The 72089-nt window shown below is 40.5% G+C and overlaps 1 protein-coding gene across 1 annotated transcript; it reads right to left on the reverse strand.

Annotated features, from left to right (window-relative positions):
- Nucleotides 1-6615: 6615 nt before the first annotated feature.
- Nucleotides 6616-44917, reverse strand: MYLK4 (myosin light chain kinase family member 4). The gene is given in 16 exon segments (XM_038391377.2): nt 6616-8409; nt 10457-10532; nt 12347-12425; nt 12794-12946; nt 13882-14010; nt 15495-15565; nt 17785-17926; nt 19817-19926; nt 20850-20943; nt 22246-22351; nt 24549-24703; nt 24705-24845; nt 25681-26118; nt 26120-26159; nt 26696-26786; nt 44219-44917. Coding segments are annotated over 15 exon segments (2460 nt in total). The 5' UTR covers nt 44882-44917; the 3' UTR covers nt 6616-8409; nt 10457-10484.
- Nucleotides 44918-72089: the final 27172 nt, after the last annotated feature.

Here is a 72089-nt window from a genome sequence, read left to right on the forward strand (position 1 = left end):
ATAATATTATTTGGTGTATAAATTAATTTTATGGGCTCATATTGTCCAGTTGAGCTGGTCCTGCGGTGCTCTGCCAAAACTCCAACTGACTTCAAATGCGAGTTTTCTAGTGCGAGGAAAGCAGTGTTGAGTCCTTTGCATAATAAATGTCAAAAGAGTTGTGATCAGTCTTATGAATGAGTTATGGAGAAAAAGTAACAGTTAGACCTTATAGGCTCTAGAGCACTCTGTGATACCAAGTGTCAATGAGAGGCCATCCCCAATCATTTCTATATTTGTGGCTCCCCTTCTCCCCCCACACTCTCTCTCATAAAATGTCCGTGTTTTGTTTTTTCTCTTTTACTTCTGTTACTGGTCCAGTCACTCCAATGTAGGGTAGATCCAACTCTTAATGGAGGTCTTTCTTCTGATTTACATGAGGTAAACTCCCTGCCTAATTAAGATTAAAAATCTGATGCACAAATAATCAATAACTGACTTCTTGATTGCTATAAAGTAGAATTTATGGAGAAGAGTGCAACAGACTGCCCTGTATAGTGGCCAGGCACTAGCAGAGTGGAACATTTTTTAGTTAAATAGTTACTTCACTGAAAAAAATGCAGGGGTGTTTATTTGGGGGGGGGGAGAAAGAAGAGATAGAGAGTGACTCACCAGAGTTGTCACTTCTCTCCCAGCCCCAAAACATGTGCTGCCACACCAAGTCTCAGTCAAGAAAGCTTATTTTCATAACAGGGTTAACAAACACAGTCTTAATTCAATCCTTGGTGAGGGGCTTCACGCCCCCTCACCCAGGGATCTGTGGCACTCCAGCCTGTCAGCCTCCCACCCTCTGTCAGCTCTGCTCCCCACATTGGAGCAGCTGCCACAGGGCTGCTTTCCTAAACCCCTGTCCCCTGGCTCCAGGGACCCACCACAGAAGCTACCTTCACTCCACTGTGACATCCTCCTCCCCAGGGCTCAGGCTATCACAGTCCTTCCACTTGCCTACTAGCAGCCCTTTATAGATCCAGGTGTAGCTGAGCCCTCTGTAATTAGCTGGATTGGGCTCACATGCCCCAGTCCATGGGCCCTCAGCTCAGTCTATTGGCAGAGAGCAGCTACCCTGACACTGCTAATTTGAGTTGAATTCAGCAGCTACTTTCAGAGGAAATGAGGTTTTTGGTTTTTTTTTTAAAGAAAAGGTGATATAGTTTGGCACTTTATAAACGATCCATTCTGAAACAAACTTTCATATCAAAATGTTGTTTCAAAATGACATTTGAAAGGTGTCATTCTATTGGAATGAATTTTTTGAGGATTTTTATTTTGGTGAGAAAAACAAAACCAAAAATCAGTTGCGATTTGTGAAATGAAACAATTTCTCCCCTAGATGTTTTGGTTCAGTCACTGAACCGAAAAAATCAGTTATTACTTCAGCTTGAGTCACTAGAGTATTTAAACAATAAAGAGATTCCCCTCCCCGATCAGCAGAAACCAGCTCTGAAGCCCATTGAATGGACTTTAAATTAAGCCCTAGCTGTATTTGCTGAGGGAGCTGAGACTATCAGAAAAGCCAAACACTGATCTTGTGTTTAGGCAGTCAGCTAAGCTTGCCTCAGCTGCAGGTTACTCTTTATTTACCTTGTAGCTTGCATATGAAAAAGAGCACATCTTTTTTTCTGATGCTCAAAAATGGACAGACACATTAAATTAAATACAGCCAACCAAAGAATGTCAGAGTAAACAAAATCAGTATTTATTCTAAAACGTATAATTTGTGTACATTGTTGCTATATATTGTTCACAAGGGAACCCATCCCCCAGATACAAGTATTAATCTATAAAACCATATTCCAAAAATAAAATTATGCGTTATATAAGCATCCACACATTTCCTAGTCCTCGCTCTATTACACCTATTGTTGAGCTTTAAGAAAATGTTGCTGTATGGGACACAAACATGTGCGCTACTGCATCTAAGTGTGATCATGCATGAGTTTAGTGACTTTAGCAATGTAGCTAAAACAACGTATTTACAAAGAGATACCTTGATGCAGTTTTTATCTAGTATTTTAAATAGGTAGGTAGTTGTTGAACTATAAGCCTTCATGGAAGGTGATACTGACAGTCTAATGTCGCTAAATGGATTCATGCAATGTAAGTCTTATTTACACGAGACAAAATCACAGCTATATATTTATGATGATGCAAAATGATGTGTAAAGATGCAGCATCCTTTCAGGGGGAAGCAAGGATGAATGGTTTTCAACAGAATTTGGAACATTAGTGTGAGTTTATCACTGCTGTGGCTTTTGATGTTAAAGGAAAATGGCACTCATTTTGCTCACTATCCTGTACTGCAAGTTCACAGTGTGAGAAGCATTTACATCACCCCATAATGTTATCAGATCTCTAGCAATTGAAAAGTGCTGGGGGGGGCATGCATCATTTTGCTGAGGAAGACCATCATTAACTTGTGAGGCAAGCAACAAGAGCTGCAAACAAGAGAGAGAGTTTCTAGCCTGTTCTCTTACTGGCTTAACTACTGCTAAAATACATGTTCTAGTTAAATCATTCAAATGAGTTTTCTGCAATATTAAACTATAAAACTTCTTTTTTTTCTGACCATCAAGCCTGGCAGCAACGGTTTTACTATTTCTGAGACTGCTTCTGTACTGGGAGTGTTATAAAAAGTGGACCAAATACTGATCTCATTTAGATCTGTGAAACTGCACTGATATTATTTTAGGGGTCCAACCAAAAGCAGAATTTAACTCAGTGTCTTAGCTCAGTAACATACAGAAGCTTCTACCAAAAAGCATCTGAAAAGTAATAATTTTAATAAAAAACTTCAGCTTCTGTTGCAATATTCAGATCATCACATGGTCACCGAGCACTGTTAAGATGCTGGGGTAAACACATGGCTACAGGTTCTTTTTTAATATAATTTTATGTTCAGTCTTTTTCATTTTGTTTTTTTTTACTATACTCATGACTCAATATAGATTTTCCTCACTCATAACTTCCATAGTATTCACCACATGTAACAAATTGAGAAGCTCCCATACTTGCCTAAAAGAACAGAGTCTGGGGTTGATAATCAGGATGCATTTAGTTCTAATCCCAACTCTGCCACTAGCTGCCTTCTACCTTGGACAAGTCACTTTATTTCTCTGCCTCATTTGTAAAATGGAAATAATAATTTCTAACTCATATTGGCACTGAGGCTTAACTAGAAAACTTTTGTCCTACAGTACTTGAATATGTAAAGAACTGTATTGTCCCAACCCTTTCAGATACTGTTACTGAGCACTCTTAAGAGCCATTGAGTGCCCTCACTTCCCAATGACTTTCTACTGATTAGCACCTCAAAGTAATTACTGTGTAGTATTATTTCTAGAGTTGTCTACATGCCCAAATGGATGTTGTTTTCCTCTCTACAATCAAGCTTAGGGCCAGATCCTCAGATGATTTAAATCAATGTAGTTTCCATAAGCTGGCCCTTAAATTTATTCACCTAGAAAAGGCATTGCTGTTCTGGGACAATGTGGGAACAAACCTAAATGGATGCTGCATCTTAACACCTTCTTCCTTCATACCATTGCTTCTACTCGACCCTGTTCTCTGGTTACACCTGCAATAACTATAGCCATGTCTGCCCATCTGTGAATACACAGTTGAATGCAATTACCCCTGCTGATAAAGTGCCCTTTGCACCCAAACTTGTTCTCAATGACAGTAATTTTTCACAGTTTCCAAATGAAATCTCAAAAGCAATATACAACAAAACCATCAATAAGCAAACACACAGATGGCTTACTCATTCAGACAGTTATTTAAAATCCATTTTCTTAAGCTAGTATAAAATCAAAAATTATGTGTTAAACAAACAAATAATTTAATAGCAATCTGTAGCTGGTACTTACCATGTAGTAAAGAAACCAACAAACCAGAATTAAAAAGAAAACAAGACAGCATGCTGTTCAAAGTGTAATGAGACAGAATTATCCTTTCAAAAACTCTATGAAAGAAGTTGTGTCAGTATTATTTTACTAAAATTTCAACAGCCAGAAAAAAATGAATATCTCTAACAACATTTTATAAGACACTTTTATTAGCACTAATGATTATTAATAGTTATTTAAGCCATTTGTTATTAAGCATAGTGAAAGCAATGTACAGGGGGCATTTTGCCTCATTGTCTCACATTCAACTGCAGAAATAAAATCTATTTTATCAATGTTACCACACCGTCAACAGTGCTGTTATTGTCCCCACACTATACCATGTTTGTGATTTTGAGGACCAAATTGTACCTCTAGCTGCACATACATGGCATTAAAGGGAGCTAAATACTCACATCTGAGAGTAGGGTTTTTTAAAAAAATACAGCTGTTTGGGTGTCCCCCCCCGCTGCACAGATGTACATAACTTTACTGATGTAAATTTAACAGACTGCAAAAAACACAGCTGTTACAAAATACATTTTTGTTCAGTAACTATGGGATGATAATTAAATCAATACAAACTGGCGTGTGCAAATGAGACTATAAACAACTTGGAGCAGGATAAATGTGTCCTAATTTGTCTGAAGAGTTCCCCCTAACAGTTTTATGAATAAAGGATCACTTGATCTCTAGAAGTTCTTGTTGAATTCATAACAGTAGAAGTTATGGTCTTTGAAGGTGAATCTGCAACCATGCTTTGGGTCGGATCCTAACCTGCAACATACAGTGCTCATTGCAAGATACACTAAGTATAAATAAATAAATCCATTACTCCATTTGCACACATGAACATAATAACAGATCAGTGATGTAGGATACACTACCATTTCCCTTTATATTTCACACTGGTGCTCTATTGCTGGTGCAGCTTCATCAGCAATAGAAGTACAAGTGTAAATCAACAGCAGGTGAGATAAAATACATGTCATCTTCACTGATAGCAGATCTAGAAGATTTTGGGTTAAAACCCCATCAGCCTGATTACATCACAGCTTCCACCATTGCCACAATTGACAGAGGTGCACAGCTGACAGTGCGACGGTAGAAAATTTAAAAATGCTAGCATAGCCAAGACTTTGGAATCTGGTCTTTACCTTGTATTTTAGCATCCAAGTGAAAGTCAAGTCCCTGGAGTATAATATTAGGGGCCACACTGGATCTGGCCCCACACACATGCACAAATGAAGGAGAGAACAAAAAGCGCTCCTCTCCCCTACACTGCACCCTTAAATGGTTTAGAGCAGCAGTTCTCAAACTGTGGGTCGGGGCCCCAAAGTGGGTTGCAGCCCCATTTTAATGGGGTCTCCAGGGCCAGCATTAGACTCACTGGGACGCAGGGCTGGTACCCTTGGGCTCCGCCTCCTCTCCCCCCACCAGGGGCAGTGGGGCTCAGGCTCTGGCCCCCTCTCCTCCCACCCAGGATCATGTAGTAATTTTATTGTCAGAACAGGGTGGCAGTGCACTGAAGTTTGAGAACCCCTGGTTTAGAGCCAATCTCAGCCTTCGGGTTATGGAACTCCAAAAATGTTTTAGACTGATGTTGACAGTGGTACTAGCCTCCCAAGGCGGGTGGAGAATGTTGGGGTCCCATAGCTTTCACATGTGTATGTGTGCGTACCCAAAAGAGGGAGTGGTGGTAGTGAATTCTGTTCTCTGTAAAAGAGTGTAGCGGAGACCACAGTCCCCTATCATCACTGGAGGAATTGTGGCTGACTCCGACTCAGTGCAATCCCTCTACACCCTGCTAATACGGGTCTGTTTCTTTAAGGTACTATCTAGCTCTTAATTATTATTCAAGGATATGCATCCTCCTTATTCCCCAGAAACACCAAATGCCACCAGCTGAATTGCATATTAAAGCAGGTAGTGGTTATAAGACTATAGTCACACAGTTATTTTAGTATAATTATAAAGATTCAAAATTACATGCAAGTTATATAAAAAACACTAAGGAAAAAACAACACAATACTGGCCCTGAACTGTGTAAGTGAAATTTCATCATTCCAGTTTTAGCCTGCTGCTTTTAATCTGAACACTGAATTGTTTATCATACAAAATGCTAGCAGTATCAAGGCTCTTGCCTCTAGTCAGAACAGAAACACATCATATGAATTCTAGCTTTATGGAAAGGTGTTCTAGTAGCTCTCACATTTATTTTGCATAGACAAAGGAGAATTGTGACTGACAATAAGCAGCTGACAGGCCGAATCCTGATTTCCCTTGCTTAGATTTTATTCAGTATTTCCACAGACAAACTCCCATTGATGCCAGTGGGAGTTTATTTGAGTTAGGACTAAGTATGATGATTGATTCACAGATTCCAAGTCCAGAAGGAGCCGTTCTGATCATCTAATCTGACCTCCTGTATAGCACAGGCCACAGAATATCCCCAAAATAATTCCTAGTGCAGATCATTTTTAAAAAAACATCCAATTGTGATTTTAAAATGGTCAGTGATGGATTGCATGACCCTTGGGAAATTGTTCCAATGGTTAATTACTCTCATTGTTAAAAAATTATGCCTTATTTCCTGTCTGAATTCTTTTAGCTTCAACTTCCAGACACTGGATTGTGTTACACCTTTCTCTGCTAGTCTGAAGAGCCCACTGTTAAATATTTGTTCCCTGTACAGATACTTACAGACTGTAATCAAGTGACCCACTAACCTTCTCTTTAAGTTAAATAGATTGAGCTCTTGACACTATCACAGTAAGTATAAGGTATGCTTTCTAATCCTTTAATTGGGCCTAAAGATTTGGCCCTAAGATTTTAAACAGCAGGTAGGAGCAGTCAAAATGGGACAGTGCTTCCTAGGTTCTTCCTTTATTTTACTGTGGTAGTAATGTTGCTGTATGTATGCACGTATTTGCAGCATGCAATACAGCACACTAGCTTTCATTAAGAGTGTATATATACATTAAGAGTATATAAAATGAAATAGCTTTTGAACTCTGAACAAAATTGGATTTCTGTAACTGGCTGTCAAGGATATCATATGCATGCTGTCCAACAAATGTATGCATCTGACTCTTTCCTTGAAATTTTATATACAAACATCACTTCATAAGGGCAAAGATATGACAATCATTATGTGGGGATTATTGCCATTGTAATATTAAATTGAGTTGACCTTTACCCTTCTGCCTTGTAACAAGATATGCCATTATTTCAAGAAAAATATACTGGGCTGTGTTGACATGTTGCTTAATTAGAAACTTAGTAGTAAAAAAAAAAAAATCCAAAGCCACAACAATATGTCAGTAGAGTAAAGTAAAATAATAATGATACTTTGGATTTATCTAGTCTTTAACCCCAAAAGCACTATACAAAAGTAAGTGTCATAATCTCCATTTTACAGATGGGACAACTGGGGCTCAGGCTGTTTAGGTGACTAGCCCATGGTCACACACTGTTGAGAATAGAGTACAGGTAGCCTGACTCCCAGTCCCCTCTTCTAGTTATGTATCAGAACAGCTTGGAATCTGGAGAAGCAACAGAAAATATTTTGAAATTTTTTTTGTGATCTTTTAAATAAGCCATTTCCTAGAAGCAAACAGGACACTCTATGTTGTGAGGATTAGGGGGCCGATTCTCCGCTCACAAACTAGTTTTGCACCAGTGTCATTCCAGTGACAACAAGGAAGTTAGCCAGTTGCATTGGCATAAATCCAAAGTAACTGATTTGAAGTCGTTCTCTACTGAAGTCAAGGGCTTAATTCTGCATTTACACTAGAGATGAGAATCTGGGTGTCCTGATAACAAAATATCCTCTTGTGTGTTTTTAACCCAACTGAACTTAAAACAGTACCAATGTGAAATACTAGGAAATACCAAAGGCAGTCCTGTATGCAGCATACTCTACTCTAAAGACATCCTGCATACACTGAGAGCTTGTCTGTGAGATTACACTGGCGTAGCTTCTTTAACTTTAGTGGGGTTAGTCCTTGTTGACTCCACTGTCAGAGTATAATCAGTTTTAAATGCGCAGCCAGCTGTTTTTTAAAAGCAATTTGAGGTTTCAATCTCAAATCAACTCCAACTTCTGTTGTAATGCAGGGATCTTCTGCTTGCTGGGCTGAGATGAGAAAGAGCCAATGTTATTTAAACCCCAAAGTTCTCTCACTAGCTAAATCAAGAAAGCAAAGACAAAACAGATAATATTCTGAACTCAAACTAGCATAGCAATCTCAGACACAGATTACATGGTGTTCTGGCAAAGACACCTTCCTGTGAACTGCAGCAGTTGTTTTCCTCTTTTGAAAGCTGAAGCAAGGAAAAGTAGCTCAGTAATGCTGGAACTTTTCCTGCAGCTAAAGTGGTCTTGGTCCACTTAGTAAAAGCCTCAAGTCATCACAAGGTCAAAGCACCAGAACTGCTGATATCTCCAAATTTCTTACCAGCAGTAACCACACAGCAGCTTTTCTGCAAATAAACAAACCAAGAATCTAGTTAATTCAGCAATATACTTTCAATACAATTATTTGGTCCAATTCCCTAGGAACATCACAAGGTGGTTTCTTTGTGTGACGGAGAGAAAGCAATGTAGAATCTGACTGCTTACAAAGAGTCCCCCACTTCCCGCCAGCACCTCAGATTGTGAAAGATTATTTAATGCTATTTATAACATAAAAAAGACTAGGTCTCTTTGTTTAATGAAAAAAAATTCAGGAGGTCTCTCATGAAATGCAACAACGCTGTCATTTTGTCACTACTGTCATATGGGATGGGAGTATGTAATTATCTCCATTTGCTTGTACAATCACATCAAACATTTACCAGACCATGTTTAAATCAATTGCCACATGAATATGTTATCATGGATTAAATGAGGCAACCCCAAAGGTTGTGTTCTAAAAACAAAACACAGTAATGACTGAGTCCACTTGTGGAGTAAATTGAAAAACTCATTTTTTAAAAACTATCTCCTCCTGTATGGTAGACTGCAAGTTAGCTACTCTTTATAAAGCCTTAAAAAGCGTATTTGAACATTTTATTTTCTTTTTCACTGGACTGGCCATCAATAATCAAGGTTATCTCAAACTTGATTTTTTTCCTCAGACAGATAATTGCTTTCTTGTAATAAAAAATAAAAATATTTTTCAATGTGTGGCTGTTGCCCAGATGATGTAAATTGGCATCGCTCTAGTGATGTGAGGATCAGTACAAAGAGGGTCCAACATGTCCCTCCCCAATATTTGGTGTGACTACATTAGCATACTAAGAAACCATGTGGCTTTGGCAGCTCAAGAAAGGAGATATCAAATGCAAGTGAGAGTGAATCATAATAGACTAAGAATTTTTTAGCCCCACTGAACAATGATAGCTTTTTTACAAAACACATTGGAAACAAAAGCAAACATCAATTACAGACTGGCTCTTAAGAGATGGATGATAATACCCTTAACAATTAGCACAAACAATGAAAAGTGGTACCATTTTTATTTTGGTATCTCAGTCATTATTCATGGTGCAATGCTAAAAGGAAGTGGTTATTATGATGCATGGCTTCTCAGCTTTCTTCGTACCATGACCCACAACCAGTCATCCTCAGATCTGTCTCCAAATCATTTGTACTGGTTCCCACAGTGCTTCAAAGGAAGCACCAGATCTATGGTAGTTCATAAGAGATGCTGTGGCAATTGGTGCAGTGGTGTATTGGGCGGGGAGGGGATGTCTGCCATCTGAGAAAGTGGTTAAGTAAATTTCAAAGTGGCTGAGTGAATACGCTTCAGCCAAAGACCAGAGAGAAAATTAGAGCAGACTTGCGTCGCCCTGGTCCCCTTAGGGGAGGCGACTTCGTCAGCCTGAGAACCACTAATTAAGTGTTTGTCAATGGAAGGGCAAAGACAGTGATCCAGGAAAAAGGAAAGAGATGCCCTGTCTCAACTGTGCTGTTTGATACAGATTCCTCAACAGCACAGGGCACCGTCATCTAAGACTTGATCCTCAGCTCAAGTAAATCAGGTTGGTCCTATTGAAGTCAAGGGAGCTACACCAATTAAACCAGTTGAGGACACGGCCCATAGCCTTTTGTTAAAGAAATTACTATACAAGCATATTTCTATCCCTTTTTAAACCAGACGTACAACCATTATATAAGAAACCAAAAGCTTCCAACACAGAACATTTATTGGGTGAAAACCTGATTCTATTACAGTCAATGAGAGTTTTAACATTGACTTCAATGGAGCCAGGATTTCACCCACTGAGTTTGCTGTATGTGCAGTTTCATATATAAACTGATTTTTTTCTCACTGTTCCTCCCTTCCACACTGTTGTGATGGTCATAATCAATGGAGCAAGCCTATAGCTTTGGTGACACACTGCTTGTCAAACAGTTGTGCAGATGGTGCTGGTGAGTAAATCTTCTAGTAATATTAACTGTGGCCATTTCTGGTATTCCACTGATACCTTCCATAGATGTTGCACCATTTATTTCTGAAGAGAAACAAGGGGACTTGAGACAAACCTTCCATTTGGCAGCTTTCTTGGAAAGGTCATTGAGCCATGGGTGCTTCAGACTCTGAGTGGCACTTAGCCTTCCTCTAGAAAAAAAGGAGACAACATTATTGGAAGAGTTAGTCGAGCTTCATCATCTCTTACCTGTGCTGAATATTATATATATACACACACACCAGTGCTGAATATAATATACTAGCAAAACACTGCAACACCTGTCTATTTAATACAGCTACTTTTTAAACAAGTACAAGTATGCACAGAGAAACTATAGGAGGGAGGTCAAAGTGGAGGAAATCTCTATGAGGTTCTCCATGGGGAAAGGGGTTTCCCCAACATATAAGGGGCAATAGGATCCAGCCATTCATGAAGAGGTCCAGGCTTCATGCAGCTCTACACCATGACAGCCTCTTCCCCATATCCATGGCTTCACTGCAGCCATATCAATAGGGGTACAATTGATCTTGATATCCCTCTAGAGGTGTACCTAAAAGTGTAACATTCTTAATTTTGACTCTCCCTCTATCCCTTCATATTTACTTTAAATTTTTTTTCCATCAGAATGTATTTTGCACCTCCCATCAGTGTTTTGCATCTGTGGATATTTCTATGTATTGGAATAAGCTCATGGACACCTGAGACTGCACATTTGTCTCGAGAGCAGCTCGGAAAATTTCCATGCAAATGAAAAAATGACAATAAAATGTTTGTGAATTTCTTCCATTTTCTGACCAGCTCTGGTTGTCACAATGGGAACTTCAGCAGCAGGGAAAGAACTCAGATCCTGTTTAAAAGCTCTAAACAGGGCTCTACCAGTTGAGCTCAGGGAAGAGACCCTGACCTACTAATGTCAGTTCTGATTTTGAACAGGCCTGATTCTGTTCAATAGAAGGCACCACTGACACCTATATGCTAGACTCAGTACGTTACAGTAATTTAATTTACTTTCATTTTTCCACTACGTTTTCGTTGCCCTTTTAATGACTTTTGTTGCTTACATGCAGATGACAAGCCTAAAGAAAAGCAGAACAAATATGTATTGTGCTCCAAATGCTGCATAAATGTAGGAATCCATTTTAATGGCTCAAACTTTTGAATCCCAAATGTATGGCAGCCTCAGGTATCTTCTTCTGAGGCTTTTCTGTTTTGGGTTATGAAACCACATGGCTCAGCCTTACCCAATGATTTGATAGTCAACAGCTTTTAACCTCCAAAACCTACTGAGTGATTAAGTTAGTAATAATCAAAAACTACTTTAAATCAAAATGACCCTGTTTCAGCCAAATGGAATGTTTAGAGCAAGGTAAGGGATGTTCCTATTGAGATTAGCGTTAAGCTGGCCAGCCCCAAACACACTGAAGTTGGAGAGGGTATGATGGTCCCCTGAAGGCTGTTTAAGGTAAATGATGTATCCTGGCAGGAATTCCATGTTCTATTAGGAGGTGGGAAGGTGTCAGAAGGGAAAGGGCGGGATTGACCTTTAAAAAGATTTCATGCAGGACCCCAAGTGAACCAGAAGGGATTTTAAAAGCCAAACCTGCCCATGTTTGTTTGGAAACTGAAAGAAAGCTTGCAAACTTTGCACAACCAATGTTTAATGTTTGTTGCAATCTGTCTGTTATTTTGCTAACAAATCGATCCATTCAATAATGTACAGTAACCAACACCATGGGTACTTCTTCACACAGACATGCAAGAGCCAGGGAACACGCACAGAAACATGCCAGCCTTAAAATATAAACAAAAGCAAACAAATGTTTATATATCACAATGACACATAATTCAGCAGCAGGACAGACTCAAGTACAGAAGAAGAGAACCTCAGAATAAATAACGAGGTAACAAGAACAAAGAAGCACTGGCAGATCTGCAAAGAACAAGAATAATTAAACGTGGAGACCTGCTTTTGTAGTCCGCAATGGAGTTTATGGTCTGATAACCAAGGATGTTTTAAGGATGAAGTTGCACTCATTCTCCAGCTAAAGGAAAAACAGAACACTAGTAAGTAATAACACAGGATCTTAGGATTCAACAGTTATGCCCTAGCTAGTGATGTGTGCTGTCCATCCTTTTGGTATTGCATGATGCTCAGGTTTGCAAGATGCTTTGTGGCAGGTGGCAGCTGAACAATGGCAACTGGAAGTGTTAACTCCTGTGAAAATACATTCATGTAATCTCAGGACACTGTGTGGAATTTAATAATATTCTACATAAGCAAAACAAAATCACAATGGCTACTGTAATCATCAAGTGTAGCAGTACAAGTGACAGAGCATTTTTGGTGTTCTGTAATGTGATGACACCAAATGTAGATTTCAAAGGTATGGAATGGTGAGAATCTGAATACCTTTTTTCCTTGATTAGAAGCTTTGAGAGGAAGTCTTTGGCTTCTTCAGAAACATCTTGAAATTCCTCATTTTCAAAATCCCAGCTACAAGCCAGGATATTGTTGAGAGTCTCATTGTCATCATCACCCAGAAAAGGAGACAATCCACTGAGCCTAAAGAATATTATATAGCATATGAAAAACACAGAATCATAGAAATATATGGTTGGAAGGGAACTCAGGAGGTCATTTAGTCCATTTCCCTCTCTCCTCCCTTCCCCTCCCCCACCACAAACACACACACACACACACACACACACACACACACTGTAGTGGAATTAAGTAAACCAAGACCAGCCTTAACAGATGTTTGTGTAACCTGTTCTTAAAAACCACCAATGATGGGGATTCCACAATCTCTTTGTCTAACCTTTTCCAGTGCTTAACTCTCAATATAGCTGCATAACCCACACCTTCACTACCAGCGTCTACTTATCTGAATGGACATAGTTTATGTTAATTCTTCTGTGGTTCCTCCTTCCTACTCTTGATTTGTGATATTCTTTCTGGGATTGTTTCATTGTTCATAGTCGTGCTCCTAACCCCTCACAGCAAGTTGCTGTCCATTAAGACCTGGTCTTGAGAGTTACCGAGTGCTGAGCACATTCAGAAGTCAATGGAAATGTAGGGCACTCAGCACTTTGCAGGATTAGGCCTTAACTCGTTGTAACTTTGTTGAGGTTGAATAAAACAAATAAAAATGATCATGCACCTTTGAAGTGTAAAATGTTACTCTATGATCTGCACAGCCGTTCTCTTCTCTAAACTGTGGATCTCTGTTCATATTCTGCACTCATTTAGCATGCGGAATTCCTCCTGATATCAATGGAAAATGCATGCACAGAATGAGTAAAAAGTGTTCACTTGAGATGTGCAATGTGACAGGAGAGAATTGAAATCAACGGGAGTTTTCCCCGAATAAAGACTTCAGAAAGGCAAACCAATTTGAAACCCAGATACAGCTTTTGTCAATATTCCAGTTTAATAGCAAACTTCAGAAAGTGGATATAAATTACTGTGTGCACAGTACAGATACAAGTCCTACTTACAGCATGTAGGCAATGACTCCTACACTCCACATGTCCGTGGGAAAGGAGACAAAGTCATAGTTCACAACTTCAGGAGCGAGGAATTCTGGCGTGCCAAAGTTCACTTTAAGTTTTTCTCTGGGTTTATATCTGGATGAAGGAAACAGGGACAGTCAATACCCATTTCACGTCTAATACAACTTCTAACATTGATGCTTAGAATGTTGTAGGATTCAGAAAAAGACTGGACATTTGATATGGAAAACAAGAACAATCAGAGGTACAACAGTAAGGATGAAAATAAGTTTTTCTAAGAGAGAGAAAGCTTCATGCTTCAGGGTATAAGACGATTTCTATGTAATAGGGTTAGAAGGAAACTTAGGTTTCCCAGATTAATAGGGTGTATCTACACTGCACCCTTCTTTCAGCAGCGTGTAGTGTACTTAGACATGCAGTCCCCCAGTGCAGATAAAAACAGCAGCGTAGCCACTGAGGCACAGGTTAGGCAAGTAGAGTACAGACACACCTGAAGGGTGAGGCTCTCTACTCATAGTCACCGACTCCCTGGGTGCTCCAGGGCTGGAGCACCCATTGGGAAAAATTGGTAGGTGCTCTGCACCCACTGGCAGCTCCCCGCCCCGGCCCAGCTCACCTCAGCCTCCACTTCCTCCGTGAGCGCGCCGCGTGCCTGCTTTTCCCCCTCCCTCCAAGTGCTTGCCGCCGTGAAACAGCTGGGAGGGATGGGGGAGGAGGGGGAACACCGTGTGCTCAGGGGAGGAGGCGGGGCTGGGGCAGGGATTTGTGGCGGGGTCCAATAGGGGCAGGGAGGGGGTAGAGACTTTGGGGGAAGGGGTTGGAATGGGGGTGGGGTTGGGGGCAGGAGGGGGTACGAGCACCCACTGGCGCCATGAGAAGTTGGCGCCTGTGTCTCTACTCACCCAAGTCATGACTCCCCATCTCCCCTCTATTTTTTAGCAGAGTAATGTCCTGCTGCTGAAGTCTTCCCCCGCTGCAGGAAAGCCCCTGCCAGAGCCTTTCCTCACTGCAGTGCATGGCTCCAGCAGCAGGGAGCTACACCAGAGGTGTCTAATGTAGATGTAGACATAAGGGCCAGTATGATGATATAGTGTGACCTTCTGCACATGACAGGCCAGAGAATTTCTATCGGTAATTCCTACATCAAGCCCATGGTGAGGATGAGCTTGAGCTTGAGCATGTCTCTTAGAAAGACATCCAGTCTTAGTATAAGGACTTCAGGTTTTTCCATAATTGTGTACTGCAGGTTTCTTGCACCTTTCTTTGAAGCAGCTGGAGACAACTGGAGACAACTTTGGAGACAGTATACTGGACTAGATGGACCATTGGTCTCGTCTATTATGGCCAACCCTCTTTAGACATACCAGCTGAGAACAGGTTTTAAACTAACGTTTTTTACTCTACATACTTGTGTGAATATACTATTCCACTATCCATTGTTTAATTTAAGGATGCTCATCACTAAAAGAGCCACCTTAAACTTGTTCCAAAGGTGGTAGGAAGCTATTATGCATCAGCTTCATTCTTCCAAAAGCATAACACTTTTGAGATTGTTTCCTAATTCATGTGTTATGATTAGCATGATTACACGTACATACCTTCTTGCCAATCCAAAATCAATAATTTTTATTTGATTCGCAGCTCGATTCACGCACAGGATATTCTCAGGCTGCCAGGAGGAAAGAGAAAACACACTTTTAAGAGAAATGACAAACTGGATTTGTAGTGAACTGTAGTGGAATCAAAACTAAAAACACTGCAAAGCATAAAATAAGCATCTCAATGCTTTCATCTTTGGGCAGGTTTCACTTTGTGGGTACTTCCTCCTGCAATCATGTGGCATTTGAGGTTTTGGACTCTGTGCCAGTACTGCTTTTTCTTCTCCATGGCGTCTCAGTTTGATATAATGCAGCAGTTCAGAGAAAGGACTCATTAGTGAGAGGGGGAAGGAGCTTCCAAACAGGCTTCAGGATGTTGGCGTTGTGATTTTACAGCCCTTAATGAGCTGACATCAGAACTTTTTAAAAATGATTTTGCAGTGCTTTGAAGTTTATCTTTGTGCCCCAGATCTCTGAGTTCACTGCTGTTCTGGCAGCAACTGCCTGATGATACATTATACTAATCAAATCAGCTTTACACTCTTCTCAGACATTTAGAGGTGGGATTCATAGGTTAAATCCTTCTGGATTTTCATAGAGCCAAATTCTGCTCTCTGTTTTACTGGCATAAATCCATTAGCATCAATGGAATTACTCCAGATTTATACCAGATGAAATGAGAGCAGAATCTGGCCCACTGTCTTTGAAGTATAAATGTCTACCGTGTAGTCTTATGTTCACTGCCAGCGGTTTTATAGTTACCCTGGTCTTGTTGCTGATGGTGTCCTCTTTGAAATAAAACAGCCCTAAACACTTAAGACATTAGTTATCCATTGTCACCATTACTAATTCACTTTGCATTTCACATTTTTTTAAACATATTTCTCATAATGGAATTTCTGTATCCCAGACACTGGCCCTGATGAGTCTCATTAATTCTTCCATTTTAACACCTTCGTATCACAAAGTAATCTATGAGCAAGGAGAACTGGATAGAATCACCATTGATGGTCATTATGTGCCTGGAAGAGTTTCTGTTGAGAACTCCCTGGATGTTAGCATGCCTCCTTTTCTGCATTTTGAGTTCACATCAAAACTGGGCCAACTCTAAGAAATTAATCTCAATTAAGAGAGCAGATTTCTTGATTATAGGTTTCCAGGCTATAAGTACTTACAAAGGAAAAGGGACTTGTTCTGGAATTGCAACTGACTTACACAAGCGTCTGTGAGATCCAAATATGCAACATTGTGTTTTAAATACATTGAAGATACAGTATATTAACTTCCAGTTATTTAAGCAAATTATAAACCAAGAAAAACAAACTTCCAAACATGTTGTTTCCTTCTCCTTTGTTGTAAACCTGGCAGATCATTAGGAAGTTTTATAGCTAGTCATAAAACTAAGGGCATTTAAGCATTTCTCTCTTATTCCTGCTCTCAACAGAGATAACTGACAAGTTTATTATTCAGCAAAAAACTTGGTCTTGGAGAAGGATAAAGATCTGCTGCAAATTTGTGTCCTAACTAGACACACCTATACTGATGTTTTGTACTTGCCAATTAACCCATTGAAAATTAACTGGTCTCTGCATATATACTGTTAGACCAAAATTTGAAGCATCTGCTTTTTTTTTTTTTTAAATACACACACTAGGAGCTTGTTTTAAATTGATTAAAGCAATATACCACCAATGCTTTTTAATTTCATTTAATTTTTACCTCATTTTTTAAAAAAAAATTGTCACTAACCACACCTTCCTTTGATGCTGTTCATGCTCATGAGTGTCAGTGCAATCTAGACATTAAAATAGGACACTGGGTTTTCATCATCTCTGACATGTTTTATGACTTTGGGCAAGCCACTTAATCCCTTTGTGTTTCATTTTTCTCACTGATAAAATGGGAATAATCATGTTTACCTTTGTCACAGAGACAATGTGAGGTTGAATGAATTAATGTTTGCATGGTGCCTTGAGATCCATGGATGAAAGATGACACAGAAGTGCAAAATATTGTAGTCAGTAGCTGACTTGCTGGAAAATCATCCTCAGAAAGCTCAAGCCACAGGGCTTGATGAGATCTTCTCCAGATTCTGATCTCATTTACAGTGGCAAAAATCCAGAGTGATTTAATGGGAGTCAATGTGGTTAAAGTAGATTTACACTGATTTAACAGAGACCATGATATGCCATGGGAATCTACAGAACCTTAGGTGCCTTCGCTTAGGGAAATTAATTTCTATGGTAGAGGCCAAGTTGCTACTGCATAAAGCATGCATCTTGTTCTGTACCTTCAGGTCTAAATGAAGAATGTACATCTGATGCATGTATTGAATCCCTTGACAGATCTGTTTTGTGAACAAGATGGTATCCATCTCTGTCAAACTGTAGTTATCGTCAATAATTCGGTCAAACAATTCTCCTCCATCCACACTGCAGAGAGAAAAATGGTAGAACAGTCACTGAGTCCAAATTCATGTCTTGAAATTAATGCAGAAGATATACTGGAGACTGATCTAAAATACCATTTTCCTGAGACTCTTTCACAGCTGAGCCCAGTGAGACTGACCCAAAATATGAAGTTTGTATGCTGATCTGAATTTCCCTAGAGTTCCCAATGGGGTTGGCTCCTACAAACTGGTTCGGCTCCATCCCGACCTGAACTTCCCCATGTTTGAGGGTGCCTGGATCCAGTCTACCAGCTTGGATCCAACTATCTTAGATGAATCCAAATCTAAAGGTTTGGACCTGAGCTCAATTCTCTGCTGTGTTAACATGGTTTTTGTGCCAGTGAAATCAGTGAAGTCATGTCAGCATAAAGCTGAGGCAATGCAGTTGAGAATCAGGCTCCTGGATCTAGATCCAAACCTCCCCAGACTTTGATGGATTTGGGATCCAAGATTCCAGTGTAAGCCCATCTCAACTCATGATGGAGATTTTTAAAATTTCTTCCAGAATTCTAGAACACCCTCAGTTTAACACTAGATATTTTTTTTTTTGCAGAATTTTAGCTTTTGCCATTTCTGAAGTATGCAGGCCAAATTCAGAAGCAAATCAAAGACTTAATCTACACTACAAAGTTTTGCTGCCATAGGTATGATGGTTAGCAGTGTGAAAAAAATCAACCCTCCCACCCCCCAGCTGACGTCAGCAAATCCCCTGGTATAGATGCAACTATGCTGACAGAAGAGTGCTTTTGTCAGCCTAGCTACTGTTGTTATGGGAGCTGATGTAGCTACGCAGGTAGGAAAAGTCTTTTTGCCAGTTTATGCTGTGTCTGGACAAGAGGGCTCTGCTGGGATAGCTAAACCAGTAAAGGCTGTATAGTCATGGGTGGCGGATAATGGAGGTCAAAGGAAGCTAAGCCTCCCCAAACCTCCGCTAATGCTTCCCACAGCAGCCCTGGTCCCAGAGGCCTCCAGACTGCTCCGGGCACCACTGGGCCGGCTGAGGCTCAGGGCTGTTCTAGGAGCTGGCGGGGTTCAGGGCTACTCCTGGCACTGGCTGGGGTTCAGTGCTGCACTGGTAGGCCGGCCAGCATGAGCAGGGAGGAGGGGTCAGAAGGGGAGGAGCAGGGCGGGGCCTTGGGAAGAAAAGGTGAATATCCTCCCTGAATGAGGGGTGCATGTGCTGCCCATGTCTGTAGTGTAGACAAGCCCTAAGTCTAAGAAAGTTCAGAAGAGTCCAAGCCAATATAACTTGCACCTTTTACCACCCCCCTCCATGTGCCTGATACACCAAGTTTTGGCTTCCTCTAGAGTCTAGACAACCTCTACCTGATTCTACAGTGCTCTGCAGCTGCTTTGTGCTTCATCACAATGTAATCTGACCCTCAAGATAATTTAACCAGCCCCAGGAGGATCAGCTCAATGTAAGGGTAATCCTCAGTGGCACAGAGCCAGCATGTATTTCTTGTCCTCTGGTAAGGCTGTGAATTCCCCTCACATAACTGGAGATTTACCATGCCTGTGTTCATGGATGACACACAACACCACCTAAAGGAAATTACAGAGAACTACATCCCGTGGCTCACTCATCTAAAGCACTCTCTCTCTCTCTCTCTCTCTCTCTCTCTGTGGAGTTTGAGTGATGGTGTAACGAGTACGGTGCCTCAAATCATCATGACAGTATTGAACAAGGTTTATGAACGACTACTCAGGAAAACTCTTTCTTTCAATATGGTTTTCTGTGACTCAAACTTTTTCATATGCTTTTTTCACCCCTGAGAAGCTCCACCTCTAGTTTCAGGAGAAATGGACATGGAATGCTGCACCCTCAGGAAAAGAGGGAAGAGCAAAAAAGGGAAGGAGAGGATATACGTACTATTCCATGACCAGAACAATGTCGTTTTTGGATTCAAAGGCATCATACAGCTGGATAAGGTTCACGTGGTTCAACTGGTTCATGACATTGATTTCATTCTTTACTTCTTCCTGTGAAAAGAGTAAGGAATATTATACTTTTATAGGAATATTATACTTTTATTATACTTTTATATCCCACCTAACACAGTGGGATAGGGTCAGTGCTTGAATTGGGGGGCATGGGTAAATTCATCTTTCCCACATGCTCACCTCTGCCCACTAATCCCAGCATTTTCCGTTGATGGCTGTTGGGGCAACAGGAATATTCATCCATGTTTAAGGTCAGAAGGGACCATTAGATCATTTGGTCTGACCTCCTGTAAAGCACAGGCCATATATGGCGATGTGACATTCAGTGATAATGAGAAGCAGCCGATGAAGTGAGCTGTAGCTCACGAAAGCTTATGCTCAAATAAATCTGTTAGTCTCTAAGGTGCCACAAGTACTCCTTTTCTCTTGGCTTTGGTGGCAGTGAGGTCGGACTGATGGGGAAAATGGAGAAAGGCAGGCACTAATAATGACACAGCTGCCACACAATAACGCCTGCTTGATTTTCCTCATTAAATGAAAGTGGGGGAAGTGCCCTGAGGTTTGCAGAATGGCCAGACAAATCCCCCTCCACTCTTATGCATTGGTGACTGGAGCCCAGAACATCCTTGCTACCAAGTCCAACAAGATGAAATCAATTAATTGCAGTAGAGTGTGCAATGCACACCAGAGAACACATGCAAAGTCAAAAGTCGACAAACATTTTCACTAAGAAACTGTAAAAAAAAAAAATTAACAAAGGAGAAAAAAAGGGGAAGAAATGAAAAGATGTGAGAAAAAGTTGGAAAAGTGAAAATTAAAAAATAAAAAAAATGAAAAAACTGAAAGGAGGTTGATGAGCTGGTTGCAGTCCTGGAGGGGAAGGGAAAAGAATCTACAAACCAGCTATTACCCGACTGGTCATGTGGTATTGATGGCATGGGGGCCATGCAGCCTATGCTTACCTTTTCTTTAGCACCTCTGGCTTTTATAATTTTTGCTGCTAACTTGAGACCTGTTGCTTTTTCTTCACATTTGTGCACCTGACCAAATCGCCCTCTAAGGGGAAAAGAAAAAAACCCTCACCATATGGGGTTGACAATGAGAGAGGAATCCAGCATGGAGTCTGGATTTTAGACACTTCAGATTATTCTATATCCTGCATTGGCAAATCCTGATGTACATATCTTGCTGCATTTGAGTCTTTGGAATGCTATTCTAGTCCACAAATAACACCTATTACCATACGTTTAGGTACATCAAAATCACACTCAGTTTTGATTGCTATTACTCTATCCATTATTTGATTCACTAATATTCACTGATTAATGAAAGCCAGTTTATGACCCGCTTAGTCACATGAGTACTCCCAGTGAAGCCATTGGGACTATTTGTGGTTAGGGCAAGAGGGTTACAACCTTGCCATAACTACACTATACCCAATCTGTTTAATACATTCTTAGTTCTTTTCCTTTTGAAAATTCTCTTAACAAAATATGATACATGCTCCTGCTACATCATCTTCAGATACTTCCTCTTATTGGGAGGCAACTTAGATGAGCAGAATAAACTACTGTTCAAGTTCAGCACCTGCTTTTCTAATAGAATATAGTGAATAGTCACGAACACCACACTGTCATTATGGTAGGCTGTAGTGATCTGGACCATTGCTAAAGCATACAATAGCATTTTTTTCAGTGTAACTACAAAACAGCAGTCCAGACTATGGAGCCTACTAGGCTGTCACTTAGGCACTATCACAGCTATAATTTTGTTTCCACAAAATGTCATAAAACCAAAATATTTTGCAAAATTTCACAACTGTGTCCCTTCCCTGCCTCCCCTGCTACCTTCTTCCAAGAACAGTGGACTGAGGCTTTGGTCTTGTAGTTCTGGGACTAAAGGCAATAACAGTAATTTGTAAAGCTTCTTACAAACAAGGGAGGGAGAGGGCTCAAGAGCCCTACCTGAACTGTCACAGAGGTGCCCCGCCCGTGGTATCATGGTCTTCTACAGTGTTCTTGCAAGTGGTGGCCTGCCTGGGAATGCCTATGATAAAACTCTGTGTTGGAATGCACTATAATCCCCATCTGGCACTGATGCTGCAACCTCAGGAAATTGTTCACATACCAAATATAAACCAAAGCATGAAGCCACGAAAACCTCCACAAAAATATCAGCCTGCTGATTTTAGTCCATCTCCAATTTACAATTAGATGGCACTTTTGTGAGCTAGGCTTTAGCAAGGCACGCTGCTTCCATTCAACTGTAACATAACCCTACATTACAAGGCTATTTGCTATCTTTTCCTAGTGACTCAAGAAAGCTCATTTTTGTGTTGACAGTGTTAGCTCCACTTACCCTCCCAGAACTTCATTCCGGTTGACTTCATAAAAACTGTTGACCACGGCCTTTTTTGCTGAGACAATCCGGTGATCAAATGGTGCTGGAGGAGCAGGGCCATCATCTACAAAAGACAAAACAGAGAGCTGGCATGTTAGTACCCACATGCACCATTTATTACTTACATTAAACCCTGTTTCCTAATAAATAAAACAATCTACGGATTTAATGACCAGGCGGCAAGTTTTATTCACGGGGGCGTCTCTTTAGGACTTAGGGACAAATCCTATTCCCTGAGCACAGCCTGAGTAAATGTGATGTTTGTAAGGGGGCTATCCAAGGGACAAGAAGAAAATGAGCCCACCCTTACCGTTAGGGCACAGAGTATTCCATCGATGATACTGCAGTACCTAGGTTTTGGCCAGTGGATCCTCATAGAACTGGACCCAGTGGCTATCCTTGTGCTCCTTCTCAAAGTCATTCTTCTACGAGCCCGCTGAAAAGGCCACTGTGCAGTCCACACGTTGCACCTTCCTACCGTGGTTCTGTTGCCTTTGCGGCCTCCGTCCTATACCCGTTCCTGCCTAGGAGAATTTCCTCTTTAGCGAGGCATCATTCATTCTGCTAACGTACTGCCAAATTCTGCACCAACTATATTTGTTCCACCCCACTGCAGACATTCCCCATCCAGGAGGCACCAAGAATTCATGTGTCAGCACACTGGGCGCACAAGTCAGGTAAGGGCAGATAGCTGGCCAGCATTACTTCATACTCACAATGGGGCATGAACAAGTGTATTGGGGGCATCACCATGTTTTCACTCACATACTTACTAGTGCCCACAGGTTACCAACATGCAACTTTTTAAAGGAGTAGTAAGAGCCATTGTTCAGTGTGCTCTCCTCTAGCCCCACCTAGGCGATTTATCTGCCTCTGCATACCCAATGCAGAAAGCCTCTAGCCTCTATCACTTCAACAGTACAGCTTTTCATTGTCCCTTGCATGGCTATTGTTCTTAAAGGCCAGGTTTAGGGCTTATCTACATTAGGGAGTTTGCACTGGCATAGCTACGTAGATGCAAATCTACCCTGTGGCATCTAGAGGTTCCAGTAGTGGTAGGCACTGTACATACACATCATAAGCTCCTGCCCCAAAGAGCTTACAGTCTAAATAGAGAAGGCAGACAGAAGGCTGAAAGGTGAAGGAGAGGCACAAAGGTGAAATCACTTGCTGTAGGTCATAAACCCAGGTCACCTGAGTTGCATTCCAGTGCTCTATCCACTGGACCATGCAGCCTGACTGATGCAAAAATCCCTATTGTAGACAAGCCCTTAGCCCCTAAATTTGGGTTTAGATTTTTGTGGGGTGATAAGATTTTTGTTTTATGCCCACATTGTTTGTCAATTGATTTATATTCCTCAGAATGACCTTTGGCTGACCAAGGTGACAAACATTTCTACCAAGGGAAAGAAGGGCTAGAATGGTAATGTTTCTATATGATCTCTTTGGTTTGGAATGCTGGCTGTCTTGCGTGTGGAACTTTTTGAGCAATTTTAAAACCATTCATTACTTCAGTGAAAATGATAAAAAAAGAAATCCCATGACAGCATATAGTTGGCAGGAATCCTCTGGTCATTAATGTAAGATTGGATTGTCCTTATTCACAGAGCATGTCCATTTTTCCAGGACACCAGCTGTGTACCCAGATTTTTTAAATGTGTTAATAACTTACATGGCCAGTGAGTTAGTTCATGGTCAAGGAATTGTAGAAAGCTAGGGCTCCTGGAATTCTGCCACCTACTTTGGATTCTGCAGGGGTTGAACTGCAGACTTTAAACTTGGGCCTTTGTATGTTACATGTTGTATATAACATGCAAAAAAGTTATCTTCCTCTTGAGCAAGGATTTGACCCTGAAGAGCAGAAAACTTCCAGTGTATAACTTATAACAACATGAGAAAACAGGTTTCCAAGAGAGAGTGAAAGACCCACAAAACATTGCCATTTCTGGGCTAAAAAATGTTAACCTCATAACTGTTAAGGCCTGAAAGGACCAGTACAAGCCTCTAGTCTGACCTGCGATATCAACTGCTTTCAGCCAGATTTCCCCAAGATACTTTATACTTTCCAACTCTCAGAACAGAATACTCTAAAAACAAAGGTCAGATCAGATCCTCAGCTGATAAAAAATTAACATAACTCTACTGAAGTAAATGGAGTGACACCGATTTGCATCAACTAGGCCTCTGGCCCCTATGAACAAATGGTTTTGCTCATAGTTACGATACTTATGCCTTTTTTTTAAGCAAAAGCTATTTCCTACCAATTACAGTCAACAAATCTTCTATAGATGCCTCTGCTTGATTATCACTCTCTGAACCAGTGGAATCAGCTGCCTTTGGTTTGTCTTGTGGAGTATTTGGTTTAATGGCCTCTTTACGTTTACATTTGTCACCAGCACTCTCTGCGTCTACCCTTTTTGTTGTCACCTTTGATTAGACCTTCATCATTCACTCGACACTTACTGCTGACTCTATGCTCAAGCTGGCAGGTCTGCTCAGGGTTCTGGGAGAACGTCCCTGATGGTTTGCTTCCTGTGCCTTTTTCACTGCCTTTACACCTGCAAGACAAAGCATTGTATTACATTGGTATAAACTTAAAGCAGAATGAACATAGAACTAAAGGTGAGAAATTCCAGGGGCACGCTGCATTTAAATAACATTTATTTATTTTTGCTTTATTGTGTAAAGCAATAATGGTAACTAAGTAGGGTAAACTTCTTTTTGTAGAATAAAATAATCCTGACAGCAGAAAATTTCCTATTTCTGAAACAACGGCCTGAATTCTGCTGATTTCATATATGACTATCAACCACATCTTTAAAGTAGTGGGAGAACTCTCTTTGTTTACAAAGATCCTTGAGAGCTTGAACCACTTATCTCTGAAGGTCTATAAATAATGCAGCACAGAAAGAATTACAGCAAACGAGCTTATCAATTTAGTTCCCTGGGCAAGTGTCACAGTTTTATGTTATCACTTGTATTATTAGATATTGCAGTGCAATTCGAAACCAGTACACTTTCTATTCTGACCTTACTTTGGCCACAGATTACATGGTGTGGAACATAAACATGACACAGAAGGGGAGGATGCTTCTCAAAGATGAAGAACTGTTGAATATCCAGCTGCCCTTTCTTTGTTCCAGACCTTCTTTCTGAGCAAATGGCAAACATGTAAGACAGTACTGATTTTGCCATGTGTGGCAGGTTGTTAATTTGGAGACAAAGACAGTCTGTTAAACCCGCTTTCGTTTGGATATTGGGCTGGATTTATGACATAGCTCCCAAATAAATATTGCTAATATACTTACTTGATTTAATGCTTGAAATAAATGGCTTTCTGGAACATGGGTCTTTAAGAATAGGCTAATGTATGCTTTGGGTTTTAAATCTTACCTTTGAAGCTGTGCATCTTGTCCCTGGCTTTCTGTTGGACCCTCATCATCCTCTGCCTCATGTTCATTTTGGGATGCAGTTGCTGATTCTTCCTCCTCTTCTCCACAGTGACCAGCATCATCCTCTTCTTCTTCCTCCTCTAGCCTTTCTTCTTCAGGAACTTGCTGTCCACCAGCCCTCTTCACACCGTCCAGGGATTCACTTTCCTTCTCTTCATCTTGCCCTGTTATCCTTTGGCTATCATCATCAACAGAAACCTCTGCTCCTTGGCTCTTTCCTGTACTGAAGGATGTTTGAACGGAGCTCTTTGTGTGTTCCTTCTGGCTTTTCAAAGCTAAATCCTCTTCCTTGTCCTTTGGCCCTTGAGATTTGGGAGAACTCCTTTGAACCAAAAAAGCACTTGCCTTTTCAATATTTTCCTTATTGAGCCTATGGACCTTTCTTGTGAGGGCCAGGACTGGTTGCCTGGTTAGCTCCCTCTGGAATAATCAGAGAATACCAAGCATATTAACTAAGACTTACGTAATTACCTGATTCCATTACTTACTGAATGAGCACCTGCTTTTCTCTCCTCCACTTTCCAAGGTCAATGGAAATGGTTTCTAAGCATAGTGAATGGTCATGCAAAGTATAATTTTTTTAAAAACCCATTACATAAAACATGTACAGATTCTTGCCTTCAGATGTAGCCCTTTCAGATATTTTTCTTACTTAAACTCATGGTGAACTAAGTCTAGTTTAATAAAATATTCAAGCAAAAGCACCTTCTTGGAAAGTTTATGACCATGTACAAAGGCAAGGTAACACATAATGCACTGAAGGTAATAGAGTAAATAAACCTTCAGTGTCTAGGTGCCAATTGGGCAACCCTTTCTCATGTTGGTGAGCACTTGTTCATAAGATTAGCCCCAATGATTTCAGCCAGACTACTCATATGAGTAAGTGCTTACCTGTCTGAGTAAGTAAGGGTTCCACAACGGGGCCCTTAGACACTATATAAAGTGAAAGCTCTAACCTGTGGAATCAGGTGGTTTCTTCTTTTTTATAGACTTTGTTTCTTTCGCACTTAAACATGACTTCTCCTTTTCTTTCTGATCCCCAATGGCCTGTAGGAATGCAAGCAATACATTTGTCACTGTGCACAGCATTCATATTGCACTGTTATTTGCAAAACTGCATTCTCTCTTTTGAACCAAACCAAACATTTTGCATGAATTAATTCAAAATCTACCTTTAAGTGTTATTGACATGATGTATCTCAGTTTTAGGTGCCATTGACCTGATTCTGATTGTACCAATGTAAATCAGGAGTAACTCACTGAATTGAAATCAATGGAGTTACACTAATGTAAAAATAGCATAGAAAAAATCAGAATCAAGCCTCATGGGCTGACAAATAATCTACAAGAAAAATAATTTACCAGCTTTTAAAAATTAGGTTGGTTAGTCTAAAACAAAGTTAATATTTATTGTGCTGGTAAAATATTCAGTAATAGTCTTACTGATAGATTTTAAATAGATTTGTGCTGTTAAACAACATCTGGTAACTTCTGTAGATGAGAGAGACAAGCTTCCAAGCCACAGAGCTCTTCTTCAGGTCTTCTTCAACAGTCACGAAGAAGAGCTCTGTGTGGCTCGAAAGCTTGTTTCTCTCACCAACAGAAGTTGGTCCAATAAAAGATATTACCACACCCACCTTGTCTCGCTAGTATCCTCGGACTAACATGGCTATAAATACACTACATACAACATCTGGTAACAGCATTTTTAATAATTTATTGCAAGTTGATAAAACAGTTACCAGGAATCAAAGGATATAAAACCCTAATCTTAGCTTTGTAGCCTACTATGTCTATATTCTACAATGTTATACTGACATCTAGAGGACTTTTGTACTGAACAGACATCCCATAAAACTTAACTATTATTGTTAGATTTACAGCTATGTAATAATATATCTATGGAATTTGTTCATGGTCTTTTTCTTTAAACATTCTTAATGTATTAGTAAAATGGTAACATTACGATCTGTGACATAAATGATTCATCAATATTCCATTTTTCTCTAGCTCCCTTCTAACCTCTTCATAGTAAAAATGAAATGTATATATTATTGATCATAGAAATGGGTCCAAAAGGTGTAAATAATTAGATATTTCCAAATAACTTTCAGAAGGATTTCTTCCAGATTAGGGTGTTATTCTGACTCTTTCTCTTTGAATCATCCACTAAAATAGCTTGATACCTATTTTTGCTGAGTATACCGGACCACTTGCCTTATTCATGCAAGTAATCCTACTCATGGGAGTCAAATGAGCATGACTTGATGTCAGAACTATATATACTCCCTGGTAGCTTCTTTATAGGATTTTTTTTATATACAAAACTAAATAGAACTATGCAGATAACAGGAATCAAATGAAAACTACATGTACTCTCTAAAGCTACTGTATCTAAAAAGCATACTGAACTTGACAGGAAACAAAGAGCAATAATAAAAAAAATTGTATGAAAGGAGTTGGAAATGGTGAGATACAGAGTTTGCATCTACAGCTAGCCTGGCTATTACAAAAAATCCCTATCCATAACAGACAAGGAATCTGTGCTGTAAGAACTGTGACTGGCAACTGTTTTGAATACAGTTGTTCCTAGCAGCATTCAAGCTATAACATGAAGCTATATATGAGCACATAACTCCCCTCAAAAAACAAGCTAGAGCCTTGTCAGCTAAGATGCTCAATGAACCTAAATCTAAGAATGCTCCATGAATCTAAATTCTGAAGTGATCATAAAGAATTGGTCATTGCTTGCTTTCGTTTTCCGCTCTGCAATGAAAAATGCTAAAAGAGGTAGGGAAAAACCTTAGACCTTGAAGTTAATGCAATGACTAATGCACTCTGATTCCTGTAAGTATGCCCTCCCAGCAATGTTGATGAGGACACTGACTATAATCAAATATAATCAGCTGGGCAAATAACCATGCAAGTGGACTTCAAGAACTTTTGTACATGGAGCCAAATTTCATTTTTCTGCATCCAAAAATAATTGCAGGTATACAGTGCTTTCTCACTAAATATTCTTGCAGTCTGCAGGTGTGAAAAATGGAAGGCAGCTTTTGAAAATCTGCCTGGTAGATTTGGATGATGCTGAGTATCTGCAACTGCTTGATAGCTCCATAAATCACTACAGTATTTATTCAAACATAGTTTTGGAACGCTTATATTTTAGCAGGGGTTGAGGAGCTCATGCTCATTTAAGTGAAAAAAACTAATACAGCTGGTACAAAATGAAATAGGTTGAAGCATTTACTTGCATCCTTCAGATTCAGTAAGTATCGGTTGTTTGTGACCAATAAGTGGCACGTTTAAGGCCACTAGGATGAAGTACAATTAATGCCAAGACTGGAAGTATGACAGAGAGTACCCATAGTAATACGGGAAGTTAAGCTGTATACTTGAGGTTTTTGCTATTACAGGTAGATTGTGCCTCGTGTTTGACTTGTCAAATCTTAGCTTAGGGGTAAAAATATGAACTTTCAGGCATTGCTTTTTCTCAAAGGGCCAGATTGTGCTTGGCTCCTGTAGAGCTGGCTGGGACCGGGGGAGTAGGTGGAGTGTCCTTCAAAAAGGATGGACCAGTTAGGGTGGCCAGGTGTCTGGTTTTCGACTGGAAAGTCCAGTTGAAAAGGGGACCTGACAGTCAGATCTACTTATTGGACACCCAAAACCTGGTTACTGCGGCCGGGGGGGGGGGGAGGGAAGGAAGGCAGTGAGTCATCACCCGTGCCAGCCCCTACTCAGCCAGGGCTAGCTCCTACCTGCATCAGGCGGTTGCAGCTCCCAATCCTGGCTCTGCAGGCGATGGGGGAGAGGGGAAAAGCAGTGAATGACAGACGGAGGGGGGGAAGAGGAGCGAATGGGGAGCAGGGCCTCAGGGGCAAGGGGCAATGGCAGGGGCAGGGCCTTGGGGGAAGAGGTGGGGCAGGGGAGGAGCCTCAGGGATAAGAGGCGGGGTAGGGGAGATTCCAGCAGGTGTGCCCAGTTTTTAAATATTACAAAGTTGGCAACCCTAGGACCAGTGGCTGTATTCTGTGGGAGCTGCAGGAGGCCCTGCACTTTTCTGAGGCACAAGTCCCTCTTGGGAGTTTGACTCCTTTGCACCCCAAGGCAGAGCAATGCCTTAACCGTGGGATTTTCAAAGGAGAGGGAATTAGCCAACCGATTCTCTTTGAATTGCAATAGGATCTGAACATCTAACTCCGTTAGACTCCTTTGAAAATGTCACCCTAAAGGCACAACTCATTCCTCTGCAATACCCAAAATTTAATTGCTACTGTACTAGGGATACCTACGGATCCTATTTGCCCCATGAGATACTACTTCCTGAGCTGTTATGAGTGCTTCTAAGGATCCCTTTAATCCAAACCCTTACAGGGAGGTTTTAGCCTTTAATTTGGGTGATTTTTTCTCTCACAATTTCTAAAATTATAGGAAACAATTTTCTTAGTCTGGGTTTCTACAGTCTAAAGCATCTCAGACTGGCAGGAAAATTATGCAAACAATTAAAAAAAAAGAATTTCATATGCACACGAGGTTGACAGCATCACCTGTTCCCCCCATACACAGGAGGACAAAGCGTTCAATGCTGTTTTCATTTTTATCCGGATTGCCTCAAAGGGAATTAGTAAGATTATATTTGTGTGCTTAAAATATGCACAAGCAAAAAGGGGTGTGCGAACACAAGTTGGGGTTATGCAGACAAAAAAACATTTCCAGGCATAAACTTGTGCTTCCAACATCCACCGTTCAACTCCATGCAACACAGACAGAGTAAGAGCATTGTGATGGACAGCAGAATACATGGTAGCAGAATAAAGACTCTTTATAAACCTACAGTATGGACTGATGCATAAGACTATTTTCAGAAACTATTCAGAGTTGCATTAGAAACTACATGACGAAAAAAACTTAGTAATTAGGCGTAAAGCAATCATAAAAGATATAAATATGTATTTTAAAGGCAATTTCAGATTCAGTCAGAAATTAATGTAATGCTTTTTATGAACATCTGACTCCTTTTTAATGAGCTGTGCTGTACTTAAATTCTTTCTTTATACTGCACCAGAGGTAACTTTGGAATGTTTTTCTATCTAACTTTTAACTTTTCTTCTTCACCTAATAAAACTCTTTGATTTTCTTCCCACTGCAGGCAACCTTATAATGAATGGCTTCATGAAGCAGCCCTAAGGTTTTAGTTAGATCTCCTTTGTGACTCCATCACATTTCTTCTGATGCCAAAAGGCACTATTTCGTTTGATCCCATTCAACAGGTTGTAATATACAGAAATTTGCATATGCAAAAATACATTTTCTATTCATTGATTCATAGGCTTATAGACTTTGATGTCAGAAGGGATGATCGTGATCATCCAGTCTGACCTCTTGCATATTGCAGGCCACAGAACCTAACCCACTCACTTCTGTAGTAGGCCTATTACTAAGGCTACAATTTAGTCACATGTATTTTTAGTGAAAGTCATGGACAGGTCACAGTCAATAAACCAAAATTCACGGCTGTGACCTGTCCATGACTTATATTACACATACCCCTGACTAAATCTAGGGGAGCCATTGCTGGAGGGGAGCCAGGGGGCTTCTGCTGCAGGGGGTTGTGGGGGGTGGGCTGGGAGGGTTGGGCTGGGGCCAGCAGCTCAGGCCGCCCGGGGACCACTGCTGTGAGTTGTGACAGTGGCCAGCTGCCCAGGGACCACTGTGCCCTCTAATTTTTCCCACTCATGTGTGGAATGAATTTTCTTATGTGCAACAATATGGCGGTGATGGGGCTGAGGGGTTCAGAATATGGGAGGGGGCTCAGAGCTGGGGCAGAGGGTTGGGGTGCAGGGCTGTGAGGGCTCCGGCTAGGGGTGCGGGCTCTGGGGTGGGGGAATGAGGGGCTCAGGGCTGGGGCAGTGGGTTGGGATGTGGGAGGGGGAGGGCTCTGGCTGAGTGTGGGGAGGGGCCGAGGATGAGGGGTTTGGGGTGCAGGTTGCCCTGGGGCTACAGCGGGGAGAGAAGACTTCCCCTGGGGCTGAGTTGAGGCCAGGGGAGGGGTGCCCCTCCCCTGGTCATGGCAGGTCCCGGCCGGGCGGGTTCCCTGAGCACTTGCGCAGCACTAAATAGGCTGCTGCACAGCTTACAGGGAACTTAGCTGGGGACCACCTGAGCAGTCGCTGGTGCGGCTGGCCCCGGGTACTGCCTGAGCAGCGGCTGCTCCAGCAGCGGCTGCAGAGCTGCTCCAGCAGCAATTGGTGTGGCTGTTCCCCGGGCCACCTGAGCAGCTGGCCCTGGAGCCAGCTACTTGGGTGGCCCTGGGGTCAGCCATATTGGCCGCTGCAGAAGTCACAGAGGTTGCGGAAAGTCACAGAATCAGTTACTTCCATGACCTCCATGACAAACATGGAGACTAACCTCTGGCTGAGTTTCTGAAGTCCTCAAATCTTGACTTACAGACTTCAAATTAGAGAGTGTCCATCATTTACTCTAGTTCAAATCAGCAAGCGACCCATGTCCCATGCTGCAGAGGAAGGAGAAACCCCCTACGGTCTCTGCCAATCTGATCTGGGGAAAAATTCCTTCTCAACCCCAAATATGATGATCAGTTAGACCCTGAGTATGTGGGCAAGACCCACCAGCCAGACACCTTGGAAGGAATTCTCTGTAGTGACTCAGAGTGCTACCCAGCTAGTGTCCCATCTCCAACTGTTGGAGATATTTCCTAATAACAGTAATAGATGGACGTCATTAGTGTCTGTATTAGGGATCTCCAAGATAGTTCATATAGTATTAGGATTGGCTATCCAGCTTTTATGTAAGAGCTGAACATTGCCCAGGAATAGACATGATTGAGTTACTTGATCTGGGTGATGACACTGAGTACTTGAGCAAGTCATTATCACCCAGTGCTATGTCATGGATTTTGCTACGTAAGCACCGGTATGTAGGCCACTCTCTACATGTACATATTTCTATATATAACAACTTGTTGTATGTGACTGAATCCTCAATATACTAACTTTTGGAATCAGAATATATGTAATGACTTCTTTTCCTGAGAAAGTATTTGGCTCCATAACTCTCTACCTATCCTGGAACAGCTGGAATCCACTCTCTCCACGTCAATTTCCCTCCTCAAAGCACTCTTTGTCTGCAAAGACAGGCAGCGTTAAATGACCAGTGAATGAAATTCTGATACTTATTATATACATGAAACAAAACACACACACTCCACTGTCATATGGTAAATCTGCTTTCATGTCTGATAGCACTCAGTGTAACTGAATAATTATTTATTGCTTGTCTGTGAAGACCGTAAGCACCTAGATGCAGAAATCTTCTCTCTTCCATGTTCTTCATAGTGCTGAGTGCACTCTCAAATAAATAATTATTCTGTATATGCTAATTTCAAGTCATAACATCTATTTACATCAAAGAATGTAACGTATGATTCCATACTAGGATATACATGAGAATGCATATGTGGCCAACAGCCCTGAAATGACTTGGCAACAACAACAGAATTTACTAGGAAATTTGCATCAAGCCACCCATCACATACCAAGAATTTACAAGGAAATGTGCATCAAGCCACCCATCACATACCAAGAAATCTTGGAATGCACTTCACTGTACTCAAGCTTAAAGAACAAAAAATCAAGAGGATAGAAACAACAAATATATGAGTAAACAAATATATCGCAGTCCATCAAGACTAAAATGATGCTCCTCACTTGTTATTAAAGATATTAGATCAGCAGTGCAGTGCACTTCTAATACTGTCACGCTAAAACCACAGTTGGAATCATGCCTAAATATAGCCCCAATAACTCTAGAAGGAGGGTAGCAATCAGGAGGGGAGCTCAAAGACAGCCTAAGGAAAATGAGGGCTCTTAGTAAATTTTTCAACATACAAAGCTAACAGCTGGCTCTAAAATACTATATATAAAGACTATTTTACTGTGAAACTCTAATTTAGAAACATGCAGGGTGGAATTGGCACTTTGCAAGACAGCCCTCATAAAGGGTAGTGCATAGCTACACTGCCCCAGGGGCGGGGTTGGGACCAAATTATGACTGAGAGTCACAGTTCAATCATTACTTCCCCTTTGCTCCCTTTGAACCAGCCTTTTCTTCCACAGCTTACCTCTGCCAATGCACAGGCTCAGCTATGTTGGGTGATGAGTGAAGCCAAGGCTCAGTCCACTTCTTGCTCCTGCCTACCCACTTCCCATCCACCTGTATGGTAGAGGGAGTAGCTATCCAGTGGCAACTGCTCTTCTCCCTTCCCTTCCCTCCTCTGCTAGGGAGGATCTCTAGCAAAGTGAGTAGCCTGCATATGGGAGTAAAGGAGTTCTTTATGCCCTCTTATTCCCTTATTCCCACAATCTGCATCTGTAGCCTGTAACATGCACTCTGATATATTAAAAGAAGCACAACACAACTTGTTTGTAATAATAATAATAATAATAATGATAATGAACTGCTTTTAAACATTTTGATTTTCGCCATGAACACTAGTCACTATCATTTCAGAGAGCAGTCATCTGTAGGAGGATTTTAAACGTAGTTGATGAAGATACTTCTAATGGCTCCAGAGGACATGCAATAGTACAGAAACAGCAGCCACTGGAATCTTTGCTATGACCTGTGTATTAACCATGTGTAACCCTCACCTATATCAGGTGACTGGGACTAGGAAATAAAACCAATCTATTATCATCACTTCTGTGTGTCAGACCTTTATTACAAACACCTCGGTATATCACTGTTTACATGGGCCCATCAGCTGCATGTGTACCTAAATCAGATCATGAAGAACGTGCTCTGTACAATACTCCAGCATTATCAACAGAAGGGCTTATTTTCCCCTGTGGACTGCAACTTTGTCACAGCTTAGGTTGGAGAGGATGGAGAAGAAGAGATCCATCCTGAAGGCCAAGCAATAGTGGCCATTTTCTTACTATAGTATAAATAACATTGAGTTTCACCTATCAGACCATCTCAGGCAATCTTTTGCTACAAGAGCAATTAAGCAGCTGCCCTTGTCAGAAGACATTTCTCAGCTTTACTGATTCATCTGAGTCAAGCATGTATTGTCATGCATGGCAGATATGTCCAGACTTCTCCATGCGCTGTTTTAGGGGAAAGCTTTCTGTCGGGACTTTTCCAAATGGTTACAGACTTCAAAACCACCCCCTATATCTTTGATGATTCCTTTTAACTGGATTTCCACACACAGGCTGGCTCCCTAATAACGCGCTTTATTTTATGAGCAAAGGGGTTTTTTATTTGTTTGTTTTTAAAGATCTGGGATTTCTTTATTTTCCCTATGTAGACACACTTTTTCCTGCAGCATCTTATCATTAGGGCAACAAAACTCTGAATGGAATGTACTTGGAATGGCCCCAGGGTCCACTGAGGCTGCTGCGCAGCCAGTCTTTGCTCCCCATCAGTAGTGTGTTTGTGCAGGATGAGGGATGTTGCCAGAATGACACCAAATTAATTTAACTCAGAGAAACTACTCTCATCATTGAAAGACGGGATGGTAGAGACCCAGCAATGAACTGAAATTCCATTGACAATCCAAAGAAAGACGGACATATTGAACGAAACATTCAAATGTATTATACATTACACATACAGAACTAGCTCACTCCCAGGTGGGCTGTCATCTGAGAACTGGTCAATTTCTAAAACCTGCTGACCTGCAAAAGGAGGATTTCCCACCCCTGTCAGGGGGAGCAGATCAGACTCTTGCCTAGCCCAAGTCCATCCTGCCCCTACCTCCTCAATTCCAGGAGCCCTCTCTTTCCCACCTGCCCACTCTCCTGACATGACCTGTCTCCTTTCATCACAGTTCCCAGCTGCCTCTTATCTCAGGTCATTCTAGGCTTGATGAAGAATCATAATGGACCCCAAAAATGGTGTCCATTTTCTTAGTGTGCTATAAATTATTGCACAGCGATGCATCACAAAAACCTAGAGAAATGAGCTCATGATCTATCTCAGAACCGGCCCACAACATTTTGGCACCTGAGGCGGGGAGCTCAAATGATACCCCCATGCTCCCTTGCTTGGGCCAAAACTTTGAAAGGTCTCAGTTCTGCCCTCTTCCTGTTCTACTCTGCTACCTACCCCAGTAAAGGAGAACTAACAACTTCCAATGCCTTGTTCAAAAATTTTAAGGAACATTTAACTTTCAAATGCCTGAACAGCAAATGTAACTTTTCTTGTCTGCAGAGTAAACACTGGCATTTTTATCTGTTTGAATAATCAAAGTGGTGCTTTCCATGCCTTCTTGGTTGCAAAGATTTGAACTGTTTCCTGCTGAAGGTCCACAGTCTGGGCCAGCTCATACTCTATTGAGATGGCTGCAAGGCCGACCAGCCTCTCCTGTGTCATTGTGGAGCGTAGACATATTTTTATTAACTTCAGCTTGGAGAAGCTGCGTTCTCCACTGGCAACTGTTACAGGAAGTGTTAGAAGTTTGTGCAGAGCAACAAAAGCATTTGGAAAGAATGTGGTCCTCTTATTTGTGCACATGTATTCCAGAACAGCCTTTGGAGTTGATCCTGCTGAAATTTATCTTGAAAGGGCTTTCAGTTCATCACCTAAATCACTCGCATCAATATCACACATGTCATCATGTGTCAACACTGTCTCTAGTGCCCTGCATTATTGGTGTAGGTTTTCTTCAGGTATAGTGAGGAGTTTTGGAATATCATACAACATCCCAAATATATTGCTGTGTTCCTTGAGCTGCATGAAACGTTCTTCAACTGACTGTATTGCACAATCTAGCACCCGGTTAAAGAATTCAATTTTGTATTGTTGTTTGGGGTCTCTTATGGGATTATCCCGTGCCTCGTAATCAAAATGTCTTCTTCTTCGGTGACTCTTGTATTCTTGAATGGACGGGAAAATAGCTTCAGTGTGAAGTTCCTCTGCCAACTTCTGTGCACTCTTCAGAACATTTTGAAATCCCTCATCTGACCGGTAAGACTGTAGGTATGACTTTGCTTTGTCCAGTTGTTCCATTGCTCCAGATATATCAAGGTCAACACCTTGGAATCTCTTGCTTAAAACATTTATTTCAAACAGTATGTCTTGAAACAACACTAAGCCACACTGAAATTTGAAGTTATGTATGTTTCTGGTGATTCCATTTCCCTCTGTCACTGTTCTCTCATGAACAGTTCCTGTCATAGCATTATCCTCCATAATGGCAACTACGGCATCATTTATCTTCCCAATTTGGTGTTTGATAGGCTTTTTCGCCTCCACTCGACTTTCCCACCGTGTGGCATTCAGTGGTTCAGTGTCAGAGAGGATGTTCCCAGATGTTGCTTCAAAATTTGCCATTGATGAATTGATACAGAGAAAAAAAAATACATAGATGCTTTGAATTACATTGAAAAAATCAGCAGCCTCACTAGAAGCTGATGATGCATCACTGACCACCAAGTTCAATGAATGAGAACTGCATGGGACAAGAAAAGCTCAAGGGTTTAACTCTCGGACACGTGTCTGCACTTCTCTGTTCTTTCCTCTCATGTTGGCACCATTATCGTAGCTCTGACTTCTCATGTCAGCTATTGCAATTCATGTATCTTCCAGCTTTTTAAGAAGCATATTTGTCATACCAGCTCCTGTAGTATCATCAATGTCAATAAATTCTAGAAAATGCTCTCTGACGGTCACCATTGCAGGGACATTTTCACTAGGTTCTGTTGTTGTTACAAAACACACCATTAAAGTCATTTGTTCTGTATGGCTGAAGTCAGGTGTGCAGTCCAGAATAACAGAGTAATATCTTGCTGACTTCAGATCTGCCAAAATCTTCTGTTTGACTTTTGTTGCCAGTAACTGTATGATCTCATTTTGAATGGTTTTTCCAAGGTAGTGATGTGTGTACATTTCTTGGGTGGTGACTCTTCTTAGATGCTCCTGGAGTACAGCATCAAACTCGGCCATCAGCTCCACAATTTTAAGGAAGTTTCCATTGTTTGGCACATACAGCTGATCTGAAGTGCCATGCAATGCTAGGTTTTGGGTAGCAAGCATTCTCACAATGGCAATGAGCCTTTTCAGAACATTTTGCCAGTAAAAAGACTCTGATGCAATCTTCTCTTGATGCTGATCATCTATGGTGGCCTTTAACCTTAGTCTCATCTCAAGCTCTTTCCACCTGTGGTATGCTCTCTGGTGATTTGCTGCCTTCTCATGGCATGCCAGATTTCTAGCCAGGTTTTTTCCAGTCCTTTGTTCCTGTAGAACCCAATGTGGCTGAAACTTTAGACTGGAAGAGTTTGCAACAAAAACAGTATGCAGCATTCTGGGTTTTTGAGTACATAAGCTATGGCCTCTCCACTTTGTCACCATTGGGTAATTGAGTAATGTGTTGGATGGAAACTTCTATTTTCATTGTCTTTGGGAAACATGAAGTTTTTCACTTCCTGTGGCCCATGCAATACAAGGAAGTCCCTCAGGCTACTGCTCAAGTGGGTCCACCATCCTGGATCATCTAGACTTGAGGAAGTAAACTCAGCAGCAGCTGTTTCTTGCGCCTCCACCACACTCTTCTCGGATCTACACTTTTCTTCAGGAATGTGCATGGTTACATCCATGGAGATATGGATGCTGCAGTAGCTGCCAGGTCATCTGCACTCTGCCTAAATGGAAGATCAGGCATCTCCTCACCACTCACATCCTCGCTGGGGCCGGAAGGCTCCCCATGAACATTTGTGTCTATGTATCTCAGGAGAGCTCCTGCCTGCTTAGATAGAAAAGCTTTCTTTGCTTGCTTTCTTTTTCTGAATGCTGGCCCAGAGGGGCGTTATCTTCTTTCACTCATGACTGCTGTTCTGTGCCAGCTATAGTGGCTCTCAACCCTCAGCTGAATGGGACAAATAAGCAGGCTGGTAGCAAGGCCTGAGTGAGGGAAGATATCAGCGTCTTAAGGGCCTAATGGCTCCTATTACTTCAGTTGACTGACTGTTCTCCTCAAGTGAATTCAGAGAAGCAGCAGGAAACAGGAAGCTCCCGGAGAAGCTGGTGTTAATCAGTCCAGGCTCCGGGAGGTGCTAGAGAGAACATAAGAGGCTCCTCCTCCTCTCTCTCTCTGCAGCTCCCGCTGCTTTCTGTTATTCTCCCTCACCTTTTCTCCTGCCTGCCATGTCTCTTGTGCCCTCCTTCCTCCAGCACAGCACTCCACCATCTCTGTGCATCTCGAGCAGAGAAAATACATCTGCACCAGCATCAGACACAATTTTCTACACTCTGGGTCCTAGTGGTGCCCCCCCACACACACACAGTCTGGCGCCTGAGGCGGCCGCCTCAGTTCGCCTCATGGTAAGGCCAGCCTTGATCCATCTCTTCTCATATGAAAGACCAGCTTACTCATTCTCAGTGTGTTGCATGGAGAAACTGTTAGGAGCCACACATTGTCCTCCCACCAACCTGTAGAGATTCAGCAGAAAAATTAATACAGCCTGGGTCTGTATTAAATTTCCCACCAAGCCATTTTCTATGCTAAGAAGACTTTAAGGGGGGATTCTGAGGATGGCCTCAGGACATGGAGTCAAGCAATGTCACCAGGGGCCTTGAAGCTACTGTGGAGACACAGCCAGATCTGAAGCTTCTGGCCTGGATCCTCTACTTTTGTGGTGGAAAAAAGGGGACGTCTCCAACCCTGAAGGAAGAGTTTTGAGAAAACTCCAGGAAGTTCCCCTCATGGAGTTTTCATTCCCCTAGTCTGCTTCCATGAAAAGGAATAACTTGCTTGTGTCTATAACCAAGTTGTCTATTTTCCTGTCCAAGGATCTTCGAGACAGTTATTGTTTTGTTCAAGATAATTCTACCCCTCTGCTCAAAGAGTAGAGAGCATATATCTATTTTTCCTACAGGTAATTTCAGCCCATCAGGGCATGAATTAAATTAGATGATGAATGACAAGAGGAGTGTTTCTATCTAGATATGTTGTGAAAAATAAAGCATAAACCATAGCACTGGTGATACTTCTTTGCTCATTATTTTTCTCCTATAATTTCTATCACTCTGTCTGTTTATCTAGGTTCCTACATGGCCCCCATCAGTGTAGCATCCAAGTTCTTTCCCTGTCCATTTCATTTAAAATCATAGACCTAGAAATATAATATGTATCTAATTATGTCTGAGTTCTGCTGACTTTTTTCTCCTCTTATATGCTTCAGCCTTATCCCTATTGACAAACGCAGTGGCACATCTCTGCAGCCCCACTATCACTTGGTGATGTCAAGCCATTAGTGCATTTCACCACTACGTTCATTTTTTCACAAGCTAATATGTTACCTAACAAATTCATGGTAACTAGAATCTTGGGTTCCCTGCCCAGTTCAGTTTGCAGTGGGTTCTCTGCTTTCATCTATCTATCTTCTATGGGCTCGCACACGTAGAAGTTTATAAAAGTCTACATTCAAAATGAACCTGGTTGTGTCAATGCTTGGACGTCACTGCAGCCCCCAGTGTGGTTTGGGTTACCAGGGGCTTGTAAATGTTTATTCCGGTTCATGGTGGTTCAGTGGGAGCAGAAGTACAATTTGCAGCCATTTTGGAAGAGGGAAAAGGTCTGAGGACCATGAAAAAGTGATGTATTGCTCTGGTAAAACAATGTTCCGCCTGTTTGAGAATGAGGGGCTTCTGACTTGTTGGTCCATGTAAGATTTGCCTTTCTTGGTCCAATTACCAGTGCAGCCTGCCTAATCTGGACTATTCAGAGCTGATGAAGAACAGGCTAAAGAGACACCTCATCACTGCCACTCACCTGGCTGCTTTGACTATTCCTGCATTTAGGGGAAACTGCAGGGTCTCTACAGTACACAAGCCCTCTGCCAAGGGCTGAATTTCACTTGGAATGCATATAATATCTCTGCTGCTATACCACAGATATTCATGGATACATCTTCATAAGGCATAACAGTGGGCATGTGTGAGTGTAAGGAGTTATTTAATTCCCCACCTCACCACCCCTCGTTTTTGGAAAATCTTCTCTTTGTTTTTGCAACAACATTTTAAGACCTAACTTGTGCCTCCATTCTCAACATGCAATGGGCAAAGAGACAAGCAGTGTTGCTACAATGCATGCTCAGGACCCAGCATTCCCAGTAATGCTGCAGCAAACACACTGTTGTCCTCTCTAGGGGAGAGAAGATACTATTTGCCCCCAAAATCAGTAAATGGCAGCCCTAAAGCAACAGGCTCAGCAAAAGAAATGTAAAAACCCAGCTGAAGGATCTTTTACTAAGTCCCACTATACTTAGCAGAGAGCTAAATTAAAAGTCTGGGACGAATATGTGTGTGTATTAAGTTCCGCTATTGTTCACTGGATTGTTTGATAATTTCACATGATGATCCTTTTATAATAAATCATGCACATACAGAGAGTAAGGTAGCGACAAGCATAGATAGATAGATAAACGAAAGATATTAAATGTAATAATATCAACAGAGCAAATCTAGAGGTGCTTACCCAGTCCTTACTCTAGACAAACCCCTATTGATGCCAATTAATGTCAGTGAGTCAGTCTGAAGACTAAATGTGGGAGCGAGGGAAGGAGGTGGTGCTTGGTGGACAGGGAGAGGCTGATGGCACAAAGAGTTATTTGACTTTTTGCTCCTTCCCCTTCCGGCAAGGGGAAGTGCTGTTGACTGATATTGGGTAAAAGGTGCAGCTGTGAGCTGGGGATGATGCTCATTGAGAAGGCTTTGTTGGAGCAGGAGTAGAATCTCTTCCAAGCAGGGACTTCTCTTAAATACTTGGGAGTGAAATAGTGATGGTGGGGTGGTCTTACCCCTCTGCCTCCCCCCAGTCTCCTTCCTCTGGTTATGGTGGGGCAAACAAAACAGATACTTCTGCCTGAGAGGGAGTGACAAAAGTCTGAGTAAAGGCTCCAGGACTTAGCCTATTGTGAATTTTCAGTGTTCCTAAAATTTCAGCCTGTCCTTGTGGCATCTTCTGAGTGTCTCACCAGCAACTTCAACTTAGCATGGCCAAAATAGAACTAATCTTTCCTTCCAAGCTTCTTGCGCATCCACCCTGTTCTCAGGCCTATAGCCGGGGAGGTTATCTTTGACTCCTCCCTCTCTCTTGTCTCACATACCCAGACAATGTCCAAATACTTCCACTCCTCCCCCATAACATTTTAAGAGACCAAGCTTTTTTTTTCCTCTTTTTCTCCACACAGCTAATGCTCTTATTCAGGCCCTCATAACCTCCTCCTGTCTGTTCTCCCTAACATACTCCTTGCCCCATCCACTACATTGAAGTGAGCTGTAGCTCACGAAAGCTTATGCTCTAATAAATTTGTTAGTCTCTAAGGTGCCACGGGTACTCCTTTTCTTTTTGCGAATACAGACTAACACGGCTGCTACTCTGAAACCTACATTGAAACCCTGGCTTATCTTCCTAGTCCTCACTCTGACTACATCACTCTGCTCACTGGATCCCTTTACTGGCTCCCCCACCTTACTGCATCCAATTCAAGCTTCTTTTCCACCCCTTAAAGGCCCTTAGCAACTCTTCCTCTTCTACGTGTTGTCCCTTTTCTCTTTGCGTCTTTCCATCTCTTTCCAGCGTCTTTGTGTCGCTCAATCTGCCAAGGATGCTGGTCTCGCTTGCCCACTTGTCATCTTCTCTCACACCCATCTCTGGGCCGTCTTCCAGGCTCTCCCTTATGCCTGGCATGCCTCCATAAATTCATCAATAAAGGCCACTACTCTCTCATCCTTTCTCTTACTCTATATTTCTACAGCATCTGGCACCCTGATTCTGACTGGGCGCTAGGGTATTACCACATTTCATTGGCATCATGGGCCTGATTCTGTTCTTTCTTACAACAATTTTACATAAGTGTGTAATTCCACTGGCATCTATGCAGTTTTACTCTTGGTTTACACTAGTTTGAGAACAATCAGGCTCCATGTGTCTAGCTTTGTATCACGGGTGTTTTACACATTAAAAAAAAAATTAAAATAAAACTTGGATACTATAAATAAGTAACATTTTTTCCACTCCACCAGCCTACAACTCATTAATGGAGGTGACAGTACCAAGGTGAAAGCCTTTTTCGTTTATTAGAATTTCTTTATTTAATGAGGTCAGTCCAATCTGACAGTCAAAAAGATCCTGCCTGTAAAAATATCATTTGTCGTTTCATTGTTTTATACAGCAGTAGTTTTTCCATCCTGTTATGTTCTGAAAACAAGTTTGTACAAGACACATGGGAGAATTGGACTAACTGACTGGAAGAAAGAGCTTTATGAGTTGTTCCTCTGTTGCTATTCGGATTCCATTAGCCTCTACTAAGTTACATATGTTGGCTCTAGCACTACTTATCTAACTAGGAAGTAGAGCTGTTTAAAGATAGCCAGGCATCTGGTTAGCCATTCAGGGGACATTCTGAAGTAATGTGGAAACTTCTCAATACAAGTAGCACCACTTCCTGTTAATAACTTCACACATTTTTTTCCTTTGCTAAAAAGCTTGTGATATTGAAGAATGGGTCTTCTAATGTATGAAACCCTAAAAAGTTTTACACCTTTAAACAAAATGAAAAATAAAGCAGCAAAGGATTTGGGAACACCCATTTTAATTCATTTTATTGTAGTTAATGTTGAAAATACCTGTCAGAACAATTTTATAAATCATCTAAACTTAAGAGGCTAATATCAATGTTACCAGATCTAAGCACAATGAAACAAGCTTACAGGAGTGATCCAAAGCCCATTAGTGTTAATGGACGTTGTTTCATAGATTCCAATGGGCTTTAGATCAGGCTCATGGAAAACCTTGCAAAGCTCCATTTCCAGTGAAGCGGAGTGAAAAGTTTTATTTCAGGGGATTTTATACAAACTGAAGTTCCATTTACAGTGAACTTAACCTTCTTAGAGCCAAGACCTGAAATTCTTATTCAGGTAAAACTCCCCTGGAAGTCAGCAGGAGTGTATAAGTACTGCAGCAAAATACATGTAATGAAGTGACTTGTATGGGACTGATCTCAAGCTCACTGAAGCAAGTGAGAGTTTTTCCATCAACTTCAATGAGCTTTGAATGAGGCCACATAAGATCTTCATTGAACTGCTTTTCCCAAATAATTATAAACCCAGAGAATATCATAGCAAAATCCATGGCCAGATCCTGCTTCCATTGAAATCAATATCAAGTTTGAATTGACTTCAGTAGGAGCAGAATTGGGCCCCTAACTATGTTTTTTAACACAAGGAAACTGTAAATAGAGCATTACAGAAAATGACCGCAGTTACCATCGACTAGATTTTCTGACTCATTTTCATTAAAAGTTGCCCAGTTTTCTCTAATACAATTCAATATTAAAGCATACAGGTTTGGTTGTGTTAAGGCGAAATAAATTAAAATACCGAGCACAAAGCAAAATACAACCATGCAATTCAATGGTCCTCAGAAAAATGAAAAGCAAACCTGGGCTCACCTTTTCGTTTCTGTTGCTGGACGTGCCCATATCCCTTTTGTCTGAGAAAGTCTGCATTCTGAAATTGTTTCCAACCTTATATTTCTTTAAGTAACCACCAACCTTGACAAGCTTAGGAGGAGCTTTGTTTTTGAGAATTAAATCAGTGATTTTACACATTTTAAACTTCTCAGCCACAAACTGTATAAGCTCCTGTAACCCCACCACTATTTGTTCCATTCCATCTAATCTTTTAGCTTGCTGTTCTGCACTCTTGTTCATGTCAGAAAGGGTATTGGTCATTTCTATGCACAGCCCCTTCATTTCAGAGTTATTTAGCTTTTCACTTGTTTCTGTGGTGGGTCCAGGTTCAGTTGCTTTTGCCTTTAATATCTCAATGTCTTTTTCAATGCAACATATTTCCTGGGAAACACTGTTTAACGTCTGAAGGACATTGTCCTGCACAGTCAACAACTTGTCTATTTTCTGACCAAGGGAGGCAAACTTCACATCCAAGGTGTTAAAACTTTCAGAGGAGCTGACATGTTTGCTTGCAGCAAGAGGAATTTGCATGGTTTCCACTTCATTAGCAAGCCCCTGGTTTTGTAAAGCACTCGGATCAAATATTTTGACCAAGGAGTTTACCCTGGATGTAGCAGCATTCGTCCTACTGGAGGTGGTCATTATGCTGGTCTAGTTAGGGGAAGAAAATACTCTGATGGTCAGCTATTTAAGGCCAATATCTGCTCAGAAAGCTCCACATCCAGTCTTCTCAGACACAAAACCCGGGTTTGGCAAATCAGGCTCAAGCTATTTGAAAAACATCCAAATACATTTTACTATCACAAAGTAATGAGACAGCTGAATTACTTAGAAAGGAAAACACACTCCTGTTCATTTTTTTAACTTGTTTTAAAATGAAATGGATATAGAGACAGACATTTGCTGAGCAACCTAAATGCACTCTGCTCAATGACGTAAACCTGTGGGGAGAAGGGAATGGAATTTGACAGTGTAAAGGCTACAAGATATCTGAGAAGCCACTATGGGTAAAGACACTAGCAGTAGAGTTACTACTTGTCAGAAACATGCATCCAGTATGCAATGTGATCTCTGTTCTGAAGAGAATAGGGGCCCTTAAGGGGAAGCTAAATTTGGGCTCTTGAAATTTTTACAGCTTAATGTAAATTGTTCAGATTCAAACCTGCAGTTGCTTGAGAAACCTCTTATCAAAGGCAGCATTAAAGAGCAAGAGAGAGAGATGTGATATACAAAAAATACATAGGAGAACGTGAGAGAGACACTGGTATGCAGACACTATAGAAAGCCACAGCCTTTTTTTTTAAATTGGGCAATCACCACAACAAATCAGACACAGGCAATCCAAAATCTAAAATCTAAATCTTTCCCCCCATAACCAGAGCTTTAGTTTAATCGTGTGTGTTATCCAGTGTAGTTAAATTTAACACCAATGAAGCCTCTTATCATTTACAATGATCTGACTACAAAATTCAGAAAATGAAGTTCACTAGAAATGATTTCTAGTTCCATTCTTTTTATTGCCTACTTGAAAACGGCTCCCTTAAAACCAGTCATTATATTACTGTCACAAATGTTTTCCTGAGGGATTTCACTTTTTTATAAAGTCAGTGTGGGGTCTAGAGGAAGAATCACGACTGGGAGTCTGGAATCCCCTGTTCAGCTATGTATATTGGCTAGAGGAATTAACCCAGGTTGGGGTTCCAATCCCAGTTTAGCTACACTACTAATGTGAAGTCAAAGGGACTTTGTTGGCAGACCTCTTGCTGCCTCCATCGATCAACCTGCAGGATCTAGGCCTTATTTTGTGATATGGGTAAATAATTTCCTTTCCTTTCCTTTCCTTGCCTCAGTTTTCACATATGTTAAATGGGGATGGTGAGGAATAATTAGGTAGCATTGTTTTCTGCCTGTAGTGTTTAAAATGTTCTCCATTTTTAATTGTCTGAGCTCGCTCTCTCATAACCACTCACAAATGGATTTTTAAAAGCTTTCCACTGAAACCTAATTTAGTCATTTAAGAATTAACATACACTTAGTGTTGATAATGCACTGAAAATTGATTCAGGAGCTTTTACTTGCTTTCAGGTTATCATATGTTTTTAAGAAAGGTTCCAAGATATATTAGCCCCCTCGTGACAGCAGCTTGTCACCCTGACTGAAACGTGAAGTGAGCCCAGGCATGACCCTGAAACTTGGATTAAGATCTCCTCTTTACACAGCAGATATTACTGAGAGATTGCAATCATATGTTACGGTTAACAGTACCATCACTGCATTGATTTAAAAGACACAATGATTTAAAAGCAGGCAAGTGGGTAGAAAAAGAGAGTTTAGGGATCCCTATTTCATGGAAAGAATAATAAACTAGACATCACTAAAAAGAATGCTGAAACAAAGAGCATCATGGAGCATTCCAGTAAGGAACAGTTATGTTTAAGGCCCCTAGTGTTCTTCCATTCATCTCTGCTAGAAACATAAACTAAATTCTCTTGACAGTTACACATCTGCGGAAGCCCCTGTTAGTTACAAAATTCCAGAAGAGGTGTTTGCACCATCTGCAAAATGGCCAGATTTGCAGAGCCATTCATCTCAGCTGTAATGTCTGTGCAGAAGTTCACAATTCTAACTTTGGAGCTTTTTCCTTCTGCACACAAAAGACCAATGGTTCATTATATGTCATCACCCATCCAGCCAGGATGGCTGTGGTGGACGTCTCAGTCAAAGCATGTCAATCATGAGGTTCTTCTTTAAAATGGATGTTCTTTTGCGGGAGCAGGGAAATGATAAAAAGAGGGATCAGCTACACTGATAGTAAATCTAAAGTCTAACCTATACGATAAGCCACACGTACTAAACATTTAAATCTCTCATAACACTTACCCAGGGAAATGTCATGAGAAATACATCAAAACGGTCGTTTACTGAGTACTTTAATAAAATCAGCGTAGTATGTATGTTTAAAAACTTAGCAGCACAAACACACTAATAAGCCAATTTGATGAACTTATATAAATTTTAAGTTCCTGGGGGCACTATTTTCCTTTACAGCACTATTATATGGATTATTATTGTAACTCTATCACCAAAAATTAGAAAGTTTCTCCCCAAGCACTTACATCAATGCACTCTATTAATAGAATAATAATAAATATAATAATAATACCTAGCTCTTATATAGCACTTTTAATCAGCAGCTCTCAAAGTGCTTTACAAGCTCTTTCTTAATTTAATCCTATTACTCCCAGCTATAACTGACTTTATTACGATACAGAATGAATTTCCATCCCGGGTGTTTACATCCTTCAGTATTTGTAGGCTGTTTCACCCTGCATTCTGAGTCTTTGCTTAGCTATTCTGTGCACATTTAATTCTTTCATTCTGTTCTCATAAACCAATCCTTACAATCAACACATCGCCAATCTCAGATATTTTGATCACTCTTACCTAACCTGCAACCATTTGTCAATATCCTTCTGATAAGGAGATGCTCAGAACTGAATGCAATGTTCCAGATTGCACTGCAGCCATAGAGAGAAGGGCCTCCCTGTCCTGAGAAGTAATGCACCAAAGGATGCAGCCCAAAATTACAGTGATCTTTGTTGCTACCTTAACACATTGCGCTATCCGCCCTAAGTCTCTTTCAGCATTGCTGCTTTTTGGATTTCTCTTTCCCATTAAATATTGATTAAAAAAACTAGCTTTAAAAAAGAGACCAAATTTTTACTCTTATTTACACCTGTTTTCATCCAAAGTAACCCCAATAACTGTTGTCTTCCATACTGCAGGCAAAGAGCAGAATTTGACTCACGATCACCTTTTTTCTCCGATTTCCTAAACTTAGGTTTAATGATATGACATGTTTAAATGTTCTGCATTGTGAAATTTCAATGAATATTTTCAATAAAATGTTGCATGTTGATGAAAAAAATGGCAAACCCATATCTTTCTGCCATCTTTTCATGAGCTCTAGGTGATACAGTGCTCTAGTGAAAAAAGCATATACATTTGTTCTGTAGACAAGTTTCTAACCAGCCTATAAGAGATTAACTGTTTCAACTTTGGCAGTGGTTGTGTTTTATGGATGTTGAAACAAAGAAACTCACCCATATGAATATGTAAAAAGAAACCTTTCTGCAGGTTTTGAGCAAGCCACCATTTCCCATGTGTTTTATATTATAGCTCAGAATATTAACACTCAGCCACCATACCATATGGTGACAGTGTTGGCCAGAAGGCTAGTGAACATTGGGAGATTTTCCACAGAATAACAGAAACACCTATGCTAAATAACTTAGTGTTAATTACCTGTCAAAATTCACAGTATTTAATAAGAAATAAAAATATTTTTAGAAGACTATCTGTATTTGGTGGTCTACTGATGCTGCATTCTTTTAAAGGACTTTTATGTATTAGAAGTTTACCCCCAAGATACCCCTGCATTTCCTCCAATCTTTGTTTCTGCACTGACACAAAGGATCTTTTACAAAGGGGTCAAAACTGGCTTTAAAGTTGCATATATAATTTTGCAGGTGAGTAGAGAAGTCGCATACAAATTTTAAAAGAAATATAAAAAACTCATATGGAGTTGGAAGCAGGGGGTAGGTTTTTCCTCCTCCTTTTTTTTTAGTACAAAAGTACTTGTAACTTTCTATATTTTACTGTCCAGCCAGTATGTGCCAACAAGCAGATGGTGTGAATAGGACAAAACAGGTTTTTAAAGGAAGTGATAATTTTGTATTTAGAATAAGTTCGTCCCCAAATGTACTTGTGGAATGGATATACATTTAGGGACAAATTCTTCAAGCACAGATAAAAGGAGCTGAGCATAACAGAAGGAGGTGTCTGAATGGACTGGTTAGAAAGCTAGAGTTATGATTTTGTTCATGCCCTTGAACTCACTCAAACTCCTGTCAAAATCAGGTTGTTAATTCATTTCAACGGAAATTTTGTGGCTATTATTTTGGAAAAATTAGTCTACATGATTCAATATGCCACAGCAGGTGTGGTTATCAATGTATCCATCTGCTTCTAAACATTCAATCTCAGCTTCAGAGATGCTCCCTCCCAACTCTGATGGGGTCTGATCCAAAGCCAGTTGAACACAATGGGAGTCTTTTTTATTGAGCCAATGGGATTTTGATCAGGCTCAAAGTAGTTAGAAAAATACTGATATCTCAGTAAATCCTGAGAAGCTGCAAGAGTTACCAGTCAGTAAAATGGGAAAATATCTGTTTTTTGCATTTCTAGCGTGAGGATCTATCAGCAAGTAGAAAGCTAGAGAACATTTTCTTCTAAACAAGCCATTCACTTCATCTTCAGTGATTGCCTAGCCCTTTGGTGGCACGACTGAGATGCCAACTTCCTGGCATTATCTTGTTTTCTTCTAAAGGCACAATTCCAAAGGGGGTTCCCCTCCTCCCCATGTCCTTTCAGATTAGTTATTTCACATTTCCTATTCATTACAAGCCTAGACAGAGCACCTCATAAATTTATGGCTGCTGGCACCAAACATCATAAACAAGAGCTCAAGTGGAAATGTTTGAGTAGTGGAGTCTGATTCCAATTTTCTCTGGCTGTAAGCCAAGCGTTGGGTTATGTTATAATTAATGAAAGACTGCTGTCTCTATACTTTATCATACATAAAGCAAAATGCCTTGTCATCAATACCAAATTGTTTTACACAATATGTCTCCAAAGTTTCCATATCCAGCGCAATATTTTACTGTTCTCTTTCCTTTTTTTTTTTTTTTAAAGAGGATTTATTTTTCCCACCCTCCCCAAACAAAACACCAACACCTGCCACTCATGAGTTTGCAGCACGTGTATGGTGCACACCGCACATTCCAGTCATTGCTTAGTCATCTGTGCAAGCAACACAAATCCTTCTGACATTTCTGTTTCTAAGTTCTGGCATGGATCAGTTTTGGAGGGGTGTATATTAAGAAAAATAACACAAGTGCAAGTAGCTTTGGCTTACCAGCCCCAGGCCACTGTGACCTCCACCTTCCACACCTCAGAAAGAAGTAGCAGCAACAAACCTCACTTGTGTAGATAGGCATTATTTTGTGAAACTCACACTGTAGGTAGATAGGGCCTGATCCTACTCCCATTGACTTCAATAGCAGGAGATCAGGTTTACAGTTCACAGTTACTATTAAGATTATTAGGGAGAACCCCAGGGGAAAATATGCACCTTTTAACAACAAAAAAAAAAAAAAAAAAAAAAAAAAAAATACTGCACAGCAGCTAAAGTTTCTAAACTAGTATAACGCATATAATAGCTTTGGTTGGTTGTAGTACATATAGTGTACATTTAGATACATATGCACATACATATATTACTATTTGCTAGAGCAGGTCAAAATTTTCCAAATATTCATTTTTAATGACAAAAAATGAAAATGTGATTTATATTTTTAAGGATTCATACTAAGCTCTTCATAATCCTGCCTTCATATACAACTCTGTTCTCAGTTTCTGCTGACTTCCCCTTACTCTTCCCAAGCCTTCCATCCTACTGCTCTTTTTGTCTCATTGTCCCATAGTCAGTTCTATGCCTTTTATCATGCTGCCCTATATACCTGAAAGAGTATTCCTCCTCTCTCTTTAAAATCCAATTATTTCAGCAATCCCTACTACCTCTCTCCCTCCAGCTCTTACCCTGTGTCTTGGCTTCTGTTTGTCCATTTTGTGAAGCCTCGGTTACAAACTATTCAGGACAGGGAACATATCTCAATCTATCTTTATAAAGTGCTGTACAAATTCATCAGTCTGTATAAATAACTTTTATAAATAATAAAAAATATTATAATTAGAAAGTCTTTTTTTTACCTTTATCATTTTCTAATAGAGAAAGTACTGTACATTTTGCAGGTTTTGGGGGGAGGGGTTGTTGGGGGGGTTTTTTGCAAAGAAATTATATTAACATCTATAACATTAGAAGCCATATCTGTGTAACTTGTATAATTTATGTCCCTGGCATTTTTTCCTCAGTCACAGATTTTATAGGTAATTTACAAAGAAAACTGTTTTCTTTTATCCTTATGCAAAAGAAAGACATCACTGAAAAAGTCCCTCATATACTTCCTGAATTTGTTATAGAGAACTCTAGAGTCTCAAATGAGAAATGCATTTGAGCTTTTTGGTATAAGAGATCCATTATCCAAAAATATAAATTTGTATATGCTGGAGCAGGAGCTGAGAGACTACTATATACAGTAGTGTCATAAAGATAGATTTGGTTAAAGCATGTCTGCTCCTGCTCTAATATATGGCAATGGCTCCCTGAACAATATAAAAACTTACAGAAACTGAAAGACTAGAAAGAAAGCATGAAAGCTATGAAGCCAATTCAGAAAGTCATGCTGTTTCCTGAAAGTTCACAGATTTCAGCAACATTCTCACCACCCCCCCGCCCCAAAATCAAACAACAACAACAAAAACAGATCAACATGGATCAAGGGGTTTATCCACATCAACTCATTTCAAAGACCAATAGTTACATACAGTATCTCAATGTAAGCGACTGAAATAATCGTATACCTAAAAGTAAGTGACATACTGTGTCATATGTGACATATGTTTATGGATCCCATGGGTTCCACCCAGAAAACTCATCTGGAACTCCACCTAGGGTTTGAAAAGGAAACTGCCTCACATAAGTTAGGAGCATATAGCAAGAAAATTTTGGCACTGAGCTTCATGAGGTATGACTAGGGAATTTATAGCCCCACAGGGCTCTCTGCATACAACTTCTTTATTAACTGTTAATTATGAATTCTGACCTCCCTTTCCATAATCTCTCTGGCAACAAGGTATTCTATAGATGCCCCTAGTGATAAATCACAACAGTAAGTGCCTGAAACAAACTAAAAGATGATCATCAATAGAGTGCTCTGATGAATCTGTAGAAACTACCTAATGACTGGAGGAGGTTGTTTTGTTTTTTTTAACTGAAAAGTCCCTACATGTCATACAGCCTCAATAAACATGAAATAGTGTCTGGTAACCATTCTCAATGTAACTGGCTCGGTCTCTCCAAACTTTTGTGTCTTTATTGAATCAAATTACCTTGAAAAGGCAAATACAAAGACACATCATTATAAGACATGTAGAGGACCTTCCTGTAAGGCTGCACTTGTTATAAAGCATCTTCTGAAACCCTCCAAAGGCTTTTAACATATAACTTTTTACAAAAAGATGCTTGCCATAATGCACATCTCACTCTGGAAAATGCTTGGCTCCCAGAATACAATAATGGAAGACATTGACTAAGAAGATATCCTAAGAATATAATCTTGTATGGTCTGATCCTACAAACCTAACTCATAATGAGTAGCATTTACTCAGGTGAATATCACTGCAGTCACACCAAGTAATATTTACTCAGTTCAAATAGAACTCACATTAGGTGACTACACTGCTGTAAATGGAACTCTTTGTGTGAGGAAATGCTGCAAAGGTTGAGTAAGGATTGTAACATCACGCCCCTAATCAGCAGTCTTATGCACAGAAATAATCTAATGTCTGATATTAAAGCATAAATGGCAAAGTCAGTGACTTCTTTATTGCTGGTTAGCCTCCACTAATGATGTCCCCAGCCGCCCGAGATGTCAGACCCCATCTGAAGATTCTTACCTCTGCTTAGTAGTCCCTGTTTTTTCACCCATTTAAAAAAAATAAAGATTTTCTCAAGGCTGAGGAATATAGTGTGATAAATTACCCATTAATAGCATAGAACTCTATTTCCAGGAAGCCAGTTTAAAGGAAAATTCCTGACTTTCTGAGGCTAAAGCCAAAGGTGTCATAGTTCTGAAATGGAGGAATGAAAGCAGCACTGTCTCCAGGTGCACCAATGTTGTACCTCATTTCAACTGCTAGGGAGACTGGTTAAAATCTTTGGTTGCCTTCCAAAACTTTTCTGGCAGTTAGCATCCTGTATTAAAAATTTATAAACCACGAAAGACCTTTTCTTACAAAAAAAAATATTAATGCAGGATGGATAGCCTGAAAAACTTAAAAGGGACTGTCATCAGAAATGGTTATATGGAAAATGGGATGTAAGTAACTCTATTCACTCCCTCAGAACACCCTAAAAACACAGTGAATGTGATTTCAGTGGGAAGGGAAAATTGTACTGATGAAAATTCCTTTAAAACAGCTGTGGAGAAGAGTTCCAAAACTGCCACTTAGCCTTTTGGGATGTAACACTTTTACAAAGTAACATAACAGCTCTTCCAACAGAAATATATTGATGAATATCAACACTGAGTTTTTCATTCATTTTCAAAATGACTCCACTCTCCAGTCCATAACTGCGCAGCCCACGTCAGAATTTATTGACACTGTGTGATGACCTTTTACACCACAGGCAATCTTAACAAGTGAGGGAGATACAGAGCTAGGCAGAACCTCAATCTGTTTCAGGCTATCAATCTGTGTCCAGCTGGCTTTATAAAACAAACAGTTAATTTTGCATTCACTGAGAGCTCCTCCAGTATCTTCTATAACTGTGAAAATACTATAGAGATAGAATACCTAGACTAGCAGAGGTATCTCTGTGGCAATACAATGCCATGCAACTAGAGGGGACTAGTGCTCTTCTAGTAAACTCTGTATTAGTTCTTTTCATTTTGGGTAGAACCTTCTCTGCTTGTTATAAAACTCATGTTATGGGAATATGGAAGAAGGGTGAAGTTAAAAATAAAAAAAGCAAATATCAGGTGTTAATTAAAAGAGTTCTCCACAGTGACCGTTTTTGCCAATGTATTCATAACATATTTTAAAGAGATGAATTGCCCCCATCTGCACTGTAGCGATATACCCACATTTTAAAATTTGTATGTTGGACCAAAAATGGGAATGCATTAATTCTGCAACTGCACTGCGGGATTGTTAATTTACTGAAAGAACCTATTCCGATACAAATACCTTTATACCATTATGAGTGCAGACATAGTAAGGGGTTGCGCCAACTTAAGAAAATAGTTTTTTCTAACAATTTAGTTAAATCAGTGCAAAAGCTGTGTGTAGGCAAGACCTAACTACCATAACTCACCACTTCTTTGTGTAGAAAGTCTAGTACCAAAATACTGCAATAAATGGCACATTCATATTTAATATAGATGTCAAAGAACATGATTGTGTAGGGTGGTGGATGAAGAGGGGTCGGTTATTTTTAGAGATAGGAGAAGGATAGCCTGATATACTTTTATATTGAGATGGCTGCTGATTTTGGTGGCTTTGGTATATATTTGTATGTAACGTAGTGGTAGCTATGTCAGCCCCAGGATATTAGAGAGACAAAGTGGGTGAGACAATATCTTTTATTGGGCCAACTTCTGTTAGTGAGAAAGACATGCTTTTGAGCCACACAGAGCTCTTCTTCATGTCTGGGGAAAGTCAAGCTTTAGGCTGATTTATATTTGTTATTTTAATAAAACATAACTTGCCTCTGGAGGAGTAGATTTATTCAGCAGAAGGAGGAGGAGTGTGAGCTATATAAAAATGTCCTCAAATTCAGGAAATTGCATCAAATATTTCAACGAGTTCCCTTGGTCCTGGTCAATTCCAAATGCTGGTATTTATGGGAGTGAGGTAAGGGCTCACCAGAAACCCTCCTCCTCAATTCTATGCACAACAGATGCACACATATATTCTTACTTGGCTGGCTATGGGCTTGGTGTTTGGGGACAGAAATTCCATTCAGATAAATTTCTCCTTTGGTCCCCATTATCTTTCACATGGTGCATCCCATCAACACAAGATGATGCTATTTAATAACTTCTCAACTTTGAGACACATCATAACTACCATCCTCTGTTTTTATCTACTTTAACCACTGCATACTCCAACTAAACGATGGCTCCAGATGGCAGGCCACAAAATTGCAAATGTTATCTGCACCAAAGAACCCCACTTCAAAGACACTTGGGAAATTATCAATGTCAGCAGCTTCCTTTAGAATAACCAAAACTAGTGGCATCTTTTGAATTCCTAATGGAGACTCTGAGCTAACTTGTGAGGTCCAGGAGGAGACCTGCTATGTTCCAGAACTTTGAAAGATACTCTAATGCTTAAATTCACCTGAGGCTTCCATAAGGGAGAAAAATGTTCTGTTGCTACTTCATGCAATTTAAGTTAATAAATTAGATTCTTCGTAGAATCATCCCTGCTGTTTCATTCCGGGGGGCCTAACTGTCAAGGAAATGAGGAATCAGGGAAGAGGCAGGAAAGAAATTGGCAGTTGTTAGTTAAAAGAGTTACAGCAAAAAATGAAAAGGAGTACTTGTGGCACCTTAGAGACTAACAAATGCATCCGATGAAGTGAGCTGTAGCTCACAAAAGCTTATGCTCAAATAAATTTGTTAGTCTCTAAGGTGCCACAAGTACTCCTTTTCTTTTTGTGAATACAGACTAACACGGCTGCTACTCTGAAACATAGCAAAAAACGTTAGGTGAGATATTCAAAAGCGCCTAACTGATTTAGGAGTGCGAGTTGTTTTTGAAAATCCCACCTGTTAACAACCATTATGCCTGCCTAATTAGTTATAACAACCAGTTTGAGGAACAGGTGCTCAGTGCTCAAACTACTGAGATTGCTAGGTTGCACATGAAATGCAAGGCTCAATAGCAAATCTTAAGGAATCTACCTTTCTAATAACTTTCAACTTCAAGTACTCTAGGAGGGGCTGGTGTCCAAATAGTCACACACTCATAATTCCCAAATTATATCATGATTATTCTCACCAAATAATTTGTACTTTGGAACTAATAGTGGATTCCATTTCTCACATCCTAAAGTAAAATATAGTATAAACCTGATTTCCCACCAATCAAGTTTCAGAGTAGCAATTTCTTTGTTTCCTTTAAAAGACCTTAGGCCACAATGTTCAAACTTGGGTGCATCAAGTTAGGCAACCAAATTCATATTTATACTCCTAAATAAAAATGATCTGATTTTCATTTTTGCTGAGCACTCAGCTCTTATTTACTACAATGGCTGCATTTTTTTCAGGCATGGAAAGAAAAATATAACTGTCCACATTCTGTACACTTTATTTTAATTAATAGTAAAATACCTATTTTCCTGGTTCAGATCCATAAAGCAGCAAGATTTTCCAGTCAGAAAATCCCACAAATTCAATTTTGTGCCTGCGAAACAGTCTGTCCACTATGAATTGTACTTGCTATATAAATCTTAGCTAGTGATCTCTTTTCAGTCACCTATAACTTTACAAGAACTTTAAATGTTCATGCTGAAAGTCCCTATATTGGCTATCTGCCTCTGATGGAAGTTTCAGCTAAAAGGTCTCCACCATTTCTGACAAAAAGCCTGGATAAAAAAACATTGTTAAAAAAATTCTTACCATGATTTCATTGAGATGCTCTAGCATCTCCATGGTTTGGAGGAAGAACTTAAAATTTGGTAAGGGGGGGGGAGGTGTCACCATTATGCCATTTCCATAAAAAAAAATCACCTAAGTTTGGGAAATTGATGAGTTTTTGAAAATCTGTTTCCATGTGCTCTTTCTATTGTTAGAGTTTGGCAGCTACATTCTCTGAATATTCCATCTGCGCAGAGCATGTTCCATCCCTGGACAACAGGGGCTGGGCAGGACTTTCCCCATAATTTGCTCCTTCCAACTGCCAGGGACTGCTGTGGCACCAGGCACAAAAACTAAGAGCAGAAGACTATTTTTCTTCTGTGCTCTCTCTTATGGTGCGTAGGCACCCTGAAAGAAAAGGAGGAAGCAGCCTGCCTAGAATGCAGAGGGTCGAAGAATTGGTCTGAGTGCTGTACAGTAAAAAAGGCATTGGGCCACACAGTGAATAGTGAGGAAATAAACAATGTATTTAATAGCTGCTCATTCAGGGAGCACAACCAATCCTGCACACTGAATGAGGCAGGGTCCTGTGGAAAAACAGTATGTGATCATGAAATTAAAGACTGTATCATTATTCCTAAGCATAAACAGGTGTATTAAGGTTGCACAGACCATTTTAATTCTGGCACAGGCAATCTTAGTTCTGGCATTTCCTAACATTTGAGAGCTTGTCTTTGCAATGTTCATTTTTTATGTAGCTTTTTGTTTGTCATTTATTATTTAATTTCTATATTTGTGTTCTGCATGGAAAGAAGGCAGCTTTTACTATTTCCATAGTATTGAAACAATTTCTCAAGATGGTGTTTTGGGCAATCAACCAGATAATAAGTTTTCAAATGAAGACTACCTATTTAGGTCAAACCTAGTCAGCATAAACCCTTTTTATTAAAGCATACATTGATATTCATTGATATTCATTGCATTGAAAGACCAGTTAAGATAAACTTGTATGAGAGGGCAGCAGTATATATGAAATTTAACTTAACAAAGATAGGAGAGTAACAGGAAGAAATCAACTATATTAGTATTATTTTTACTCAAGAACAATGATGTCACTGCACAGTAGTTTACTGAGCTATGGAAACAGTCATATGTACATAAATAGAAATAGGAGTGTATGAATGGTGGCTCCTGGTTTACATGGAAAAAAAACTTGGACACCATATAGGCCTTCCTTGAGGTATGATGAGACCCTTCACTGGCAGACTCACTGGCATTAGGAAATAGCCTTTTGGAGAGATGTAACTGTGCCATGCAGTATGTAATTCCTGCAATATTTTGTAATGCAGGCCTTGGACCCCCTCCTCCAGCCGAGCTTTCGATCATGTTCAAATAGATGTGTTTATTTCCAATTCTTGGTATTTTTTATTTACTATTTCTTTTCTTTATTGTGTCCTGTCTTTTGCATTTGTTTAAGAAAACTGAAATTTACTGTGCAGCCTAATGAACCCAAACACTATCTAAACTTAAGGGATACTGAGTGAGGAGCGAAGCAGCAGTGTAGGTACCCAGTCCAGGGCAAAATGGGTTGTGATTCCACTTCCTAATAGTGCTCCGAGGCAGTTGCTGGCAGAGGTGCATGTAGGAACAGTGTGAGCCCAATGACCTGAAGACCACAATGCTTCATTACAGTCCCAAAAACAGAGAGATTGTTTCTCTCGTACATTACTCTTCAGGATGCACATAAACATACCAAGAGGTAACCTACACAACCTTCAGCAGCAAAAAGGGTCATTTCTTTGGCCAAGCTGAAACCGATAGTTTCTCCCAGCTGGAAGTTACTTTTTAAAGAATTCATAGAAGTATAAGCCTAGATACGTTTGTGGCTCAAACAAACAATAAAGTACACCTAGCTAAATGAATCCAACTCATCCAAAGCAAAAGGAAAACAGAGCTTGCTTATTCCTTCATGTTGCAGTGAGGAAATCTGCATATTCTCCCCCCCCCTTTTTTTTTTAATTGTGGAAATATTTAATAAGAGGAAGTGTCTTATTAGAGATATGCCAGTGCCTACATAGGAGCATTGCCTATCCATCCCATGGTACTGCCTATAAACAGTACTTCCTATTAGTCCCATATTACTGCCTATACCCAACAGCTATTAACCCCATGGAACTAAGGAAGAGCCTCTCCATTTTCTCTTTCAGATAATGTGAGGTCATCATTCTTCCATAGAATTCAAAATAGCACATACAATAGGACCAAATAAATATAAAATATACTATAATACAATACAATACAATAATATAGGACCAAAGCCATATGCTCTGGCAAATAGGCCAAGTCTATTAGGAAGACAGTGTGGTCTCATGGTTAAAGCAGGCACTGGCATTCAGGAGATGCAGGCGCTACCCTAACTCAGCCACTGACTACATGAGTGACCTTGGCAAATTACTTAAACTGCCTGTGCCTCCATTTCCTTATTTATGTTAAAAAAAAAGTGGGGAGTAAGAATGCTCACCCATCTTTGTAAAGCGGATTTCTGAAAAAAGGTGCTGTATTTTGTATTCCATATCAAAAATCTACATTAAAAGAATGTTAAGTTTGCAAAGCCAAGTATTCAAGTCAGGAATATTCAGATTTAAAATTGCTTAATTCTGTTCTCTAGTGCATCTGAATTATGATGTAGGATAAAGTTTTCAAAAGTGACTTAAATGTCTAAGTCCCATTTTCAAAAGGTTAATGAGTCAAACATCATTTAGGACCAGCTTTGTAAAGATATTTGGACACTTAAAATACAGATAAATGCCTAAAGTGCCTATGGGCCTAACTCCCATGGGAGTTATTGTATTCAGCACTGTAGTATCTTTGTGAGGCAGAGAAGTGTTATTATTGATAGGGAACTGAGGCACAGAGATTAAGGCTGAAATTTTCAAGAGTGTCCTCTAAGCCTGGGTGTCAACAATTGGCTGACCAACTTGAGACACATGCAGCAAATAAAGAACAGACCATTAGTGGACACCTCTGGACATGGTGGCCCAATTGATTTGCCTAACATCATAAGTCTGTGGCTGAGTAGGAGGAGAACCATCTCTTCCAATTTCCAATTAAATTCCTTAATTACAAGACCATTCTTTCTGTTCCTGCAAGCCTCTACCTCACGCACTACACATCTGCCAGCTTTGGCAACAGAGGAGACAAGAGCCCAACAATCAACAGCTTCATTAATTTCATGACTCTGTCTCATTCATCAGCCATCTTCTGCACTGATGGGAGATTGTGGAAAAAATAGTATGTTCTTATGTACATTGGATCAGAATCCAAATGCATATATTAATACCTCTGGCATAACGCATTCAGCCGTGCTGCATGACTTTGAGCAGAATGGCACCTGTCACCCCCTTGGAAAGGGGGCAACATGTGTGCCTTAGTTCTGCCCCACACTCTCCTGTGGCCAGTCAGAAGGGATCTGGGGCTATGGCCTCAACCTCTCCTTTCCCTTTTCCTCCTTGCCCCATCTAGGAGGAATATTGCTGCTATTGGCACCTGCACCAATCAATCCTCTGACTTAGGAAGTGTAAAGACTGTGATTATGACTAGGTTTCTTGCACCTGCTCCCTCCCTGTGCGTCAGCACAAGGCTAGCCACAATCTAACCGTATATTTGCACAGTTAAGACAAGAAATAGAAAAGATTAAGGCTCCTGCAGCATCATACATCTGACAACACTGACCATCCTGTTTCTTTTGTAACCCCCTCCCAAAAATATGAAACTACAATTTCAAAAACAGCAGGAATAAGAGAAACTCTGAATGTGCAGTGTAGGCTGGTTAACTTTGCTTATTAATTTTTTTTAGGAAGCAAAAAGAGTAAACTTAAAGTTGCTTTAAATGTCTGTTGTATAGATGTTAATGAAAGACTAATTTTAGATGCCCGAATGTCCAGTGACTACTCTTGAGATTGGGAAACATGAGAAGAGCAACATCTTGTTATGAAACAGACTCTCTTCTTACCTCAGAGGCCCTCTTCGCCCTTCCCTGACCTATCCCCATCTGCTCTCTTCTTCTATTTGTAGAACTAAAATAACATTACTTGGTCTAATTCGACCACAAGTTGTTGGACTCGGTGCAGGAATCACTGGGTGAAATTCTATAGCCTGTGTAATAAAGAAGGTCAGAATAGATGATCGTAACAGTCCCTTCTGGAGAAAGATTCATAACGTCTTTTCACTTTACAAAATGTAACTGCTCTTTGGGTTCACAGACACAAGTCCTTGTTTGGGAGGAAAAGAAGCAGAGAGATAGGCCCCACTGACATTACTGCCCGATTCTCTTGTTTGGCCTTCCCAGTATCCCATGGCAATGAGTTTCAGAGGTTAAGTGTGTGCTGTGTAAACTGAACAGTCTGAGTCTTTTTAATCTCTCTTTGTATGGAGGCTGTTCTATACCTCTAATCATTCTTGTTGCCCTTCTCTGTGCCTTTTCCAATTCTAATATATCTTCGTTGGGATGGGGCGACCAGAACCACACGCAGTATTCAAGGTGTGGGTGTATCATGGATTTATATAGTGACATTATGATATTTTCTGTTTAATATTCTATCACTTTCCTAATGGTTCCCGACATTGTTAGCTTTTTTTAACTGCTGCTGCAGATTGAGCGGTTGTTTTCACAGAACTATCCACAATGAGCAGAGTTACATGGGTGTAAAACTGGTGTAAGGAGGAGAATCAGCCATTATGTTTGTAAAACATTTTGTGTCCATATCTAAAATGATTATAGAAGTTATGAGTTCACACCCATGCTTTAGTCTCTGCTACATAGGATTTTTAATTGAAAACTTCAACATGGTTTAAAATTCAGATGTGATTAAATTGGGTTCCAGCACAGTTTGGTAAGCCAGAAGGATTTTTTATTTTATTTTATATAAAATATAAGCATATAACAAAACCAACCGCATATAAATACAAATATGCATTTTACATAATTACATAATACATCTTCCACAAAGTGGATAGAGCATATAAATAATAAAGTTCAGCAGTCATTATTTGCAAAACCTGGGGGGTTGGGGGTGGGAACTGAATTTGTAAAGGTAATACAAGGCATTAATTATTATAGTGACTAAATAAATAAATAAGTAAGCACATAGACTATGAGTAACAGAGACTAACATATACTAAATTGCAGAGGTTTTATTAAAAAGAAAAGAAGTACTTGTAGCATCTTAGGTGCCACAAGTCCTCCTTTTCTTTTTGCGAATACAGACTAACACGGCTGCTACTCTGAAAGGTTTTATTGTGTGACCAGACATCCTCCTATTTTTTCCACGTTTCTGTGAGTCATTTTTTCCAGTATGCAGTAGCAGAGAGCTCAGTCAGTCAGTCTGCGTATGAGGGAGAAACTGCAGATTTCCATTTTCTCAGAAATCTCTCTTTTTGGCCACTAGAATAGTTACTGCAATCCATTTCTTAATGTTAACTCGTAATTCCAGCACACCTAAAATACATAAGTTTAGAGAAGGGAAAATAGTGGCATTACAGTTGTGGAGAGAGCACTGAATGTCATGTTCCAGAACATATGCATTTTTGACAGGTACAGAGAATGTGGGAAAGGTTGGCATGTGGCTGTTTGTCTCTCCAACACTCAGTGTGTTGCCCATCTAGCCTTTAACAAATGCTCTGGAGTCCAGTAGTACCTCTTTAATGTCTTGTTCTGGAAGAACTGCAAGGATAAAGAACTTGAAGTATCTTTCACGTGAAGCCAGATTATTAATTTTTTTTAGGAAGCAAAAAGGGACGGTTGCTTTAAATGTTTGTGGTATAGATTTTTCTTTGAGACCAAGATTGAGAGGGTACTGCAAAGCATTAAGCCCCTATTAATAATTCCTACATAGTGACTTTTGTTTCCATGTTTTTTAACGTGTTATTCTAGAGGAGAATGAGTTGACACAGACCAGCTGTCCCCCATCTGGGCATCAAGCCTTGAGTGTAGTCACTGAAAGAAGGAATTGTGAGATGGTGGTAGCTGGTATTCGTTACACATGTAATTGAAGGAGGCCAGTCTATCATTGTATTATCTCTTTAAATTTTGTTAATCCTTTTTTCTATCCAAATTGTCTTAAGCGTGGAGTTGGCCTTGAGCCTGAGGACTGGGTTATCCCATGATGGTATGAGAGAAGAATCAGTAAAATTGGATGCTGTAATAATCTTAATACATTGCAGTATGCCCCGTGTAGATGCAAATATTAGATTTTTCCTTAAGGGTGTGGGTATTTCATTGGAAATTTGTTTTAATATATAGGTGGCCGCTGAACACACTGCTACCAAAAGATGCAAAATTTTGTTGCACAGTTGAGTCAGTCATCTCTAACTTCATCCGAGAAAATATACCATCTTTTGGGAAGCTCTTAAAGCTACTGTAAGGGATGAATACATAAAGTGTGCCCCCCAAAAGAAGAGAGAAAGACAAGTTACTAAACTATCTGGCTAAGTAAACATGACTTGGAGAGAACACACAAGACTGACCCAAATGATGAAAACTTCCTACATTCTCTAATCAACTCCAAATATAGATGTACTGAATGCTTAACCAGCCAAATCTAATTTACACTCAACAGGGTCAAAGATATTATGAATGGGAATATAAAGCAGGTAAACGACTCGCCCGAATGCTTAAGATGGAATTATCCAGCAATTATATTTCTTCCTTACAAGAAGATGGGAGTGGTATCCTCATGAAAGGATGGATTGACTGCTGATAATAGAAGGGAAATCTCTCACTTGATCCAGCAACATCAGAAGTCAGATATTCCCTCCACAGCCTTATATCTAGATGCAGAGAAGACCTTTGATAGGGTTGAATAACCTTATCTCATGGCTATCCTAAGAAAAATTTGGATTGGAACCAATATTCCTGAATTGGATCAATGTATCATACAACTGTCCCCTTACTTCACTATTAACGAATGGATATTTTTTCTCCTGCATTTCAACTAGAAAGAAGACATGACAGGGGTATCCTGTCACCCCTCCTTTTTAATCTGTCTCTTGAATCACTGGCAATACACATACACAAACTCTCAACCATTGTGGATGGGACAATAAACAGGGAAGAATACAAAATCAGTTGATATGCTTATGACGTTGTACTATTGAAGAATCCATCATCATCAATTCCATCATTATTGAGTGTAGGTGACATTTTTGGAGAGATCTCTGGTTTTCACATTAACTTAAATAAATGGCAAGCAATGGATGTATCCACAAGACCTAATCCATCTCAGTTTCAACACTTTCCATTTCAAATATGCAGGAAATCACTTACTTTGGTGTTAAAATTTGTCCTAATCTTCCCAAAATTGTTTCTCTATATGGACTATATACCAAAACACATTTCCACAGCTAGGAGGTTTTGAAACCAGGCTCTAGCGCAAATCTTGGGGGAGAGCCAGGACTTTGTAACACCATTTAGCTCTTCTATACTGGCTGGTTTAACAAGACTAATTTTGGTTGAATCAGTAAGACTACAGATTTGTTGAGGGATGGGGGTAAGGATAGTATTTGGCACAATTTCTGTTAGCACATGTTTAAAAAAAAATCCCATTGATGCAGGACAGGGAAATGCTGTTAGCAACAATCATGTTGAAATAGACTTTGGTATATGTCAGGTTGTATGACAGGTTAGTAGGAGATTGGCCGTTACTTCTAAGGAGCAGCCACATGAGAGGAGTCAAAGTAACTAAAGGTTTTACCCTATCAAATGAATCTTGTAACTAAAGTTACATCTTTCATTTTCATTTCACTAACCTGCAGAATCCACTTCTTTTGCAAAGTCAAGTCCATTTCGCACAATACTCTTGCTTTGACCTGGTTGTCAGCTATAATACCTAATTTCTTTTCTGATTAGTCTGTTAATTATATTAGCTTTAATATAGATGATTTAGCATTAATATGGAAGTCAGTGTAACATAATGTTCAATGGTCTCTTGAGGCTGCTCATTTCTTGTAAAGAAAATGTGCCTTTTCTAAATAACACTCTCATATGAATCTCAGTATTCTTGAAAGTCTCTCTTTAACACCTTGCAGTCTTCTTTATTCTCCAACTGGAATGTCTGGAGATATTCAGTGCCTCTGGGCCTGCCAGGTTAGCAGCATGGAAGATTTCACACTCTTTGGTTTCCCTTCAATACTACTTGCATATGGAAAAATCTAGAAGCCCTGCAGCCATTTCATCCACTTCTCTGTCAGGTTCCCTTGCAGACTGATGGGTTCAGGGCGCTTCAGTTGCTGCATTTTTATCTAAGATTTGATTTTCTTCTGAAATCATGTAATAAAGGTGTGATGCATAGAAGTGATGGCAAGAGACTGATCTTTATGTCCTGCTTAGGGTGACTAGGCAGAAAATATGAAAAATCGGGATGAGGGGTGGAATAGGAGCCTGTATAAGAAAGAGACCCAAAAATTGGGACTGTCCCTATAAAATCGGGATATCTGGTCACCCTAATCCTGCTTCCATGACATCAGGGTTACAAAGATTGTTTCTAGAACTGGTCAAAAATTTACCAACATAACGTTTTTCCATTGGAAAATGTCAATTCATTGAAATAGAATGTCAGGGACAAGACATAGGTGGCTGGACTACTGGTTAGAGTAGGAGTCAGAGTTGAGCGTCAAGCCAAGAGTCCAAGCCAGAGCTGGAGTCCAGGGGCAAGGATCAGGAACAAGGGAGGAATGCAGGAACCAGGAACAGACCAGGAAGGCAGGAACCAGGATCCAGACAAGAAGGAAGGGTCCAGTGTAGCAGCAGGTAGAGTCCAAGAGGCTGCAGGTAACGCTGAGTGGAACTGTGGGTGGAACTGTATTTTGCATAGAAAGGGCTTTGATCTGTGGAAGCATGATCTACACTGTAGTATGCGAATTCCGCATAGGGTAATAATGAGGCCCAATCATCCTGATGGTAGCTGGTGTAGCAGCATAGGTACTGAGCCAAGATGTGGTTTACTCTCTCATTGGGCTGCTGGTCTGCGAATGGTTTGCAGAGGAGAGGTGTGTGATGATCCCCAGAATTCACAGTGCCTCCTGCCAGAAACAGGAGATAAACTGGAGGCCATGATCAGAGATAATGTGCTTTGGGAGACCCTGGAGAAGGACAACATGTATTATCCATAACTGGGGTACTTCTTCAGATATAGGTAGGTGGGCACAGGGAATAAAATGGGCCATTTTCAGAAAGTGGTTTACAACTGTCAGGATCATTGTAAACCCACTGGACTCTGGCAGCTCTACAATAAAACTAAATGTGATAGTTGCTCAAGACCTAAGTGGGATTTCCAGGGGTTGAAGGAGGCTGAAGGGCGTACCATGTGATGTCTTGGGCCAATGACATACATTACAAGAAACAACAAACAACTGTGTGGTAGAACGCATTTGGAGCCACCAGAAGAAATGGGATACCAAACATTGGGTTTTGAGGCACCCCAGATGTCCCACTAGCAGGAAATCATGGAACAGTGCATGGGGGACCAGGGAGATCATAGATACAGCCCTTCACACATGTGATTCCCTCCTGAGTGTCATGTGGCTTTTTGTTTATTGCAGATAACTCACTGGAAAGTATTCCTGAAACAGAAGCAGAATGGATTAAAGAAAATAAATTCTGTCAGAGAGCAGCATTTAGGAAATTATGGGGTTTAACTATACGAGACAGTTACTGGCTCAGACCCTTTTGATTGGTATAATAGTCTGTCTCCTGGGCTAAGGCATTGCCTTTGCCATTTCTAATTCCAGGATGGTAAAAAATAATAAAGTTGAACTGCAAAAAGAACAAGGTCTACTGAAGCTGTTGCTGATTCAGTGCGCTAGCCTTACACAGGTACCCTAAATTTTTATGGTCAGTAAAATGCTGGACAAGATGCTGGTCTCCCTCATAGTAATGATGCCATTCCTTGAAGGTTGTTTTGATGGATAGAAGTTCTTTCTCCAGGATTTCATAGTTCTGCTCGGTAGGCGTGAGATTCTGGGAGAAACAGGCACAGGGATGTAAAATCTGTTCAGTCCATGTCTTTGCAAGAGTACTGCTCCAACTGGAGGCATCTGCTTCTACAACAAAAGCCTGTATGGTGTCCAGATGAGCCAATATAGGAGCAGTGGGAAAGGTTAACTTTAACTGTTTGAAAGTGGTTTGGACCTTAGGTCACCAATGGAACTGAACATTCTTTCTGAGTAGGGCTGTGAGACGTGTGATTGCTTTGAGAAGTTCAGGATAAACAGATGATAAAAGTTGAAAAAGCCTAAGCAGCATTACAGGTCATGGACTTTTGGGGTGCAGCCCAATTGCGAATAACTTATGTGAATCCATCTTAATTACTTCAAAAGACAGGATAAAACCCAGGAACTCTATAGTGGTTTGATCAAAGGTACATTTTTCTAGTTTTGCCTAAAGGCAATGTTGCCATAGTCTCTCTAGGACCGTCCTGATGTGGAAACTTTGCTACTCTGGATTGTCGGAAAACACAAGTATAACATCAAGATAGATTACAACATATTGGTCTAATATATCCTGTAACACATCATTGAGGAAATGTTGGACAGTGGCTGGGGCGTTCATTAGGCTAAAAGGCATTACTGAATATTCAAAGAGGCCATAACAGGTCCTAAATGCCATTTTCTATTCATCACTAGTTCTAATATGCACAAGATTGTAAGCCCCCTGCGAAGGTCTAGCTTTGTAAATATTTGGGCAGTCCCCACATGATTCAACATGTCAGGAATCAGAGGCTGAGACAATCAATGCCTGATTGTGATTTGATTTGAAGCTCAGTAGTCGACACAGAGCTGGAAGCTGCCATCTTTCTTCATAACAAAGCGAACTGGTCCTCCATCTGACTATGCTGATTTACAAATGAAGCCGTTAGTTAGATTTTCTTGGAAATAATCTTGTAATGTTGCCAATCCGGGCTCTGACATACCATAGATTTACCCAGATGGAACCTGTGCTCCTGGTTGCAAATTTATTGGGCAATCATAGGCTCGGTGTATGGCGGAGGATATCTGCATTTTCTTTTCAAACACATCAGTGAACTCTTGATATTTACAGGGTAGAGAGGAGTTCAGCCATGGGCTTTGAGAGTGTACGGCCACCCTTACCTGAGATTTTCTTGGGTTGGAGTTTGAATCAATGTCACCTTGTTCCCAGAAGTGTTGATGGCAAACTTCTGAAGGGAAATTGATTTCCTGTCTTCACCAGTAGTTGAGAGGATCATGGAGGGCCAGACAAAGTGCAGAGAGAATGTATCACCCCAAATTGCAATACTTCCCTGTGCTCCTGGACAAAGACATCCACAGGGACTGTCTTTTGAGTTACGGGTCCTGCGGATAGGGGTGAGCCATCAATAGTCTCGATCAGATCAGGGCTGCCTTAGACTGTAAGGGGATCTGCAGCCATAGAACACTGTTTCTTTCTGTTAGCGATTTTCTAGGTTAAATTGTGTTAAGGCCTGAGTGAATGAGCAAGGAAAGGAAAGGGTGCAAGGAGTCATCCTCCGTTGTACACTTGTGCCAGGACCAAACACGGTCCAGTCCTTTCTCTTTAAGAGCAAGGACCAGGAGAGTGCAATGCCACCAACTGCTCTAGAAACTCCAAAGAGGACTTGGAGGGAACCCTAACTGAGCTGGCTCAGGGGAAAGCACCCACTAACAAGTCTACCACTGACTAGTACTGTATTTGTTCTTCTGTGCTCCTGAAGTCACAGGCCCTGATTCTAATCACATTTACACTTGAATTAACCCCATCAACTTCAATAGCATTACCCAGATTTATGACAGTGTAAGTGATATCAGAATCAGGCCCTCTGTACATGACTCAGGAATAGTCCATCCTCAATGCCCTCTATCAGTGCCTAAGGCTTTTAAGCCACAATACAGTCCTGTGGAAGCACTTTGTGAAGCACAGGACAGGACAGATGTGAGAGCCCATTACATTCATGAAAAGTGCATCCAGACTTCTGTTGTGAGGCTATGACACATTTTGATACTGCATGGTATTTAGGGTGGCATCTATAGGCCATCTAAATCCCATCTATTATTAGCACAGATGGAAGAGCATGCCTTAAGCCAGGGATGGTCAACCTGAGCCTGACAAGGAGCCAGAATTTACCAATGTACATTGCCAAAGAGCCACAGTAATACGTCAACAGCTCCCTATCAGCTCCCCCCCATGCTCGGGCCTCCTGCTCACTTGCAGCCCTGCTGATCAGCGCTCCCTCCCCACACCTCTCGATCACCTGTTTCGTGGTGTGCAGGAGGCTGGGGGAGGGGGAGGAGGAGCGAGGGCACTGCAGGCTCAGGGGAGGGCATGGGAAAGGATGGAGTGGGGGCAGGGCCTGTGTCAGAGCAGTGAGCACCCCCTGCACATTGGAAAGTTGGCACCTGTAGATCCAGCCCCGGAGTCGGTGCCTGTACAAGGAGCCGCATATTAACTTCTGAAGAACCGCATATTGCTCCAGAGCCACAGGTTGGCCACCCCTGGCTTAAGCCATATAAGGACATGAAACAATAGGCGCCAAGTGAAGTTGTTATAGTTGACAGTCATGCCACCATACATCATGTTTACAAATCTGCCTACCGCAGAAACTGGCATCATTTCCTGCAGATACTGCCATTTTCCAACTGATTTATTTGTAAAGAGACTTATGAGCCATAGCAGAGGAGCCAGACCTGGGCAAGACACCACTATATGTCATGTCGCAGGTTTGAACCTTCATTATATCAGCACTTGCTGCTCTGCTGACAACTATAGATATCTAAATTTCCATAAAAAGAAAAGGAAGACTTGTGGCACCTTCAATACTTCAACAAAAAAACTTCAAAAACAGACTCCAACGAGAGACTGCTGAATTGGAATTAATTTGCAAACTGGATACAATTAACTTAGGCTTGAATAGAGACTGGGAGTGGATGGGTCATTACACAAAGTAAAACTATTTCCCCATGTTTATCCCTCCCACCCCCACCCACTGTTCCTCAGACATTCTTGTCAACTGCTGGAAATGGCCCACCTTGATTATCACTACAAAAGATCCCTGCCCCCCCCCCCGCTTTCCTGCTGGTAATAGCTCACCTTAAGTGATCACTCTGGTTACAGTGGGTATGGTAATACCCATTGTTTCATGTTCTCTGTGTATATAAATCTCCCCACTGTATTTTCCACTAAATGCATCCAATGAAGTGAGCTGAAACTCAGGAAAGCTTATGCTCAAATAAATTTGTTAGTCTCTAAGGTGCCACAAGTCCTCCTTTTCTTTTTGCGAATACAGACTAACACGGCTGCTATTCTGAAACCTAAATTTCCATGATGCTCTGATACTGCCAGTGTCAATTCAGAGGTCTGTTATCTCTTCCATGGGCATGAAACCTGATGTCTGTGTTACACTACACAAAGATTACTGGTGTTAACCTGACAGGGAGAGCAGCACATGTTTGTCACGTCAAAAGCAACCAAAGCTAAGTCTATTACCAGCTTATCATCCTGGCTCCAGTACATGCCCTGCTTTTTGTCTGCCTTGAAATTTGAAAGAACAAACTATTCTTAGATATATTTAATTGGACACTAAAAATATGTCCTTAACTTCCAAGAGACTGAACTGTTTCCTAGGAGCAACTTTAAGATAGACTAGTGGAAAACTAAGCAGGTATAAGATGCGTATCTGACACTGAAAGCTTCACATCATTTGGAGTTTGATCTTTCAACACTCACTCACAAGAATAAAAATCCCACTGACGTCAAAAGTGAGGAAAGTGAAAGTTTGGTCAAGAAAATTGCTAACCCCCTACTTTTACAAAGAGGACCATGGCATCTTTAATACCCACATGAAGCAGTCAGGATATTGGTTTATAAAGACTCTCACAATAAAATGCACAGTATAGAATGTATCTATCTTGCAAGATGTAGCCTGAGTCATCTCTGCCACGATTTGAACCCTTTGTTTCAGGGAGTCCAGGTATTTCAAGGCTGATGTTTAAACTACTAATCCATCTTTCAGGCAGGGAATGCTGTGATGTTTTATTTATTTAGTTATCTATTTTTCTTGCAGAACTCAATCCACTTCAGTTTCAGGTACAACAACATGTCCAATCAGATCTCAATGAAAACACCAAACTTTTTGGTTCCACAAGAATTATAACCCATAATAATCAGCAAAATTCAGCTTAGAAACTCAGCAGCAGCTCCTCTTCTACAAATTCTAACTCTAATTCATTGTTTCTATGCTGTTTGCTCCTCTGCCTTCATTTCATACGGAGAAGAGAGTCCGCTGTATTAGTACATTTGCTACAGAGACCCAATAAACCTTCTGCGTTATGTAGTTACAGTTTTATATTCAGGACAGCTGGCTGAAGTCTGATGATTTTAGATCCTACACATGCATACTTATTTAGTTCATGCAGTGTTACAGAATGAAAATCGTGTGGGAAAGGCAAACAATTCCAGTATCATATAGCCATGCAAAACTCCATCTGGAATAAAATCCTCCTAGAAACCAGAGCATGAAAGATCAAGAGCTCCAAATAAAGTACACTGTTTACAGCTTCTTGTATAGTTCAGCTTCATTTTCATTTTGTTTCAAGGATTGATTGCAGATAGCTTTGCATTGGGCAGGGACAATGAAGCCAATGAGGGTCAAGTAAACACTAGAGTTATTTTGACAATAATCGGGTTAGTTGCTACCTATCCACAGAAGTTAGAGATGGCACAAACAAGATACTTATCAACATTTATAAAGTGCTGTAAATGTACATGCCACATTACAGACCATATGAAAATCTCTGCCCAAAGAAGCTTATATTCTAATGCCCAAATCCTTCAGATATACCATTAATGCAGTGAGAATACTCATGTGGGTATGGATTACTTAGATGAATAAGACTTTGCAGGAGCAGGTCTTAATACAGGAAATATAGAAAAGAGGAGAGTGGAGGGAACTACAGGCCAGCTTACAAAGGATCCTGGAAGAGTGGGTTTTAAGAAGGAAGGAGAAGTCCTCGGTGGATAAAAAGTGGGAGACATTTTCAAACACAGGGAACAGCTTGAATGAAAGTGCAAAAAAGAGGGATGAGCTGAAGGAAGCAGTAAGGGCAGAGGATCAGAGGAGAGTAAAAGAATATAAAAAATGAGACTACTGTAGTACAAAGAAATGAAATATAGGTGGAGATGAAAGATGTAGGAGGAAAACAGCCATTTAAAAAAAAATGAACCCGTACCATTAAATCAGCACAATACAATCAACAACTGGTAAGTATATGCCGCAGGAAAATATGCAGCAGATATTACTGTAACTATTTGGGATGTATGCACAGAGGATCTAAAGGATGCTGGCAGGAGAAGGGGAGAAAAAGGAGGAAAATCAAAGATTTTAAAGAACCCAAAATACTGAAGGAAAAAAATTAACTCTGACTATAAACAGCTTTCTGAGAATGAAACTTGTGTCTACGTCAACCCCTCAGTTCAATGCTTTTAGATATCACTGTAA

Source organism: Dermochelys coriacea, chromosome 2, assembly GCF_009764565.3.
Source record: "Dermochelys coriacea isolate rDerCor1 chromosome 2, rDerCor1.pri.v4, whole genome shotgun sequence".
NCBI classification, from domain to species: domain Eukaryota; kingdom Metazoa; phylum Chordata; order Testudines; family Dermochelyidae; genus Dermochelys; species Dermochelys coriacea.